Consider the following 70436-nt stretch of genomic DNA (forward strand, 5'->3'; position numbering starts at 1 on the left):
AGGCGTGGATACGGCATTCAGAATATATTTTCCCCGGTGCCTTGGACTAGAACATCGCATGTGATGTAGACGAAATTTTGAGAGAGACCACCCGGTGTAGACTGATTTGTTTTGTCTTAGTGAAATTGCTATTTTGTGTTTGGACTTGGAAAAACACACTTGTGTTTTGTTTTAATGTGTGTAAATAAACTCCAATACTTGAAGTTTGGATCCCTTACAGAACTATGACAAAAGTATGACCTCAAACTGACATAGTCTAACTTGTGCACAAAGAAAGCAAAAGCCATGTTTTTTATTCATACCATAAGTGTGTAGTTGGCACATTGTGTGCTTACTATTGCGATGGCTTGTGTTTACTGTTTGATACGAAAACACCATTTTTATGAAGGTGTGAAGAGTTAAGCAAGGTGTGTTAGCTTTTGCAAGAGAACTACAATATTTTGCTGATTGGGTAAAAGGTTTTCCTATTTGTGTATAGAGTTTTGCAAAAAAAAGCCATAGTTACAAAAAATGTGCTTAAGCAATCAGAAAAAACTGTAATCAGTGTCTGTGAACTTTCAGAAGTAACTTTCTTTTTTCACTAAGGTATGAAAATAAAGTGACACAGAGGCTAAATCCGCTAGTCATTTTTCAACATTGGAAAAAATAGAATACACTAAATTTGAATAAAAAGAAAGTGTGTTGATATTTGTAAGTCAGGGACTGTCTAAAAAAACTAGGAACTTTGTTGAAAATGCCTATATTTACAGTTAAAACAATGATTAAAAGGTTCTCATCAACTGGACATCAACTGGAAGTGACAAACATGCTTGGACAAAGACCCATGGTTATCTTGCCCCCACGTACAGTATGGAGGATGATAAGATAGGCAAAACATTCCATAAGAACCACTGTTGGAGAGTTATAGACAAAGGTATCATCTTGGGATCACCAAGTCCCCCCCAAAAATCTTCAAAAGTCACCTCACTGCTAATAGATTATTTAGAGGGCATGCCAGGTAAAAGCCTGTCCAGTCATTTAATTACCAGTGTAAACTGCAGGAGTTACTGAATGGCACAGTGAGGGTACTGTAGATTGATCTTTCACAATACTTACCTGACATTCAGTTATGAATTACTCATGCCTTTAGTCTAAACCCAGCTATGTAGCTATAAATGTTTTTTTTTTATAATCAGGGGATAACCAGGCATATAATGACATATAAAGGTCAATACATGTATTACATAAAGGTGGTGTATTAACTGTAGAGAGAGATGAAGGTATTGGTATGACCATGACTGTAATAATGGACAAAACTGCATTAAAATGCCAGAATCTCTATTGCTTTATTCAAATTCAAGTGAATATAATTTATTTTGAGGTACATTTTCATTTGTGTAAACTACTTGTGCTAAACATGAAATGAAATGATGAATTTTCCTTGTTACACCATGCCACCTAGTGGAGAGAAAAGGAAGACTTTGTTTTCCTTGATCAAAGTAATTTAGACAAAATGTGAATATATTTGAAGACATACTATTAAACTGACAATATTAAACATGAAAGAATGTAATTATTTAATTATGTAATGTTAAATCAAAGTCAACAGCAGGATAACAGATCATTTCACCTACCACATTTATACAAGACATTTATTTTATGAATGTCTAATACACTAGGTCCATCTCGCTGTCCAATAGGGATGCTTTGGTCTGGTTTGGGAATTATGGTTGGTTCACCATCTGCAGTAAAAGCATACCTGAAAAAAACAGCCATTGTTTCCTGGATTGATCTATCGTGAACCATAATAGTAATGCTGACAAACGCACGCACACACACACACACACACACACACACTCTGTGTGGCAGTTCTTACCTTCCATAGTGCATGACTGAATTGTAATCATATGCTGTGTTGAGGTAGGTGTTATGCTTTTGAAAGTTGTGTGTCTGGCCTGTCAGACATGTAAGCAAAAAGGCCTTAGTAACCAGCAATTTGTCCATGAACTCAAACATAAACATAAAATTACACGCAAAACCACCACTCAAGTTGCGTCTGGTGTTATCTGATAGAACAGTGTGTATCTTAGGGTATAGGGAACCAAATACTGACCTCTCATGATATTTCTCCACAGGATGGTGACATAGGCGTCACGATCAGAGCGCGAGTGCTCATGAACAAAACTAAGAGCATGCATGAGCTCGTGGGAAGCCACCCCTGACCACATGCAGGACGGGGTCTGCAGGGACAGAGTCTGGGGTCCACCAATCATGCCTAAGAAGGACCAGCAACTGTTGGAGAGGCAGGAGAGAGAAGAGCGCTTTGAGGTGGTCATCTCATTCTTCCATCAAAAGAAAATTGACTATTTGCATGGGCCAGACTTACAAGCCATTGTTTTAATACAATAAAAACAGTCAAATTTGTTTTAATAGTTTATAAACAGAAAGGCTCTTACCCACGCTTGGGTTGAATGTCGATAAAGTTGGCTTCATGGGTTCGTGGTACAAACTTGACACATGTCTGAGACGAGATGTCCAGCATACCTGTCTCTATCGTGATCCTGTCCATGTCATCTGAAAATCACCACCTCTCTCGTTAAGCCCACTGGTCATATTTATGCTTTAGCTTTATCTTTTACTGACCTCTAGGTATACTGAGTATGGGTCTTATAAATACTTTTATCTCACTGTTTGTTCTGAATTAATTTTGTGATTGCAAAACGTTTTTTGATGTACTCACCATAGAATGTAGAAATCATGTAAGGAACATAGACAAAACCATCCACTGATTTTGGCCAAAGGCAAGAGTTAGCTGGACAAATAAGGGCACTGCGTATATTTGAATTCGATGCAATGTCACCATCTCGCATGGAAAGTCCTGCAAATCCCACTCCTATTGGAAGCAGAGAAAGGAACCTTTTGTATTCAAAGTTTCTGCAACAGGACATTTAGGCAAGTGTAGTCCAACTCACGTCTGTTTGCCATAATGATCATGTCCATGATATTGATGTCCTCAGGGTCGATAGACATTCCTGCAAAATGAACAAAATCTGACACAATTATTCAACGACTACTCAAGGAATTCTCCTACTTAAGAGCACTCTTATAACTTTATTTAAGATGATATTATCATTACAGAAAATAATAATTTCATGTTTGTAAATGCCATTTTAATCACTAGAATACTGTGACTTACCAGAGTATCTTCTTTTGACCCTCACCACTGTTTCTTGTACCATAGTGGAATTCTGTGAACATGCATCAGTACTAATGTATATTAATCAATTAAACATGATCAAGTCACTATAATTACTTTAATTCATAGCTACCTTCAGAGGAAAAGTCCAAATTTCCGTCACCACTGCGAGGGTGACTGCAAAGATGGTCCCAATCATTGCTTATTCCCAGGTTTGTATCGAACCCTTGCGTTTAAGGGAGTCACCTTAATCCTTTGGCCAATCGCAGGCCATTTAGTTCAACAGCTGCATGGGCTGCTTTGCACTGTTGAAATGATAGTGTTGAATCAAGTCTGTATTTATGCTGAGGCTGCAGTTACATGTCCTATGATGTCATACAATTTCTGTTGAACGATTAAACTCATTTTATGGAGATTTATTTGAATAAAAGACTCTAGTATGAGCAATGAAACTGCAATTATAGGAAGCACAACTTAAATTAAATGAAAGATTTTTTAATTCTTGGGATTATAAGAGTTGCACAACATAATATTAAAAACAGAGGATAAATAGACCATTTGGAGTAATCGTCTTATGTGAAATTATATGGAAACACTACTTTTAAAACTGAATTAGAGATTTAGTTTTATAAGAGATGAACAATATATCAAAACAGACGATAAAGAGATAGTTGAGATAAATAGACAATATGTGAAATCATGATTTTTAAGAATGTTCTCTCATTAAAGAAATACTATGTTGTTTTTTAAACCTTAAAGGTTGTATCAGCGATAGCGGGGATACATCACTTCTGTTGATGTTCAAACAAAACAGAGAGCTAGCTCGCTACTCCCTCCCCCTCCCTCCCATGCAATTGAAACTCTCCTAAACGCGCATCTTGTCGGTTTTTGGTTGAAACACTTTATTTTGCTTTTGAGTGGTTGCCAACCCCTGTTGGTAGCTATTGTTTTTGTGTACAGATCTCGGAGCCTAGGGCCTACAGAGATGCGTTTTTTTGACGGCCTGCTTATGGGGCAGGCAGCTAGCGGATTGTTAGGAAAGATTAGATGAATGTGTTCATTTATGTTTGGGCCTTTTTTGTGTCTGAAATCGCTGATACAACCTTTAAAATAATTACTCATTTTGATGAAATTGCGCTAAAGCTGTACCCACATTGAAAATTGGCCCCAAGAGATAAATTCTTGCATCATGTTGCTATAAGAAAGCAATATTGGTGCATCTGTGCATTTATTAATACCAATCTGTGTATGTAAATATTCCTGATTTTCAACCAAAATAGGCAAAGATATGACCAAGATATAAGGGGCGTATTTTATATTTCTAAAAAAAATACTACAGCAATATTGCAAGAGCTAAGGTCTTTATTATGTAAGGGATAATGCCCGACGAGGTGTCCATTGTTAGAAATAAATGGACTACGCGGAGGCGTGAACCGTCCGATGCGAAGCGGAGGGCGGTTGCTTCCGCGAAGTCCATTTATTTCTGATAATGGACGCATCGAAGGGCATTATCCCGTTTATACCATGGTCACTTACGAAATAAACAAATATGAAATCAATTATTAATACTAAATGAGTTTTAGAGCTAAAATCGTTAGTTTTTTCAGCTGTTTATCGCAACACTGTGGAATGTTGATAAGTCACAGCTGAGCGGACTAACTCAGGCGTTGTCAAGCAACGTCATAATAATTTTATAGGTGTAGTATATCACTTTTTAAACGACACCCTTTTCAACCTAGACCATGGTATAAACATGAATAAGACAGGCAGACCAGATAAACAGACACAGAAGGAAATCGCGTAAAGGTTCAAAAGAGTAATAAGCAAGATAAGCATTTTAATCAGTCTTAGGCACATTAAACATGACTAAATACAAACAGCAGAGCACAGTCAGTAAGCATTAAGGCAGTGTTTTTCTTTTGTGTACAAGGAACCATTAACCACATTTGTAGAGTCTGTTAATTTTGACTTTATCCAAACGACTGGGGCCATATCCCTGACCCATCTGAACATTCCAGCTGCTTTTTGGAACTATTGTGGGATCCCCATCTTCAGAATAGGCATACCTTGATGAAAAAAAAAAGTCATTAGTACAACGTCAATTTTCCCTGGTATATTATAGAATTTATATGTAAAACCCACTTACATGCTATAATGCATCAGAGATCCATAGTCATATGGAGTGTCCAGGTTATTCGTTTTGAACTTCTCAAAATTCCTCAAACGATCTGATTGTACGGAGCAAAATAAAAAAGTAAAGCTGTGAAATACTACTAATAATGATGATAATAATCATATGACCAAAACTGATAACCGTCTTCATTAACCGTTGGTGTACATTTTCCATTAATTACATTTCTATTGTACCTTTCCAGATGTTCGACCACTTGATGGTCACAAAGTTGTCACGATCAGCTCGTGACTGCTCATGCACAAATCCCAAGGCATGCATGAGCTCATGGGCAGCCACACCGGATGACATGCAGTCTGGTGTCTGCATAGACAGAGCTTGCCTTCCGCCACGTACCCCCAGGTAGGACCAACACCTGTACCACAGATGTTGTTTTTAAACAGTATTCAGTATTCTACTCAGTAGTTCGGTTTCATTGTAAGTTCTGATATGATGGAAAAAATGCTGGAAGAAAATGCTTATAAAACTGCTGGAGTGGACAAACTTACAGTTGCTTTCAGTTCTACCTTTCATTGGGACCTTCTGTTAAGACTTCATGAAATATCCCACTGTCTATTTCAAAGTTAATTTTAAGAAGTATTCCAGAGGGCTTTTGGATCAGTATTAGTATCACCGAAGTCTTGATTACCGGTATAAAGAAGCCTGACAGGTGACAAGGACTTGCCGTGTTAAGGAAAGGACTGGCATACGACATATTGGTGAGATACAAACCCAGACTTCGGCTTGATGTCCAGGTAGTCCCTCTGGTGAGTCCTTGGCACAAAGCGAACACAGGTATCCTCCTCAATGAGTTCCATGCCCTGCGTGATGGTCTTTTTATCCAATTCATCTTCAAAGTTATAAGAAAAATGTACCGGTAAGTCCATCTTTATTACACCAAGATATAATCGTTTGACTTTGACACTTACTGTATTCTGGTGAAAAAGTGTAAGCTATGTACACATGGCCATCCACAGATTTAGACCACAAACAGCTTCTGGCAAAGCATGTCCTTCCACCCATGTTGGAGACAGCTATGTCTCCCTCTCTTAAAGTTGTTCCTTCGGTTACTAAGGTGGCTGAAAGAAAAAAAAAGTGAAATGTTGAGTTTGTGCAGAAATGGAAAATGCACACATTGTAGTTTAGCTAAAAAGCATAAAACTACGCTTTAAAATCAGTGTAAATTCAGTGAGTTAAAAATGGAAATCAAGGGGGAAATGTTTACAAATGACGACTTGCCTCTTTCATACTCGTTGGCCTCAATGATTTGATCCATGGCTGTCATCTCATTGAACATGGTGTGATCATCTAACCATTAGGAAAAAATCAAGTAAATGGCTGCATGACGTGATTAAAAAATAGTCTTGTGTTTGTGGTGGCAATTACCTGAAAATCTTCTTCGGACTCTTCTCTTCTCCTTCATCTTGGAAGACCGCTATTTAAACAGAACCAATTACGATGGTATCCTTGTTGCCAGAATATAAAATTAACAGATTCTATCAGTTTTGAGTGTTTACCTGAGTGCGTACAGCCAAACTTTGCACTGTGATGATGAACAATAGTATCACAGCTCTAACATCCATTTTGAATCTCTAGTCTTTGTGCCAAGTTGACAGTCTTATATACTATATTGTCAGCATAATAACATATTTGAAATGGTAGTTAAGCTGTCCATACCTGATAACACAAATCCAGACATCACAGACATTTGGTCACTCACTGAAGGTGGCACAACATTACAATCTGGGTGTAACAATAACAATACTTAGCACACCATGCAATTTTGTGACACCGTTAACTTCAGATATATGCTTCAGCATCAGCACAGTGAATCACTGATGTTTTTATTCATAATAAGCCTGACATCACTGACTACAAGCCTGCGCCACGGAGCTGTGAGAACAACACCTCTCTGCTAAATGACCTGAACAGTTTTTTCGCCCGTTTTGAAGCACAAAATGACACTCACCCACAGAAAACCCCACCTCCCCCCCACGACCAACCCCTGTACCTGTCCTCTGCCAGCGTGAAGAGGACACTAGCCACCATTAACCCATAAAGCAGCAGGCCCAGACAACATACCAGGACGAGTGTTGAAGGACTGTGCAGAAGAGCTGAAGGATGTTTTTACAGACATTTTCAACACCTCTCTGGAGCAAGCAGTCATCCCATCACTTTTCAAAACTGCCACCATCATACCCGTGCCAAAGAAATCATCACCATCATGCTTCAATGACTACCGTCCTGTAGCACTCACGCCCATAATCATGAAGTGCTTCGAACGGCTAGTCATGTCACACATCAAAGCCACCCTACCCCCCACCCTGGACCCCTTCCAGTTTGCATACCGAGCCAAACGATCCACGGAGGATGCAATCTGCTCTGCCCTCCATCCAGCCCTCACCCACTTAGACAATAAAGACTCATCTGTGAGAATGCTGTTCATAGACTTCAGTTCAGCATTCAATACCATAATACCACAACAACTCATCAGCAAACTGGACAAGCTAGGATTCAGTACCTCCCTCTGCAACTGGCTGCTGGACTTCCTGTTGCAGAGACCACAAGCAGTACGTGTCGGGGACAACACTTCAAGCACTCTGACCCTGAGCACGGGGGCCCCTCAAGGGTGTGTGCTCAGCCCCCTGCTCTTCACACTGCTAACACATGACTGTACAACCACTCACAGCTCCAACCATCTGGTGAAGTTTGCGGACGACACAACACTGGTGGGCCTCATCACTAAGGGCGATGAGGCTCACTACAGAGAAGAAGTAGACCTGCTGGCTAAATGGTGCAAAGACAACAACCTCCTGCTAAATGTCAGCAAGACCAAGGAGATTGTTGTCAACTTTCAGAGAGGCCACAAACAACTGCCACCACTGTCCATCGACGGAGATGCTGTGGAGAGAGTGAGCAGCACAAAATTTCTGGGGGTGCACATCAGCGACGACCTCTCCTGGACCACCAACACAGCATCACTGGCGAAGAAAGCCCAGCAGCGCCTCTACTTCTTGCGCAAATTGAAGAAGGCAAGTGCCACGCCTCCTGTCATGACTACATTCTACAGAGGGACCATCGAGAGCATCGTCTCCAGCAGCATCACAGTGTGGGGCGGAAGCTGCACAGATCAGAACAGGAAGACCCTCCAGCGCACTGTTAACACAGCTAAGAGGATCATTGGAGCACCACTCCCCTCCCTGCAGGACATTTACACCACCCGCCTCACCCGCCAAAGCACTAATGATTGTCAAGGATACAACCCACCCTGCACACAAACTGTTCAGCCTCCTGCCCTCTGGAAGCGGTACAGGAGCCTCGGCTCCCGCACCACCAGACTGGCAAGTAGCTTCATCCACCAAGCAATCAGGATGCTGAACACTCTACCCACTCTCCCATCACTGACAGCCCCCACCCACCAGCCAGCCAGCCAGGAACCTAGGAAACTAGGATCCTGTCTACCCCTAACCCCCCCCCCCCAACACCGCCCTGTGGAACTGCACTGTGACTGCGCAGCCCTAACGTGTTGCTGCTTCACATCAAGCCTGATATACTTGAAATTACTGCATACTGCATATCAATGTAAATATACAGGTCACACAAGCACAAGTTTAAACTTCATGTAACTGTTAAGACTATATAAATATACAACACAACTACCTCTATTTTTTTTATATATATGTCCTATATTTCTATTTTGATACATACATGTTCTATATTTCAGTCTTGCACTTTAATTTAATGTTTATTGTCTATGGCTATGTCTATAGTATGTCTATGTCTGTATTTAAAGCATGTCTATGTCTGCATGGGAAAGTAAGAAACGAAATTTCAATTCTTTGTATGACCAGTGCATGTAAAGAAATTGACAATAAAAGCCGACTTGACTTGACTTGACTTGATTTTCACTGGAAACAAAACACACTACCACATGCCCATTACTTGTCCGTGGGATTAAATTTTTTTTTTATATCTTTGATCTTTTCCAAAGCTACAGTAAGTAATGAAAACTGGACCTAGCATCCATTCCATTTTGAGTGTCTGCTCCAGGTGACTTTGAGTGTATTCAGCACCTGAAATATGAACAAGAAGCCTCAGTGATGGGAGAGTGCAGACAGACTTTCATGATTTTCAAGATTTTTAGATATTTTACATTTAAAACGGTAAACTGTTCTGGATGCAAATGATTGACACATTCAAAAATGGGCCTACTTGTCTCCATCACAGCTTATCTGGGACAGACCAGTCTTATTGTGAAAATATTAAGAAGAATGTCAAAGCGAAATCAGAAACAGTTGTATATTAATATAAGGATCTTTGGTGAAATAAACTGATGGATAGATTCTAGAATATCTGCCTAGAATCTTAACTTGTACGAGGCTGTTTTTTCAATAACAATTTTGGAATGTTGTCATGTGAAATTTGTCTTATCTCTTTTCCACGGAAAATTGAAACATAATCTACTTCAAACAAAATCCTGTTTTTCGATTTTAGATGTAACAATCTGCAATCAACTGAAGCTTCCCCTGCTTGGTTGGTTACTGTTTTCGCAGCTAAGAACAAACCCGCTGTGATGTGAACATTCAAAGCATTCTACAGGTAGCTTCTAGCGTAGGCTATTGCACTCCAAAACAATTTCGCCCGAACAGGGACTTGAACCCTGGACCCTCAGATTAAAAGTCTGATGCTCTACCGACTGAGCTATCCGGGCTCTGAAAGAATGAATATGCAATGCTAACATAACATGTACAATACACAAAATTAGTATGCCTATACATATAGACATAACTGCATTGCAATATAACGCCTTTGCTAAACTGTTCATGTTGCAGACTGCACAGTGTAATTTCACTTCGCTAAACCACTATAACGGCACTTTTTATCGTTCTCTTGTATCGTTCTCTTTTCTGATGGAACAGGGCTCTCGACTGCGATTGCGCTAACCAGTCGGTCCTCGGTCCTCCCCCAGCGAGGCGTGAAAGAAAACTGTGTCGGGGAAAATGGCGGCGCTGACTGACCGGGGCATACCTCTGAGCGCAGTAAGTGATACATTAATGACTTTTATCAACACAATTAGGAGGCATATTTATTGGGTGTTATATTATTGTTATGTGTAAAGAGGCACTACCACCACGTGTCATCTGCATTAATAGCATATACATACCATGTGACTAGAACCATCACAGCAAAACACTTAGCATAACGTTAACGTTAGCTGGCTACGGACGGAAGAGGAGATATCTAATGGCTAGCAAATGAACAACAAACTTGAGTTGTTATTTACCATGGTAATGTGTCGTAGTCTGGCAGCGTTATTTTGTCTCAACTTTCAATAAACTTAGTTTTGCAGAAGAGGCGTTTCTGAAGATCTCGTCATGTGCTAAGTTGTTATGGTGACGTGAGGATTATTTTCCTTGTCACACACGGTGTTGCCCAATGGTTCTCATCTTCCTTTGTCAAAGACGTACACGACGCATCTCTACGTCGCCCGGAATGTTTCAAAAACCCGGGGGATGCTGAATGATTTCTCAGACCAATGAATAAAATGCTTTCGCTTTCGTTTCCCTGTCAAACGGAAACAGTTTGTCTGTCTTGCTGGTTAGAGACAAGCGGCCTGCCTGATCATCACATGCTATCATTTTGCATAATATTTTATGCTACAACTGAAAGCCTGCAACACCGACGTAAGCATGTTGTATTTTAGAAGGGTCAGAGACCAGACGTTTTCAGTTAGTATCAGTGTGAAATTGCGCCGGATTTTATGGGCATAGAAACATTCAATATCTCTACAGTATCCACATTAGCCATATCCACATCACTCTTCATTTTGAAACCATAACAACAGCTGTGACGTCATCAGAATGACCCCTAGAATCTTTGCCCTAAAGTCTCCCATAAAGGTGAGTTTAATCTCTTATACATTTTGTCATTCCACCTTTTCATGGTGTTGTAACCTGTCCTTACAAACCTGATAAATGAGGCATTTGATATTAATAGGCCTAAACATGTTTTAAACATAATACATGTTCATATTTGAATGCATATTTTTGACCAAATTATTATTTTTTTATTTTTATCTCGGTGTCATCAAATAGAGGACTGCAAGGCACAGGCAGAAAATAAATGCAGACCCAGTAGCAAGGGCCAAGCTGCTTGAAAGGAGACGAGTAAGGTAATAGGGATTGCAATAATAATAGCTACCTTTAGCATACTTTTTAAATCTGGACAAAGAGTCCTACCTTGTTCTGTCACAGTAAAAAAAAAAGATTTAGGAGTTTGTCCATCCAAAATACTAATCCTGATATCTTGTTATATTGACAAGCAGAAAAGAATATGTCAATAACGGCATCAAATTTGCATTTCAGCTATCAGAGACGAAAGCTTGCTGCCTTGGGTTCAAATCCTGATCATCCAACAATCAGGAGTTTGTCAAAAGTCACAGATGAAAAGACACTAAAGCAATGGCGGGAAAATCAAAGAAAACACAGGACAGAAGTAAGACAAATAAGGACAGTTCTACGTCTTAAACCAGAGTCCTTGAGGAAGTGGTTGAAAGACCCTCTTCAGTAGACCCCACTCCACAGCCTCAGTCTCCGCAAGCAGACGAAGCCTTGCCTTTCTCCAACCGCTGAACAGCTAAATGCAAAGAAGGTGGGTAAGAGCAGCAAAATACTGAAGACGCAAAATTCAGCGTTCAGATGTCAGCTCTTCGGATGGGAAAAAATGCACAAGAAGTTGGGAAAGGATGTACAAATACCATGAGCAGTCCTTGTGGTGGACACCAAGAGTATCGCTATCAGTGACATAATATAGTTATGGAGGATGCTAGGAGAGGTTAGGACACATAGGGAAGGCAGGGAAAGCAGTGACTTACAGACAGGGCTTCAGTGATGTCACTCACTACATAATTTACCTCGGTAAATTGAACACCTGTCCTCACCTTTTGGGGGGGTCGCAATTAGTTTTGGAAGGCTCAGTGGGAGCTGAGGCCTGTTTCCCCTTTGTGTTTTGGATTATGAGTTTCTGGATTACCACTAATAACCCAAATAAAACCTGAACTATGAGAAAACCGACGATTGGGCTTGGCTGTAGCGCTGGGAGAACAGGAATGGAGTGTGAGGATGCCGCTCTCTGATGTTCCTGCCAAGCTGTCACACATCACAGTTAGGACCTACCTCCAGGTCTGTGCATCACATGCATAGGGCTGGGACGGTAACCGCATAACTGCAATATCACCGTCACGTGACGCCTAGTCCATCACCGCAACAAAACAAAAATGTGTGTACATAGTGTGTGATGTCGTGATGTATTATGTGAGGGACCAGCTTATGACATGGATTCAGGTTTTCTAAACAAAACTTCTCAAAAGATGAAGCAAACCTGACCTTCCGCGTGTGTGTTGGGGAGCGCAATGTTCCAACATTCCATTTACTATGCGAGAGTAGGGGAGAACCGGCACAATCGTAATACTTTTCTATTCTCTCCGTTCTAACTCGATTTACACAAAGACGTTAGACTTGAAAGCTGTGATAACTCCATGAAAGTTGAAACAGAATTAAAAAAAAATATGTTGTAGTTTGTTAAGAATTTAGCGACACGTCGCCTACCTTTGTTACAACCTGACGCAGCCATTAAAAAGTGCGGTAGCCTACCTTTGTAACAGTAGCATACTGTAGGCATCATGAATATAGCCTTGTTGTTAAACTGATTATTTCTTTCATGTCTGAAGCATTTGGGGGTTAAAGCGGTATTTGTTGCAAGTTGTGGAAGGCTTTTAGTTAAGTAACAACAACCCCTAGACAACGAAGAGCTATTGGCCTGTGCCGCCTCATAACAAGGATGGATCACACCAAAGGAAACAGTGTTGTGAATGGCAACATTGCAAAGCTGTCTTTGTCTGGCATGGGAGCGCATCAGTTATGCTTGTATGGAAAGAGGTGGCTCATGATTATGACTGGTCTTGTTAAGTTATGTCACGGAAAAACACTATGTGACTTTCAGAGTTGTCAGACTACAGTACTCTTCACACCACACATCTTGTAATCAGGAATCTAGGAGTCATTGTGGTATGCCTTGGACATGATTAATCATTGATGGGGTCACATATCAGAAGATCTTTCACCAGGAGGAGCCTGATCTATCTGATCTCCAGAATACATTTTGTCATGAAGCAATACGTGACATGTGGAATGATGCAATACCAAGCACAAGATAGGATATTTTTTACCCTGTTTACGTCCAATATTCACAATTGCACTAACAACATTGTAAAAGATAACCAAGTGTAGGCTAATATTGTTCTGTCTTATAGGTTTTATAGTTCAGCATTTCTATTTTCTATGAATATATTCTGCACTTTAATTATAATAGTTTATACTCTTGTATTTTAATTGCTGTCTGTTTTGTGTAAATGCACCATGTGGATTGCTACTAATTTCATTGTACTCTGTATTACTGACAATAAATTAATATCTATCTGAGAAACAAGCTACCCTAGTCATTTGTGCACTGATTTACAGCAAGAAAACAAGGAAGAAAAATATGTTTGTAGTGTTGCAGGTGTTCCAACTCCTCACACTGGTTTCCCCTCATCCTATGTCTTTCTGCCTTATTTGCTGTATTTTGTCACTGTCCTAATTCAACCAATTCAACACTCTGGAACCCGTTTTTTTTTTTTTTTTTTTTTAAAAACGGTCACAGCCCCCTAAACTGCCGGGGTAGTGTGGATGCTAGACCTAACAGATAAAAAAAACTTTACCGGTTTCAGAAAAACCAGCGTTGTGTTGACAAAATACACAAGGACTGAGCAAATGCCATCATCAGGTGACCTTAAAAGGTCATTGGTCAATTGTGCTGTCTCAGTGCTGTGATACTTTCAGAACCATATTGTATTTTCTAGAGGAGACAGAAGTTGTTTTTTCTAGAACTTTTGATACAAATTGTGACTAATAACGGTCTGTAGTTTTGAGGGAGAGAAGGATCAAGGCCAGAATTCTTTACTTGAATTATTCAAGCCTGGCTGTTAGCCTAGTCTGGACCAGGTTCGCTGCAGTGTGCTGTAAGTATGTTGGGGATGTGTGTTGGAGAAGCTTCCTGATGAAATAATGTGCTGTGTATGAGAGGGGGGGGGGCAGGGACTTACTATTGCAAGCAGAGTACTGTATGTAATGTATGTGAGTGATGACCGTGAAGATGTGTGTGTGGGCGGGAGGGGAGTGGAGCAGTGACTGTGTGTGTGTGTAGTGTGTAGGTGGGTAGGTGGGGGCAGTGTGCTGTAAGTATGTAGAGGATGTGTGTTGGAGAAGATCCTGAAGACAATGTGCTGTGTATGTGGGGGGCAGTGTGCAGCAAGTATGTAGAGGAGTGCTGTATGTATGTGAAGTGATGACAGTGATGATGTAAGTGTGTGTTGGGGATGGGGGTGGGATGGGGGTGGGGTGGGGGTGGGGGGCAGAAAAGCTAGGCAATCAAGGACATGGGTAGATGGAGGAGAAATCAAAAATAATAAATAAAAAGTGTGCAAAAGTTGGAGAAAGTCAGATATATGTGTGTGTGTGTGTGTGTGTGTGTGTGTGTGTGTGTGTGTGTTTTGACGTGTGATCAAATAAGAAAATAAATAAAAGGTCTGTAGCATAGGGAGAGGGATGTAAAAGTGCTAAAAGTCTTGTAGTGTGTGTGTGGGGGGGTCATGAGTGCTGAGGAGTGAATGAGTGCAAAGTCAGTATAGTGTGAGTTCAGAGTTGGGAAATGTTTGAGAGTGCTGAGGTGAATGTGTGCAAAGTCAGTATAGTGTGAGTTCAGAGTTCGGATGGCCTGGGGATAAAAACTTCTCCTGAGTCTCTCAGTTCTGGCTTTGTGACTACATAGGCGTCTTCTTGATTTCAGCGGTAGGAATAATCCATTGTTAGGATGAGAAGAGTCCTTCAGAATCTTTTGGGCTCTTAGGAGTACTCTTCTGGAATAGATATCTTGTAGAGCAGGGAGTTGAGTTCTTATAGTACGTTCAGCTGAGCGCACTACTCTCTGCAGAGTACTACAATCTCTAACTGTGGAGTTAGAGCTGGGCCTTATTAAAAAATCCTTGCATAAGATTGGATAAGCCACTTGTCCGTCATCTATTGACGTGCCACTTCAACCACTCACATCGAAGCCAACCCGTGGCGCTGAGAACAGTCTCACAGTAAGCTTCTTCACATTCGTCGCATCTATGAAACTCCGCCCTCGTCCTGATTGGCTCTACCATACAATCTCGTGCTGAAATCACTGTCAATGTAACCGATCCCAGATGGATGTGAGTGGAGCTAGGCGGAACGAAATTCATCTGGCGAGAGTCAGGTTAAAATTCAGCCAGGAAAACACAAAAAAATCACAGCTTAATCCACTATATAGGATTGGTGAAATAGCTGTAGGAAGAAATTTGGCCTTAAAGGTGTTTCCATTTAAGTGCAGGCTATATTCAACCATTTGCTCTTTTTGGTGTGGTCTGTGCAAAGCTGAAGAAAGAGACGATGCTGTAAGCAGAAAGTGAAGGAGAGATTTATGAGGTAACAACTGTGGAATTCCATGTTCAAGGTGTTTGCGCAGCCATGCTGAGTGTGTGTGCAGTCGTGCAGTCCTGCTGTGTGTGTATGTGCAGCCATGCTGAGCGCATGAGCGCAGCCTTGCTGTATGTGTGTGCATATGCCATGCTGTCTGGATGTATGTGTGTGTGTCAATGCTGTGTATGTGTGTACCATGGCTGAGTGTGTGTGTGTGTCCTCGAAGGAGGCTGGGTAGGCCTCTTCTCGACGGCTGGCGCCCTAAGACCTTATTTACTGTCTTGGGGTCAATCTTGACTGAATTCCATAGGCCTTTGGTTGTTATGGGATACAGCCTTATAGATATGGTTGACTCTTGGGTAACTATGTCGTAAACAAGTTTGCGTACCATTAATGGAGATGTCATGTCTTGTCTGACCTGTCAGTGAGGTATAAAAAATGTTTCCCTGTTTGTAACATGAGACTGCGTCTGTTAGCAACACGACGTAGGTCTCCGGATTCGTGAATAAAGCTCTCTGAGATTTCTGACTTGACTCCTGGCTGACTGAGATTTCATTTCTGAAACAATCCCTAGACAAATTTCAGTTCCTACACAGCCCTCAGATACTTAGTTTGTTTGCTTAGGGTGTCTTCAGCACCGATTGCTGCCCAACTTTCATGCCAAGACCAGTGCAGGACAAAGTGCAGGTTGCGCCCATATCTTGTAACATGGCACCTGTAATTTTCCATAGGTGACTGCAGGGTGCGATTTGTGTAAAAACCAGAGGGGGGGATGATTTTGAATAAGTTTGTAACCCCCCCCCAAAAAAAATGAACGAACGATTCATAGCCTAGTAATGTCATGGCTAATAATACCCTATATTATTTTTGCCACCTTTGTAACATTTTAGTTTTAGTTTACCGTGGTGTATGACTTTAAACAGCGAGTGTGCTTGGTATGATGATCAGCTCCTCCTAATGCAGGGTGGGACTACGTTTTGACAAGCATACAAATTCACCTTGTTCTTGCCCCATCTGAAATGACTTCTCTACTTTTGCTGCCTCCATCCTTTCTGTATTTGTTGTGTAAAAAAAAGTTATATATGTTGGCACTGAAGTCTTAAGTTAGTGAATTGGCGAACAGTGTTAGTTGGTAACCAAATAGCCTACACAATGCTACGTGCATTCTCTCCTGCTGATTTGCGTTCAGTAGCCAAGTGTGTAATATTGCAAAAGTTGAAAAAATAAATGTGTTTATTGTAGCCTACAGAAAATAAATAGCCTATCATACTGTCAGTTAATTGCCTACAGTGCAGTGAAGAGTTTGGAGAGTAAAGTTATAGGGCAACTTGAAGTTTTATGAAAATAATTTCTGAACCAGAACATAAAGACCATGAAGCTTCAATTTCTTGCAGCTGTTAAAACACCAGCTAGATAGTTTAAATACCCACCAACATTCGTTTTTGCAGTACAGATTATTTCTAAAAGTTATTTGTCTACTACTGGCTGATTTATCAAGCGAGTGCTTTCGTTAGTCCTCCTCCAAACTACAGGTGTTTCGGGTAGAGAGCCATTGAATAAGTGATGCCAAGCAATTTCTGTAACACTTTTTGTGACATTCAGCAAATATCTCCTCATTTAATGTAAGTTCCTTCGGACAATAGGCCTACGTTCTACTCTACGTGCAGTTGTCCTCCATCTCAGTTGCATCAGTTTTCTAATTCTGAAGGTTCTAAAACATTATTATGCTTCACTGAATCCTTCTCGTTTTCTTTCATTTGTCTAGCTAACTTTTCCATTGAACCTAGCCATTTGTGATGGATTACACACTCGACATTCTGAAATGTCCTGCACGATCAAGGCCCAATTAAGTTATCACGCAGCCACTGTGTCCAGCAGCATCAGTGCTGGACGGTGGACGGTCGCGTTTCTGATGTCAGATTATTATGTAGGCTAGCCTACTAGACTGTTCTCACGTTGCAGTGCTTTACTTATATGAAGTAGCATTAATCAATATGAGGGGCAGAGGGGGATAAATGTTGTCCCCCCCGACGATAAAAATAATTTAGCAGAGGTAGGGATAGGAAAACCAGAGGGGGGGAAATCCTCACCATCCCCCCTACAAATCGCACCCTGGGTGACTGCATCATGATCCAGACACTTGGTCACTAAAAAACAAACAACAAACATACTTCGGTGGAGAGTGATTTTAGGCCTTTCTTAGGGGCCCTACATTTGTTTGTAGGCATCCAAGAACTATGTTCACAAGTTTATGCTCACTCATTTTTGTACTGTAAACTTTATTTTTCTCAATTTATATTGTGTATGTTGAATGGTAGTTTACTTATTTGTTTGTTTTCTTTTAACCTGCATCCATTATTTTCTTCATTCTAAACAGCTCAGCCCGAAATTCCTGCACACAAACTCCACAAGTCACACCTGGCCTTTCAGTGCTATTGCAGAGCTTGTTGGTGAGTCTGAGTCTGTAGTTAAGGTTTCTTATTTCTGTTACATCTATTGCTCCCTGCTAATATACAGCCTATTCTGGAATACTAATGAACGTATAACATGAAACCAGTGGAACACTATCTACATTTTTGTTCTTGCTTGCTTGCCTGTATTCCATTTGTATCTAATTCTGGAACAATCCAGTTGAGAAATAAATTAGTCAGTGTGACTCAGATGCCTCCCCACCCTTTTCTTTTTCTGAGTTGAAACTTCTCCCATCAACAAGATGAAAAACAGTAAAGCTGTACTGTATGTGTTTGTTAAATTTATTTAGGGACTATGTCTGAGAGCTGGTTCCCTACTTTGCAAGTTGGTACATGTTAGTCTAATAGTCCAAATGTTAGTCTAATAGTCCAAATGTTAGTCTAATAGTCCAATTAGCCATCCACCTCTGCCAGGCAGATATCCCATTTATTGCTCTGTGGTAGTAGGAGAAAGGTTGTCATGTGTTGTCGTCTGCCCGAAGTGTTCCATCTGTCAAGGGTTGGTCCCCCTGCAGGGCATAGCAGGGTACCCTGGGTGTTGTTGCCATGGAAACACACAGTGTGGTCTACTCTGATTTAAACTAGTGCAGTGCTCATACGAAGCATGCCCATAGGCACTTGCATGCAGTCGGTCACTATATTGGGGTCAACATCCGCTAAATGCTAGGCACACTGCATCCATTGTCGGTCGTCATATTATTCAGGTCAAGATCTGCTAAAGTTTGTCTTTTAACAGCATCTCTAGTATTTCTCATTCAAACACTCAACTCATTCACACTCGACACAGAAAACACTTAGATCCTCAGCAATACACAGACCAAGTATATGATTGCTTCCTGGGAACAGAACTACTAGAGACTTGGTGATGAAATTAGTTTTATTAATTTCATGTTTCAGAGAATCATTGCTGATTACATTACCAGCAACAGTATTTTAAGGTAGATAGATAGCCATCACTATTTAGGTAGAGGAGTAAATGGTTATGAAGGGGCAAAGAAATCTGTATCTATAGACCCTTTCAACTGCGTAAAACAAACAGGTGCGTTCCTAAGGCATTTCCAGTGGCAAGGAAAACACCATTGAGCTAATGGTAACTTGGAACAATTTTATTTTATTTAAAATAAAAAAAAAAAAAAAAACAAGTTAGAGTCGACATTTTGTAGAGCACTATGTTAAAGGAGAAATCCGGTGAGTTTTCAGATAGATCTCCGCTTCTCAAAATCACAGAGTCGGTACTATAAAAAACGAAAACAATCGTTTTTACGTAGCTCTAGTTGGTACAGCCAGCAGCTAATGCAGCCAGGCATCTATAGTGCATGTGTGCCTCCAGTAGCAGATTGAAATGCTCTATAAAAACTAGGGACATTTGAAAGTGCACTCCAGCCCTAAGGGGCCATCTGAATGAGAAAGCAGCCAAGGTGCAAGGAAGCTTTACTTGTTAGGCTACATTCACATTCCATTAATGCCAGGACAAGTCTGATTTTATTTCCTCCAGTTAATGTGACGAATATCTGATTTTCTCATAACCATGTGAACAACAGAAGTCACATAGAATCTGGCTTTGAATCTGGCACATACAAGAATTCTGATTTGGGCCACTGTTTGAACGGTCATGTCAGAATTCATGTGACTTGATTTGGTGCGTTTTGTTTCAAGCTTTACCACATGGATACAGTCAGGACGTCATCCTACATCAAACCCCCCACCCCTACTCAGTCACTAACTCCTCTGCTAAGATTCAAAAACTATAGCCTGATACTCAAATTGCACGTACTGCTCAGTACTATTCCTGCTCTGTGGTCTAGCTCTGCATCTGGCAGAGGAGTAGCGACTCTAATGCTGCCTGGCGCAGTGGTTGGCGCTGTCGGTGTGTTTGCCCAGATGCAGCTTGGCTGGCTGGTGGTCTAGCTCAGCGGTGCGTCTCCTTTAATGTTGCTCTGGTGCTTAGCTGAAAGGAAACTGAACAAAGAAAAACATGTCTGGTTTCCATACCCATCTGCTACAGCTATAGATTAAAAGATTATAGATTTTAACAGAGACACAATGAATTACTACAATGTGTTTATTACTGCCCCCACTATGTCGTAAATGTGTAATTTAAAATGGTGTGTCCATATTTAAAGGGATGGTTCAGTGGTTCAGTGAGAACCTAGAGTCTATTTATGGCTGATAATGAGTTCAAACTTTGGTTTGGGAATGAAATTACATTAATTGAGGACTTTTGAGCTAGACCGTTGTTTGCATTAGCAACAAAATGGCTTGTTGCAGCGGGCATGGAGCCTCATAAAAATAATAACCTATTTTCAAACCACTGACAAGGCTCAAAATAGCGTTAGACTTCGGTGGTTGTGTGGAGAGGGTACCTACAGACAAATCAAAGTATTGTAAACTTAGGTTATAATAAGGACTGTTTCTGAAGTCAATATCTTGTCCTACTTTGTGTTCCAGTAGTGTCAAATCAGCTGGCACATTCGACTTCTTGCAGAGCTGCGCAGTTCTGGCTGAATCTTACAATACGAACATGTATCACGTTCAGCCAAATCTGCGCAAACACTGCAATATATTGAAGGTGTCCACTGAAATGTTAGTGTATTGTCAAGTGCCAGACTAGTATGAAATGGAATGAAATGAAAATGAACAAGAGATACTAGGCGTGCAGGGCCAGGCTAGAGGTGGGGTGGGGTGGGGTGGGGCTGCATGTTACTCTGCTCTCTGACATCTGCCATGTTGCCATTTTCTTTCTTTTTCTCCAGACAATGCTTATGATCCAGATGTCAGTGCCCAACAGTTCTGGATCGATAAAACACGGATAAGAAACACTGACTGTCTGACATTCTTGGACAATGGAAACGGGTTGAGCTATGACCAAATGCACAAGATGCTGAGGTGAGTCACATTAAACCAGGAACACTCATCCAAGGACAGTATGTTTCACCACGAAACCTGTTGAATGCATATCTCTTAATATCAGTTTGAAATGTTTTGTTCAGAATTAAATAAATTATTTAAAGCACTATAGTGTGAAATGGTCAGAGTACATAATCTAACTCTAGAAGCAGCCTCTCTCACAATTCACCCCTTGCAGACACGTGACTTAAGTCAGTGTCAGTTTTGAAAACATGGTTATGATGCTAACCGTATTTAATCATGATTTAGCCTTAGTCGTCTTCTATGCCAACAACAATCCTTGCAGGATTTTTTGTTTTCTTTAAACGTGCATGCAGGTTCATTGAGGGACAGAGAGGCTGCGCAAAAGTGCACATAGCTCTACAATAAAAGGATTTCATCCAATTTAAGTAGTACAACACAACATAGAAAATCATTGTGTGGTGGTCAATGCTGAAATTGTGGTGGGCCGCCACAATGTATGGGAAACACTGTACATCCCATAGAGCCTTGCTTTTTAAGCATACCCGATTAACAGGCCTTTCTAATGTATCTCTGTAATGTTGTCTTGCAGCTTTGGCTTCAGTGAGAAGCAGACTATAAATGGCCACGTCCCTGTTGGTCTGTATGGTAATGGCTTCAAGTCCGGCTCCATGCGCCTGGGGAGGGACGCCATTGTGTTGTCAAAGACCCGGGATGCCATGTGCGTGGGCATGCTCTCTCAGACGTACCTGGAACGGACAGGAACTAGTCACGTGGTCGTCCCCATCGTTGCCTACAGACGTGTGGGACCAAGCCAGTATATCCTTTTCAGAATATTCATGCTAAATTGAACATTCACCCAATTCCAAAGAGGAGACCCATGGTCTAACTAGGACCAAGGAGCAGGACCGGAGCACACAACGCCTTAAGTGATTTTTATTAGTGCAAACCGACTAACGTTTCGAGTCTTCTTCGGAGTCCGCATGGGCGTCGAAACGTTAGTCGGTTTGCACTAATAAAAATCACTTAAAGCGTTGTGTGCTCCGGTCCTGCTTCTTGGTCCTAGTTAGATCATGGGTGCTTTTGCGTCCTGTTCCGTGAGCAACAACCAGGCTGAAGCGCAAGTGACCCCCTTCTACCATTCATCCAATTCCATTTACTCCATTTTCTCACTCAATAACTTTCAAATGTGACGTTATGAAATCGCTGCTCTCGTTTTGAATTAATGAGGCGTTCACATTGGAGTGATCACTAGCAGTGAACAGTCCGTGTTGGGGTGTCCTGGGATATCCCCAATCTGGAATGTCTCTTGTCCAATCAGAAATTAATGAATAGTTTGAGTGGAGCTAACTGTTGTATAAGTATGTATATAACATATAAATATAAACAGAATCTGCTGTGTCACTTTGTTCTCATTTAACCTTGACGTTCGCCACCACTCAGTTCCACGCCAGAGCACTCGGCCAGTTTGCAGGACATTCTAAAATACTCGCTGTTTCAGACGGAGTCTGAACTGTACTCAGAGCTGCTTGCCATCACTGCCCACGGAACCATGGCTACCACTGGCACCCGCATCATCATTTGGAACCTCAGAAAGTGAGAGACTATTCACAATGAGTGAATGTATGATTACGCCTCAACAAGGAGACAAAAACATGTAGCATCAACGTGACTGCAGTCACTGTGTCACTGCGTAGTCTGATGTCCGTCTATTCTTCGAGATAGAATTCCATTGGAATTTTCTTTTTTTACACTTCACTTGTATTTTTAGAGCATATATGAACCGTAGACATACAAAAACATGTTTAAACACATTGTTACATCACGTTAGTGACGGTGGCAGTTTTAATTGATTTGTTTATGTTTCACACAATGCCTGTGTCTTGCTTGTGCTGTCAGTTTCCAGTAAGAAAATAATATGTGTAGGATAGAAAAGAATATGTAGGTATGCATGTCTGACTTGAGCTAGGTGTTCCAAAGAGAGGAAGGGCCAACAAATCAAAGAGAAATGAATGAATCATCTTTGTGTTCCACTGTCCTGCAGAACTACAACAGGACAAATGGAGTTTGACTTCAACTCAGACCGGTACGACATACGGATCCCTCCAACTGTTTTTGAATCCAACCAGGAAGCATACAAACGGCCAGAGCGTGTGATGGAGTCCCCCCCAGAAAGTGACTTCTCACTGAGGGTGAGTCAGAACTGCGGCAGATCACACATCTACCTTTTTCTTTATCGCTTACTGTATATGTTGTCATTTGTTTGATGTGTACAATTATTTATTTATTTACTTATTTCAATGTGATTAAAACTGCAAGATGATGTTGAATGGTTTTATTGTTGTTTTCAGGCATATACTAGCATATTGTACCTGAAGCCAAGGATGCAAATCATTATCAGGGGACAGAAGGTTAAGACCCAGCTCGTGTCCAAGAACTTGGCCTACAGCCGCAAAGACAGCTACAGGCCCATTTTTCACGTATCTTTTGACCACTTGGTCGTTGTCTGAAGGTTTTAGAAATTTGTGATATTAATGTTTTCACATGGTTTCATGTTCTGTTGATGGTTTCAGTGATTTCACAGAATCTATGATGTTAGTGGTTTGACATAAATTATAGTGGAGAACATATGGGATTGGCATTAAATTGTGGGATTATATGACGTAGGGTTTAACGTTTGCTTTGGGGATCTGATGAACTTGTGGATAGTAGCTACCAATGATGCGTGGGTCCATACACAGGAATTGCCCTTTTTTACAGCTTAGCCTATCTGAAGCATGCATGGCATCCTTTAGTTATACAAATGTAAGACAAACACAAGAATAGCAAAAAGCACACACTGCATCTTCTTGTGATTGGAGTTAGCCCAGTGATGTTTTAGAGAGCAGTTCGGGCTTATTACTATGATCAAAGCCTTTAGGTGAAATTTGATTAATGTGTTTAAAGTTCATTTTTACTGACTCGAATATCATCAAAAATATTTTCACCTGACTTGTAACGGCAGATGACCGCTAGTCACCGAGGGCATCCACTTATTTTTGATTAGCTTGCGCATATCTGGTAGCTGCAGTAATGAATTACGTTGATGTCATTGCTCCTTAACTCCCAAGCACAGAATGCACGTGTCAGAATAACCTTTGGCTACAACACCAAAAGCAAAGACCACTATGGTATAATGATGTACCATAAAAACCGTCTGATCAAAGCATATGAGCGTGTTGGCTGCCAGCTGAAGGTGGGTGAAGGTGACACTTTCTACTGTGCGTTTCGTCGGTTCTTAGTTCTTGTGTGTTGTGTCTAACTTAACTTTTTTTCTCATAGGCCAACATCAAGGGTGTAGGTGTCATAGGTGTTATAGAGTGCAACTTCCTCAAACCAACTCACAACAAACAGGATTTTGACTACACAGATGAATACAGGTCAGCAGTAGCAGTAACACTGTGAACCAGTTTGTGTCCAATAAGATCCCCTATTTTTGTAAAGACACAAGCATTCTAATTTTTATTGGGTGGATGAATCTTTTTGCAGGAAAACTATCAATAGTGTTGCGATGAAACTTGAGGAGTACTGGAAAGAGATTCGCTACAAGAGGGACCAAGAACACCCTACCTGTACAATTCCTTTGGAGGACACCCTGTAAGTGACTTCATCTGACAGTGACGGGCATCATGAAATTAGAGCAGAAGAAGAATGTAACCCATAACGTTGTTGATTGAGGATGACTTCAGCAATGACCATTTTGTGAATGCTGTATTACTGTGATGCATGTGACTACTGTCACTGTGAGTAAATGGCTGACTTTAATATTAAAATAGAACTATTCCATACTCAACTCCCACTATGACCCACAGTGGCTCTGTTGACATGTAAAACCCCATGCAATAAAGGATGAATAATCCTGCCATGCCATGTTCTGGTCAAAAAGGGCGGCATAATCTTGGAATGGATCAGCAATTTAGTTTGATCTGTTTCTGTTTTCTCGTAGCAAGCGTCCAGATCAGAACTGGGTTCAGTGTGACAAGTGTCTACAGTGGAGGAAGCTCCCGGACGGCATCGACCCAGACAGACTCCCCGAACGGTGGTTCTGCCACATGAATCCAGACCCGCAGTTCAGGTGACCCCTCTCTTCGCACTATTTTATGCCATTTTCCGAATTAGTTATGTGAGGGGTTCTAGTAAAGTGTTGTGTGAGACACCACAGCAAAAACATAAAGGCATTTTGTCTGCTGTGCTTCCCTTAATTTATTCATCCAACAATATAGCGAAATTTCACAATTTACTGTCCATGGATCATACGATCTATAGTTTAAAAGAATTAGTAGCTTAATGTAGTTTCTAAATGTCTATAGTAACCTCATCGCTTGACATATGATGCTTATTGTGGTTGTAGAACATGACATCAATTTGAAAGTAGCTATTGGTACCAGACGGACACCTTACATTCTCTTACCAGGAGAGATAATAGACAACTCAAGGATTAAGCAGTCTTTCCTGCTATTGGAGACTGCATCACATGATATTAATTATATGTCAGCACTGTTCTCTGCAGAAGCATAGGCATTGCATATCACATATCGCGTGATCTTTATTAGAGAGCCGTTCGTGGAGAGAGAAAATTAGGTGCACAGAAATGTATGCTTTGTTAGTGTCATGTTGGTGAGATACTGAAGACGAAGACTAGTTCTTCTCAAAATTAACACACTTAACATGAACCTGAACTAAAACAAACATTAATATACAAAAATGTAATGGTAAACACATGCAATGTAGGGAGAGTTTCAATTCCCATACCACGATTCCGGCAAAAGGCTGTTAAAGGGCTTGAGCTTGAGCACCAACGGCTCCCATGCACATCATAAGGCTGAAATACAGTAGTGTGTGCTCTCAACCTTGTGTATTCTCAATACTTTTTTATAATAAAAACTTTAATATTTCTTTGTTCTTTGTTTGTCTTTTTCAGGAGTTGCCATGTACCACAAGAACAAGCGGATTCAGACGATGAGGCCTCCTACCCAAAAACCTACAAACAACAGTAAGTCACCCTCTGCTTTACTATCCTGTAAGCCAGTGATCCTCACAATTTTTTTCACAAGAGCCACATTGGCAGTGCAAAATCAAAAGTAGAGCCACTTTTACGACAATATACTAAGTAGGGCTGGGATAAACGATTATTTTTTAAACGATTAATCTAGAGATTATTTTTTCGATGCATCGATTAATCTAACGATTAATTTTTTTCAGTCCGATTCGATTTCGATTCGATTATCGATTATCTCCTCATTAATTGACTAATAGCAACTTATACATGTTTATTTACATATCTGAATTAATTAAACATGAATTCTTTAACATTAAGATTCAAACAAAATCATTAAGAAACAAAATAAAAGACTATACAAGTGCAAAGTAATGCATTCTTAGTCAGAGGTAGCATTCAATAAAGTTCTGTAGGCTATTGTATGTCTAATTGAGTGCCTGTCATTTTAAGACGTTCGTGAGGGAATCCTTGCAATTAACATAACACAGTTAAAAGGCTCCTGATGTGTGGATGCAAATATGTTAAAATGAGGGTTTTTATGCATTATCCAATACTGACAAAACTGTAATTAGAATGTTGTAGAATAAGCATTCTAAAGAATATCTGACCCTTAACATGAATTTTAGAATATTGCAGTGTCCACACACACACACACACTGTGTTTCAGACTGGTTTGTTGCAAAATCGGTGTCTATTTTTACATTTTGGCCCTTTGAATCAATGGAAATGGTTGTCGAGTAATGTAAGTGTTCCACAATGTTAAAGCTGTACAAACACATAGTTAAGCATTATTCAGATAACTGCAGCTAGCCTCCAAAAAGGTGACTATTGTCGTGACATCTGACATAAAGGTGCATGCTATATTAATAACTATAGTTTGAGATTAATAATTAACATTGCATGCCTATGCATGGGTCATGGTTTTACCAAAGTCATAGAATAGCCAAAACTATACATATTCTGAAAGCATATGCCCTGTACATGAAATATAGCATTGATCAACTTATGTCCCATCTTCCTCCATACCATACTCCTCTATTCTGTATAGGCGAATCAAGTGAACAGCGGATACATTTTGGCCTGCATTATTAAGGGAAACAAAACACCATAAACTATATATTTTCTAAAAGCATATGTATAACCTCTAGATGTGATATAACATCAGTTAAGACATTGCCCATCTTTCTCCATGCCATGCACAATACATTACCCTCTATTCTGTATTGGCGAATCTAGCTTAAAGCCACTTGTAGATGAGATATGAGATATTTGTGGTCTGCTGAAATTGTCTTTGATTTTTCACACCTCTGTTTGGCTTGTTGTCTGTGCTGTGGTCTGTGTCTCTGGTCTGTGTCTGTGTCTGTGCTGTGGTGTTGTAGCGTAAGTACTCACTACTATGCTACAATGTTACATCATTCTTCCATAATGCTTTACAAAGTCCACATTTTCACATTTGTTTGAGAAATAAATGAACAAAATAGTTTTTCTTTGCTGGTAGGTCTGTGAAATGTTATTGGTATTGGTCTGTGAAATTTATAAGGTATTGTTTTTATATAAATGGTCTTAAAAGGTCTTAAAAAGACTTCAATTTGACTTGAAGAAACCTGTAGGAACCCTGCTTCCAATGCAAATTGTAGCCTGATTATTGTTCCCAACTTGTTCCACACAGTGAACGCCTCAGCAAGATCCAGCTGGAGCGGCAGAGGCAGCAGGTACTGCACACATGCTTGGCCTCACAAGCCTACTCACAAGCCCTCACGACTGTGTGTGTGTGTGCGTGTGCGTGTGTGTTGCAATCATCATCTTTTTAGTGTGTTCATGTATTCCCCCACTGTCAGATGAAGGAAGTTCAAAAACATTACTGGCCTGTGTACTAATACGTGTTTGTGTGTGTGTGTGTGTGTGTGTGTGTTGTCAGATGGAGGAAGCGAGGAAGAAGGAGGAGATGGAGAGGCTGTCCAGGCTGAAGGAGCAGAACGACGAGCTGCGACGGCAGCACGAGCGTCTCAAGCAGCAGCTCAGAAATTCGGTGGGTGGTTGGGTAGGTGGGTGGGCGGGCGGGTGGGTGGTTGGGTAGGTGGGTGGGTGGTTGGGCGGTTGGGTGGGTGGGTGGGTGGGTGGGTGGGTGGGTGGGTAGGTGGGTGGGTGGTTGGGCGGTTGGGTGGGTGGTTGGGTGGGTGGGTGGGTGGGTGGGTGGGTGGGTGGGTGGGTGGGTGGGTGGGTGGGTGGTTGGGTAGGTGGGTGGGTGGGTGGTTGGGTGGGTGGGTGGGTGGTTGGGTGGTTGGGTAGGTGGGTGGGTGGTTGGGCGGTTGGGTGGGTGGTTGGGTAGGTGGGTGGGTGGGTTGATTTGGGTGGGTGGGTGGGTAGGTGGGTGGGTGGTTGGGCGGTTGGGTGGGCTTGTGCGCTGCCACAGACGCTGCATGTGGGAGCAGGAGGCTCAGTGAGCCACGCTGCTGAAGATGGCCACAGTCGCACTGACAGCACAAGTGCTTTACTCAGACTCACAAGACAAGAGTGACTAATGACAGAAGTCAGTGGGTCTACCTCAAGTGGTCTGCTTCAAGCGAGCTGCTATGAAAACCTGAAGAAAAAGTCAGGGGCTGAGTTTCCGTTGAGCATGGTGCTGTTTGACAACTATGGATGTCTTGAGTGCTTATGTAACTTACCTTCAAATGCTCACGTGTGTGTGTGTGTGTGTGTTCTCATATATCTGTCTACACAGAGAGATTTGCCTGCCAGGTTAGCTGTGCCTGTCCAGAGGAGTGCCTTGGCAACAGCCCCCCGTAGCTCCAGCGGGCACAGTCAGACAGGTGAGAGAAGGCTGATGAGAGGATGCGTGATTGGTGCTCCAGTAGGTCGTGTATGATTGGTGCGCCGGCAGGTCGTGTGTGATTGGTGCTCCGGCAGGTCGTGTGTGATTGGTGCTCCGGCAGGTCGCATGTGATTGGCTTTGGTAATGAGGCTGGCATTTTCCTGTGCTCTGGGATTGACTGCACATGTTTCTGATTGGACAGGTCTCAGCCCGTCCTCTGAGGGGATGCCCATCATCACGAGTGTCTGCTCCCTCTCCACACCATCCAGGTACACAACACTCAGTTATTTATTTATTTTAAAATATATTTTTTGGGCTGTTTGCCTTTATTGTGACAGGACAGTGAAGAGAGAGGGAGAAGGGAAGTGAGTGGGAGAAGGGATGAGGTGGGATCGGGAAATGACCCCGGTCGAACCTGGGACTTGGACCTCAGTGTGGTACGGGTGCTGTAGCCAGTTGAGCCCCCAAACACACATTTTGCTTCTCTATCCCCAAAGGGTTATATCTACTAGTAATTTTGTTTTGCCAAAAACCTATTCCATTCCTTCATTTTAGCCCACTAAAAGGATATAGGGCTTTCCTACTGTTATATCTGTACTATTGTGGTACTGAGCGACTGGAAGTTTTACTTTTTCTTTTGGGATTATTAAAGTATCTATCTATCTATCTATTTATCTATCTATCTATCTATCTATCTATTTATCCATTTATCTACAGTGATGGGCAGTAGCCTGCTACTTGTAGCAAAGCTATTAGCGTTTGACCATGTAGTGCAGTAGCTTTTACAGAAGCTACATTTTCCAGAGCATTTGTGGAACTCACAGTAGAACTTCCTTCTGGCCATTCATACATGCAAGTTCAGTTCTATTCAATGGATCTGAATTAAACTGAGATAATCAAGAGAAGGTGAAGCTTTTACAGGCAAAAATCCACCAAACAATGAAGATGCTAACATGCATGCATGCACAGTTACAAAGTGTATTCCTTTGCTATTGTACTTCAAATATAGTTAAGGAGTTAGTTTGCAGTTGATCCTGCAAGCTTAAGAAATGCCCAAATTGAGCATGTCCATGGGCCACATGCACTCTCTCTCAGCACCTGCCTTTTGTTATAATGTTATTACAGTATGTCTTTTTTCCCCAAATTGATTTTGGAGCTGTGAGTAACAATCTAGGGTTATTGTATTTGAATTGGACATACAGTTAAGAACAAAATTATTCATACCCCTGGCAAATATTGATGTAATATTGATTTTCTCTTGACCAATGTGTTTGTTCTGACTGAAAATGACACTGCCACATGCCAAAAGGTTGTAAGACAATGTGGTAGGAACAGGGTTCTATAAGGCTACGGGAGGAAGTGTAGTGGTTGCAGAGTGAAGATATTTTTCACAAGTGTGGTTAAAGGTGTGAAAACGGTAATAATACAGTATGTACAAATATGCCTGACGTTTTCGTGGTGTAGCCGAGGCCTGAGATACGCAGGTAGCCTACATGAGCGGGAGAAAGAGTTGGTAAGCCAGTTAGCAATAGGTTGGCCATACGTTCAAATTTAGGCCGGACATAGATTTTACAAGACCTGTCCAGTGCAGCCTCAAGCCGGACGCTCATTTGTCCTCCTTTTTGGAGTTGCGCTGGGCATCTAGAATCTTTGCTCGGAAGCAGCATCGTTTCACAAACTATGGACGCGAAGACTGCTGGTCAAATTATGCGCAGTGCTTCTGTCACTCGTCTGATAATTTGCTGCGCAATTTATGAAGGAACCACGGACTGACAGAAAAAGAAAACAAACGTTTTCGCAATCAGGAGGAAATACTGTACATGTTAAGTTGATCTGTTTGCATCTTTCCAGCGTGTGTTGCTGGCCTAGCCAAGGGAAGAAAATATCTGTCTAAGTTATAATACCTGTAATGTCTGTCAGCAGCTTGCTTGCCAGCGTTTCCCAGTAGGCCTACTTCGCAAAAGTTAATATATAACTGCATATTTTTTTAATGTCGACGTCTGGCTACAAAAAAAAAAACGTGCGTTCATAATATGTGCGTGCAGTTTTCAGCAGGATCATGCGAGGAGGACCTGTCAATGGTTTTACGATGTTTCAGTCAAGCTTTGGTTGGTTTAGATACAACTGGTATGCAAAATGTAAAGTAGTGGATTAACTTTAATTTGCTGTGCTGCATATGGGACAATAGATGCACATAGTAAATTATATAAAGTAGGCCTATTAAAATATTCAAATAGCTTAGTCTTTTTCTAAAATATTGAGGGGAATCCAGTCCAGTGCACATTCTTTGGCAAGTAGCCTAGGCTACTACAGACACAGGTGAAGAACAGTCAGCCTCAGCCAGTAAGCACAACCAAATATGTACAGCCAGCTTCAAAAGCAAGCAGCCCAGACCCTAACATTGGACATTTATAGCTGTGAAGGTAATTCACACACAATCTTTCGTCAAAATATATTTGGTAACTTCTGTAGACATCCAAAATGGGGTGGGGGATAAAATTAGTAGGAAAAAAAACTATTGCATAAAACAGTTTTAAGTTGTTGTATGTATCTTTTTGCCGTGGTATAGTCTTAATTTTTTCATTTAGATGTCTTAAAGGTCTTAAAAGTCTTTAAATTTGCACTTGGAAAATGTGCAGATACCCTGGGTAGGAAGTAACATGGAATCAAACAAATAATCGTTTTTATCTGAAAAATGGCATGTCCAAAATTATTCATACCCTTTTTAAATAATCAATGGAAACATCTTTATTTACCATCAAAGCTCTCCAAATGGTTCTTATAATACCTACCAAGCCTCTCCATGTCTCCACAATGATTTTAGACCGCACCTTTTTAGCAGCAATCTGAGTTTTGAGGCAGGAACGATTATTTGCCATCACTTTGGCCTTGTGCTAACTTTTTTGACTGATTGAGGTCTGGACACTCTAAAATGTTGACATTGTTCTCTCTTAACCATTTCTCACCTTGTTTAGCTGTATGTTTTGGATAATTATATGGTTTAATGGTCCAATGATGCCTATTGGGGAAGGTCTCTTGGCACACTGCCTGATCTTTTCCTCCAGAATCTCAGTGTAGCCTCTTGCTTTAGTGTTACCGTTTACTTTGGCAAGGTCACCAGGTCCCCCTGGTTAAAAAACATCCCGAAAGAATACTTTTCTAACCCCCAAAATTTAAATGGACATGGTGTCATTGGAATGTAATGCTAATTTTTTTATGCCAATCTCAGGCCATGTCCCTGGGTCAAAAAGAAATCCAGCGAAAGCTAAATTCTTTGTTCAGGTGTGCCCTTATAAAGGTTAAGCTGAGTTGTGCATGTTTGGAGAAGAGTGATCTATGATCAGCATCCAAGATGTTAAAAAAAATACTACGCTAAGATAAAACTAACCGGGCCGTTTCTAGATTAGGACAATGGCTGGGTCGGCTATAAAATGCTTTGGCTCACTCATCCAACTCTAGGGACTGCGGGGAGTGACCCAATTTAACCTAGGGGTGGCGTATTCCTTTAAATCTGAACATAAACAATTTTTTATCATAGAAATAACTAATAAACACAGTCATATGCTAATAAACACACTCACTCCTAGAATGAAGAGGCGGCGAACTTCAGGGCTTGACGGTGCAGAAGCAAAGCAAGCACGTACCAGCCATTCTCCTGGGTCAGAGGTCGCGACCGCGTCCTCGCCGGCTGCAGCCTGCCCAGCTCCCACAGTGGTCATTCCTGATGACGATGAGGACGAGGACGAGGACGAGGACATTGTCATCGATGAAACCAAGAGCACCCCCAAACCCAAGGCGCCGACCTTTGACATCTCCCGAGTGAAGACGGAGCGGCGGACCAGCGAGGTGCCTGGGCTTCTCTTGGACTGTACCGACGACGCGGCCCCGGAGGTGCCCGAGTCCGCAGTGGCGGCGACTTCTGCAGCGACCCCGACCCACGTGCCCTCGACAAGCCCGCAAGAGCAACAGGAGCAGGTCAGCACCACCACCCAGACGGAGATCGGCGCTGCTATCAAAGAGGAGAAGGAGGAGGTGAAAAGCACAGCAGAAGACCGAGAGAAGAACAGGACGAAGGAACCGGAGGTGAAGAGAACAGACACGGGCACTCTAACACTCGCAAAAGAAACGGCAGCGAAGGAAACGGAGGACGAGGCAGCATCAGCATCGCAGATGGACGTGGCTGCAGCAGAGGAGGGCCGCTCAGCAAGTCCACCGGGGAACGAGGCGAGGGGGTCTACAGAGGTCGTGGGCGGCAAAGGAGGCGGTGAAACCGAGGCGACGGCCGAAGCAAATGAGACGGACCCGCTGACAGACGAAGAGGGGGGAGGGGCGGCCATGCAGCCTCAACAAGAGCCCCAGACCCCGCGGGAGAACGCCCTGCTCATCGAGGCTCAGCAACAGCAGGACCAGCTGATGGAGCTGATGGAGAAGACGGCCTCAGAGAGGGACGCTTACCAGAACGAGGTGCACCAGCTCATCGTCAAGGTGGAGGACCTGGAGCAGAATGTCCTGCAGCTCTCCCAAAAGTCCATGAAGCAAGAAGTGAGCCATCAGGGGTGCCAAACTGACAAGCCGGAGGGCGACGAGAGGGATTACGAAAGCCTCCAACGACAATTAGAGCAGGTTCGGAAAGAAAGGGATGCTCTGGCGGAGGAGAAGAGGCAATGGCAAGAGAAAAAAAGAGGGGAAGGGAGCAGCAGCTCGCCAAAAAAAGGGCAAAAAGGGGAAGAGGGGGCGTGCTCATCTCAGGTTAACGCTGTGGACGATGAACTGGCCCTGCAAGTGGACTTCTTGCTCAGGGAGCTGGACCAGTGTAATGTGGACCGGGATGAACTGAAATCTAAGGTGAGTTGACACTATAAAGGACACTTTTTGTCCTCAGAGCTGCACATAGATTTTTGTTCCAGATCTCGAGCTGTACAACTAGGTCAGTTGAATAAAAGGGGGGCACGTGGGGTATGTGACACCACTACAAGATGACTTAACCGCTGATCATGCTCCTCTCGAAAGCTTTAGACTTGATTCGAGTGTAGTTACACTCTCTCTTGTAACTGTGACCAACACCTTCTTTTTTTCTCTTACACTCTTTTTTTTCCTCTCTCACACAGCTGGGCAGCCTGGAGGTGGAAAAGGCAGCTTTGGCTTCCCGGATGGAGCAGCTGCAGAAAGAACTGGAGGAGATGAGAAAAGATGGGAGCAGGAACCCAGCTGGAGCCGCACAGGGCCAGAGTTCAGCCGAGGAGAGAGTGGACTCGGCCAGTGGGTCCTCCCAAAGCCGCCAGGTGCAGGCCGATGGCTCGGTAGAGCAGCGTCGGCAGAATGGGGTTGAGGATGGAGGTGTGATTGAGGTGGAGACCCAGGGAGAGAGAAAGGGTCAGGGGAACAGCCAAACACAGGGGATTTCTGACCGGCTTAGCAAAGAGGAAAAGCAGAGGTACGCAATGAGCACACACACATACACACACACACACATTTCTGTAGAGAATTACTCTGATAAAAAGATCTGAAGTACAAAAAGTACACAAAAATGTATGTTATTTCAACTTCAACTCAAAAATTTGAGGAATATGCTGCTGTGGATCCTTGATCGCCTGTGACCTAACACAAGTTATGGGACAGGAATTGCCTGTAAAGTGAATAATTGAATTGAGCAAAATGAATCCGCCCCCGTTTTTAAAGACTATTTTTCACATTGAGTTAAATTGGTCGAGAAATGTTATGCTCTGTGCAGGGTGGGTGTGTTTGCACATAATTTAGATGTGTCGTCGTGGAGATCTACAGTTAAGAACAAAATTATTCATACCCCTGGCAAATATTGATTTAAAGTTGATTTTCTCTTGACTGATATGTTTGTTCTGACTGAAAATGACACTGCCACATGCCAAAAGGTTGTAAGACAATGTGGTAGGAACAGGGTTCGTTTATATCTATTTTTAGCATTTTTTATGAAAAAGTCCAAAATTATTCATACCCTTTTTAAATAATCAATGGAAACATCTTTATTTGCATCAACAACTCTCAAAATGGTTCTTATAATATCTACCAAGCCTCTTCATGTCTCCACAATGATTTTAGACCACACCTTTTTAACAGCAATCCGGGTTTTCAGTCAGGAATGATTATTTGCCATCACTCTGGCCTTGTGCTCACTTATTTGACAGATTGAGGTCTGGACTCTGGCTCTGCCACTCTAAAATGTTGATATTGTTCTCGGTTAACCATTTCTTGCCTTGTTTGGCTGTATATTTTGGATCATTGTGTGGTTTAATGGTCAAATGACGCCTATTGTTGCTGGTCTCTCGGCAGGCTGCCTGATCTTGAACGACAACTTTCAGGCTACTGCACGCTAGCGCAGCTCCTTAACCACTACACTACCACTGTAGTAATATACTATAATACATATGCTCATTTTGGTCAAAAAAATTAGCCATCAGATAATTTTATTTTATGTCCTCCGTCAGTTGTGACACTAGAAATTAGCATATTTTTATCATAAAGTATTTGCTTGTATGGACTCATTTCTTTAAACTCAGAGGCTCATCCGGTTTTGCAGAAACATAACCTTTGCCATGATTACTGTATTTTCATTTTAGATTTTTCACTACATTTGAGGTTGAAGTCATATGCAGCATGAAGGGCATGGGGGTTGAATGTGTTTGGTGTAGAGGGTGAATGGGTAGATTTAGATTTAAAAATAGGGGGAAAGTTTCAAAGGACATGCAGTTACTAGATGCTTCAGCTGTCATCTTAGACAAAACTTCTGTGACCGAAGATCCATTTATTGTTGTCTCTCTTCCCTCCTCAGGCTGAGTGAACTTCGACGAAGTGTGGGTCGCCTTCTGGTCACATTTGTGCCTGCTCTTGACCTTAATCAAGTTAACTACGAGTGCTCTGTCATCGATGAAATTCTAGATCAAGTTATCCAGGAGATCTCGCAGAGTGAGAATGGGATTGATGCCACTTAGTCTAAACCAAAACCATCTTGGGGTAGAAAAAGAACAATAAACAAAACTCAAGTCTTTTAAAGATCTTCATAACATGCTTCCTTTTATATCTAAAAATGGAAAAAAATAACCTTGTTGAATGTACCGGTACCTTTTTTCTATATTGTACATAATTTCACAAAAAAATATTTTTGTACTGCTGCTTACTTTGTTATACATTAAAAAAATGCACTTGCACTGACTACTGTACTGAAGATTAAAAAAGTGGATAAGAACTCATTGTTTATTTTATTTTATTAATAAAATTCAGAGAAATGTGCACAACTCATTACCACCAGGTATATACTTTGTAGTTGACAGTAAACATGTTAAATGGTGAGAATGTTCCTTTTAGTGTTTTCCATAAGCTTTCACCCTAAGATATTCTGTTGTTAATATTTTAAATGTATTAGTTGTGGAAGGCATATATTTTTCCTATATCTCTTTAAATAATCATGTGAGAGATTTTGTTGTGTTTTATGATGTTCATTTGGTTTTTGGAGTGTAACTAACAGGCAAAATGGGGAAGGGCCCAGTAGAAATCAATCATGTTGGGTCCCACACAATTAAGTGAAATGGAACATTTTAGTTACAATTGGTTAATATGTTATCATGCCATTTGTGTCTTTGATGTTAACATGCTGTCAAGAAATGAACCAATTCAATATTTCAACAGTCGGTACATTCTGGGTTTTTCTGCATTACAGCCGCTCTGTTTGAGTGCTTTCCTTTATAGTCCATAGGCATGTTAAGTTGTTGCCAAAAGATGTTCTGTCAGTTCTTTTACAATCTGTGTAAATGTCCCTGATATTTTTGTATTGTTAAGTATGTTTGCCTGGATGTTAACTTACTTTACATATTTCAGACTGTTATACATATATTTCATTACCATTTTTCTTGACCAATAATAAAAAATGAGTGGAAAAGATTAAGTGTTGTCAGCGTTTGTGATGTTTTTTGAAGTGCATCTTCATCACAAGTGTGTTAAAAATGTAGAAAGTAACAATGTTTCTAGTATTGGGGAATTGGGCTGACGCTTGGTCTCTTTTTCGGCTGTTTTTCGCTTTTCGGCCCACTCTAAATGCGCTCTAGTGGCGCAGCTATGAACGTATTATGTGACGTAGTCCTCCAATGACACTTCTGTTTTGACCGCGAATGAAAATCAGAGCGGGAAACTTGCTAGCTGGGCAACCAGCATTGTGAACATTTTGAGAACGGAGAACATTAAGGTTAGCAAAAACCCTTGTTGATGACAGTTGCTAAATTTTCATGTTCTTAATTGTCGCAGTAGTGTATTTGTTGTGATCGTGTTGGAGTTATCACCGAACTTTTCTCTGAAGAACTCTGAATTGGCAATGTATGTATTACTTGGCAAGATATAGCCAGCAAGCTAATGCATAGCTAACATACCTTGCAGTGAAGAGGCGATGCAAGCTAGCTAGCTAGTTAATGTACCCAGAGATGCATAGACATCACTTTCATTCAAGGCCTAAGTAAATGTTACAGCCATTTGACTTTGTGTCAAAGTTGCTCATCTGAGTTTCTGTTGGCAAATATTTACTTGCAGTGTAACAGTTAGAGTGGAGGTAAATAACGTTAGGTAACTTAACGTTAGTTTTCTGGCTATGTTCAGTAACGTTAACGTTATTTTTTGATGTTATACAGGCGCCGTTAGCTTGTTAGCCCGCTATAATGTATAAAAATCCCAATTTGTAAGCAGCTGGTGTTTGTTAACGTCAACTTGACTTATTTATCAGCAAAGAGTAAGTCAATGTTGCATTTAACGTTAACGTAAGTTGTCTTTTTATGTGATGGATTGAAGTTGCCTATACCTAGCTAGCCATAGGTTACCTGTGTTGCTTTGTTAAACGTAAATATTTTTCTTTCTTAGTTTCGTGCTGTCCCCCATCTTAGTTTTCAAGTGATTTATCACAATGCCTTGTCAACTTATGTCTTTGCTTACTTTGGTTGTAGTAAGAGAAAGGATGAAGGTGATAACCTGTGAAATCGCCTGGCACAACAAGGAGCCCGTCTACAGTTTAGATTTCCAGAGGAACCCTGAGGCCAGGATAGACCGGCTGGCCACCGCTGGCGTCGACACAACAGTTAGGGTAAGAAGACATACAGATGGGACAACAATGTATTGTGTCTTGGGTTTCTTGTGTCTGTTTTGTGCCTCTGTGGATGTTATTTTTGGAAGGCAGAGATGGCAAAAGTACACACTTTCTATACTTAAGGTGAAGTATAGATACCTGTGGTAAAAATACTGGTAAAAGCAACTTCTTTTAGACACTAAAATCTTAGCAATAGAAAGTACTTATTTATGTTAAAATGTAGGGGAATGAAAGTAAACAGTCATCTATCAACACTGCTACTTAAGTACAGTAACAAAGTACTTCCTTACTTCCTACCTCTGGTGAGAAAGCGCTACATGAGAGGTCAGTGGCATCATTTTGTGGAAGAAAGTATGCTACTGTGCCATATAATTTCAGGATGAGTTGGGTCATAATCTTAAAGGAATTAACCATGGCTATTCTCACTTGACCAGATTATATTAATCCCTGCCAACATTGTAATTAGACATTGGGAACATTTTTGAAGGGATGGAATTACAATACTAAATGGATAACATCGGTATATAGTTAGCATTGGATGCACTTTTAGTGATTCTTCTGACTGTCATCAGCAGTATGTGATCCACTATAACATAGTATAACGGTCATTGACTCAGAGCGTCCTGACCTTGACCTCCTCCTGTACTGTAGATATGGCGAGTAGACAAAGGTCCAGATGGGAAGGCTGTTGTGGAGTTCCTGTCCAATTTGGCTCGCCACACTAAAGCAGTAAACGTGGTCCGCTTCTGCCCCAACAAAGAACTCCTGGCGTCTGGAGGAGATGGTGGGTTTGTGGTGATGTAGTTTTGTGGAAATGGTTGATAAATCAACAATTCTGATGTATTTTATTCATCACATTGTAGTAAAATCAATAATTTTATGTTGTTGCAATTTATTCTGTAACAGTGTGTTTTTGACAGTGTAGGCCTACTTTTCAACTCTTACCACTATTTCTAGCAAGCAGGAAATAATAAAAGAAATAATGGGAAATTTGATTACATATCCCCTCCTTTTGGTCTTCTCTTTAATATTGTTAATTAGCTGAGTTTACTGATCCCAGTAATTTTTGAAGCCTTACTGGAAAATGATTAGTGATCAGCAGTGCTTACATAAACAGAGTTCTTCCAGAGTTCTTAACTCATTTTCCATAAATATGCCAATTGTCACTTACATCCATTAGAATTGTTTAGTGCTGAGAGGTTTTTCTTGAGTGGAGTAAGAAATGTTTTAGCAGTGTGTTCATGAGAGTTGTGTGGTTACTCAGACGGCGTCATCCTGCTGTGGAAGCTGAATGACGCCAAGGAGTCTGAGCCGGCTTCAGCCTTCTACGAGGAAGACGATGCAAAGCTCAACAAGGAGAGCTGGAATGTTCTAAAGACTCTGAGGTGAGCCGGACATGATTTCCTTTTCCTTAATTGTCTCATATTATGTAGTTTAAGGTTGTAATAGGTGTAGTTCTGACCAAAGCATGAAATCCTTCCCTATGCTGGTGCTAATGCTTCCCCCTCTCCCCACACCAGTGTTATGATGGTCTGTGTTTTCTCTGTGGTAGGGGTCATATTGAGGATGTTTATGACATATCCTGGACTAAAGATGGAAACTTTTTGGTGTCTGGTTCTGTGGACAACACCGCCATCATGTGGGACGTGACCAAGGGTATATTTTTGTGTGCTTAATTTATTCTGAAAGCAATATGCAGTATATGGGTATAAATTCCTTTTTTTCCTGTTGCCTTGTTTTCTGTGTGTGTAAAGGCATGCAATTTCTGTGATGTGCCATACATTGTCTAAGTTTTATTGTGTGTGACTGATGCTTATATGCAGGTCAGAAGCTGTGCATCTTCAATGACCACAAAAGCTATGTGCAGGGTGTGACCTGGGATCCTTTGGGACAGTATATTTGCACATTAAGTTGTGACAGGTAGGCAAATTGGATACATTGTAAAGCATGCAGTACACTTTTTGGTGTTTATTTGCTTGAATCCCATAACACACCGAGCATTTGATAGAGAATAGCTATAATACAGGGTAGCCGCGGGGTCTTAAAAGTCTTAAAAAGGTCTTAAATATCATGTTCCTTAATTAAGGCCTTAAAAAGTCTTAAATTCCGTTGCCGAAGTCTTAATTTTTTAAGCGAAGGTCTTAAATTTCATTATACTAACTAGCCTGCAACTCAAGGTGAAATGGGGGTGGGGGGACAACAACAACAACAATGTGAAAATTCAACAGGGGGTTTGCGTAACGTCAGAGAACGTCTAATTTAGTGTTGCACGGTGCACCGATACTACAAATGTGTCGCAATAGCTATTAGCAATTGTTAAAATACCTAATTTTATTAGTATCAGTACTTTTAAGAATGACTGTGTTCTTTTGAAGTAAAGTTTGTGTGCGCAAGGCATGCTTCTAGTGCCTCCTCCCCAAGCCTGTGGCTGTGCGTCTTTTCTCCTCACACACATATGCGCAGCTGTCATGCCATAAACAGCGAGACATGGCTGCTGGTTTAGCTTAAGTTATTCTGTGGTAACACATAATAATAGGCTAATATCAAGTTGATTTGCTCACTTGCACCTCAAGTTTGTGTTGCTAACCTACTTAGGCTATGAGATTTAGGTCTACTATTGGGTTTAATGTCATTTAGAAATAGGCTGCGCATTGCGCAACCTTGGCAATCTTTTACATCTGGAGAGAGCTCCTTGCTAACTAATCCTGCTAGCAGGTCATGTATGTCATTCGTCATTAGTGCTCACTAAAATCATTAGTGAACATTGCAAGACACTTATCTCTTCTATGATCGCTTCTATGATTTTCTTCAACTTGTTAGTTTTTTTTACCATTTATTTTATCTAATGACTTAGAAAACATAATGAATTGCATCCACATATCAAAAATACTATACATTAATAAATGTACACTTTATATGAATTCGAAGATATATGAGATAGAAACATATGAAATAAGCCATAATTTTCCGTGTGTGGAAAGAGTCAAGCAGAATCTAGGATGCCCACTGGTGTGAATGATAACACTATATTCAATATTACTGATGAGGTCAAGGTGGTGCAGGCCCCCAAATCAAATACATTTTTTAAGAATTATCGAAGAAGTATCGAAATCGCAATTCTTGACATGGTATCGGTATCGAAAAAATAATTTTGTATTGTGACAACTACACTAGTCTAATTTCTTGGAGTATGCGCAAACAATACTTTGGGTTTTCGCACCGGCGGCAAAAGGTCTTAAAAAAAGTCTTAAATTTGGGGTGGTCAAACCTGGGGAAACCCTGTAATAGCTCCAGTAGCCGCTGGCAAGGTGCTCTCATTTAACTGCTGAATATATCCTAGGCAACATTCAAGGCTGTAGCCTGTGGTAGAGAAATAGTTTTTGGCACCCACTGTAATAGTCAACATTTTTGTGATTAGAATGCTTTGATGACAATGTTTTACAGTATGTACCCCTGTGACTAACATAACTGCTTCCACAACATGGTTAATATGCAGCTGAAAAAACAGACAGAGCCAATAATGTAATTATAAATATTCCCTGCTGCCTCTTTAACAGCATATGATGAAAATGACAACTTCCCACCTGTTATGTTTATTACTCTTTTATTTAGAGTGTTGCGTGTGTTTAATACCCACCTGAAAAAGAGGGCCTTCAGCATCAGCAAGATGGCCTCTAGCTCTGCAGCAGAGGGAGAGGTACGTGGACGATATTTTTGAGCATTTGTAGACCTTGTTAATGCCCAATTCACCCATTTTTGAGTGTCATTGGCTGCTGCTGCTGTGTCTGTGTGTGTGTGTCTGTTCAGATCAATTCACAATGTAGTGAATTTATGACTCATTACACATTTTGTGCAGCTGTGGTTTGTCTCACTAATAGAAACTTGTCACCACATAGACAAAGGGCAGTCTTAGATTTATGCTGCAGAACAGAAAGAAACTCTCAGTGGGCAGCTCAGTTGACATTCATTGTGATGCATTCCCTATTTCAGTGCAGAGTATGACTGTGATGTTCTCATATTCTTCTTCAAAGCATAAAGTCCACTTAACAGCAGCTCATATTTCGCATTCAGGTTGAGGCTGAGTTTAGGCAAAGACTTAGGCTGGCCCATTCATTCAAATCAGTCAGTGTTTGAGTTAACGCCAAAGACTAGTGCCTGCTAAATCCTGTCATCTATACCAGTGGTTCTATATCTATACAGTGTACCGCAAGGAAAAGTGAGGTGTGCCTTGGAATTTTGACACTCCCAGTGCATTTTTGTACAGCTCATAAAATAGGCTAGAGGGGCATCTTTAAATCCATCAAAGAGGCCGCATCTTAATTTTAAAAAGTGTTTTGGTAGTCAGGGATTTACGTCTTTTTCTTATCTGATCTTTAGTAGGCTACCATACTCAGTATGATGTTAAGCTGAGATCCGTCTCCCAAATCTTTCTAGGCAAGCTCACCACAATGGATCACCACCTACGGTTGTTAGGATACGTTGCAATTGCTAGATTTAGCCACATTTTCGCCTGTCTGCTCCTGCGACCAGTCTGAGGAGTGAGTCACCTTTCCCAGTCTGTGAATAATGTCATAACTTGCCTTTCTTTTGTGCTCACCCTCAGCTCATGGGGGAAAAAATACAGGCATATGAAAATGAAGACAAAGGAGTTATTAAGGTGTGCGAGATGACTATTAGATCGTAAACAATCAACATCGCAAAACATCACTGGGTGCGAACCATAAAATCACGTCGCCAATGCAGCATAAAAACTACACCACCCATCAACGTTAGCAGTTTCGCGTTGTGACTCGCTAGTTGCTTCTATCAAATTCAAGGGCGCACACAGAAAAAGCGGAAAGTTAGACTAGCCAGCCAAGATGCAAAGTAGAACTAACTTCTTCAATCCACCGAATTCATCGGATATATGAGGAACAGGATGAGATTCTGAGAAAGCAGTGAGAGAAGGAAAAGGTACATGCCTTTTAGCACAGTTGACCTTTTGGCTGCAATATGCAAAATATAGCTGTAGCAAAGGTAGAACGCTACAGACAACTCCAGGCTTCCACGCATGCTTGTTTGTTTGTTTGTTTCACACGAATACAAGCTGAAGTGCAAAATGAAAGTATGCATACAGGCTTAATGCAAATATGGCAATGCATTATATTTTTTTACATTAACAAAATGTAAAAAAATAGAATGGGCTGAAAATAAAGTAGGCACTGATGTTCTTTAAAATCTTGTTTCCTCTAAAATGTAATTCTTAATCTTCGCAATTGGTGCATTGGCATGTTTAACTGTTACCTGCAGTGTAAAGTTACATCATGTGTAAGTTAAGTACAGAACTGACTGTGCCCCCAGATTTTTGTCTGTGCTCCTAATTGTTTTTAACTTGGGCGCACAAGTGCTCCTGGAAAAAAATGTTAGTGTAGAGCCCTGGATCAGCCTTCCGATGGTGACCGTTAGTATCATGCAACCATAGGTTTTTCTTCTGCATAGGGAATTGCGAGGGCCAGCTTCATCAAACTACCTCAAGTGACCTCACCGCGCTCAGATTCCCACTACACTTTTTCTGGGTGACACGATACAGATATAAAATGTTTATTTAAAAAAAAAAAAAAAACATGAAAAGGAATCTTGATAAGATTGTGAATGGTGAAAAAAAAAAATCTTTATGATATTTTTGCCATATCGCCACCCCTAAAGCAAAGTGTGTATGAGGTATTTATTTTGAATGCTTTGTTTATCTTGGAACAGTTTTAGGATCAAAACGTTTAGTAAGGAGTTTTGGAGAATCAAATCAGAATAAACGTTTTAGGCAGGCAATTGTTTGGCCAGTTTTGCGTCAGTTGAGCCATATAGGATTTCAGAAGGATGTCATGAATGCCTATTTATTGCCAAGACTTTGATTGTTTCTGTTCTACCCACACTTTCATATAGGTGAAGAATTACAGGATGTTTCATGATGACAGCATGAAGTCCTTCTTCAGACGGTTAACCTTCACGCCAGATGGCTCCTTCCTCCTGGCCCCTGGTACACACACACACAAGACCCAAACATGCTGACATACACGTACATGCTCACATATATATCATTATTCTAATGCAATCACCTTCCTTTGTTGACTTGTGTGTGGAATCTTTCTTGTTCTCAGCGGGATGTGTGGAAGCTGGAGAGAATGTCACCAATACCACATATGTGTTTTCCAGGAAAAGCTTCAAAAGGTGTGTGTGTGTGTGCATGTGTGAGAATAGCTTTGTTTGGGTGTGTGTTCATCTGCCTGCTATTACATTGTCTGTATTATCCTTTGTTCTGTTGCCCTTAACAAATTCTCCTGCAGTCCTGCATCTTCTCAGTTACCTCCAAAGGAATTATTAACTCAGTCTGATGTATTCTCATGAGATGGCAACTAAACAATGCAATTCAGGATAGTTTTCTATGATGAGACTTGGACTACCCTGCCCTACAGCATTAAAGTCATCATGACTTGTCTACGCTCTAAATCAATCTGTCTGTCTTTCCAATAGGCCGGTAGCACATCTGCCCAGTCCTGGTAAGGCCACGCTAGCCGTGCGCTGTTGCCCTGTCTACTTTGAGTTGCGAACAAAGAAGGGAGAAGGTGAGAATTCACAATACATCCTTGAGAGTGTCACCATCACTATACCTTACCCCATATCCTAACGTCACGCGATGCGAGCGAATGTTGGTGACATCATCAGTTTGATTTCAATTGTCCTAACTGTACACGTCACATTATGAACATTTGTCAGACACACAGTCTCTATTTTCTTTCTGTCGCTGACATTGCTCTGCTATTTTGAATGAGAAATATGACTCAATAGTAGGGCATATTTGACAGTTGGACAGTTAGGATACGCTGTTAGAGCTCACTAGCATGCTAACTATAAGCTCTGACAAGTCTAAGAGTGAAGTCATGGCTTGACCTTGGGGTAAAACCAGCTTTGATGTTGAGCTATGATCAGCTCAGTGATCGAGTTGCTGTACTCTGGTTTTACGTGAGCACTTAATACAGTTTGAACTCTTTACCATTGTCTAATCGTATGTATCTTTGACACTGGGCTAAAAATGGTTCATTTGTGTTGAAATAAAATGGCGGAATTATCTGTTGAATATATTTTGGGCCATCAATTAATCTGAAGTACCTGGCAAAGGTCTCGCACAAATGGATCTCATTCAGTATGGTCTTTGATGATGCAAGGAAAGGATTGAGTGAAATCACTTTGCCAAAATGTTATTTTGAATGATGCCTAGACTGCACTTAAATGTTATTTTTCTACTTCAAAAATATGAATATATGACCAATATTTTAGGTGTTATTAACATTGTGTTAATGCAGCATCCATAACTTTAATGCAGACCCATTTTAAAACATCATAGTTGTCTCTAAGGGCTGCTTTGAGGTTCACAAATTGAGTTTTTCCCTTCAGAAATGAAGCATCTCTCTTACTCATAACCTCTTTCAGATGATGAGGTCAAGCCCTTGCCAAACACCCTCCAGCTGCCGTACCGCGTGGTGTTTGCTGTGGCATCGGAAGACTCCCTCTTCTTCTACGACTCCCAGCAGACTCTCCCGTTTGGCTACGTCTCCAACATACACTATCATACACTCAGCGACCTCAGCTGGTCAGTGCCATGTACCGAACCAACTCTTCCCCCTAACATAGTTGTTATATTCCAAACTAACTACCCAAAGGTAATGAGGTTGTGCACAAACAGTCTTTGTTAAACTAGACTCGTCTCTATTTAACCTGTTTATTTTTGGCCTAAAGTCTAAAACGGGTTATTTTCACCTGATTATTGACTTGGCCAAAAGTAAAGAAATGAAACAGACGAGTTTAGTTTCACAAAGATGTGTGTGCAACCTCATTACCTTTGGGTAGTTAGTTTGGAATCTGTGTGTTTTTTGTTTAGCACCAAACACAAAGACTATGAAGGCGTATCCTCTCAAACAAATAGTTGTTGTATTCTTGCATACATTTCCTTTGCCTAACAACCTCTTCCCCAAACATCTTTGTTGTATTGTTGCATACCTACTCCGATTCCCCACATTCCTGGTCAAGTCACTTAAACAGCGTGTTTACTCTGTTTTTATTCTCTAACAATGCCTCTATGTTTATTTTTAGGTTGGTTTTCTCAAAGGGTCTAAATACTAAATGAAAGTATTCATAAAGTAAAGTATTAAATGCTAAATGAAAGTAAATGGAAGTATCTATTGTCTTTCACTTGCAGGTCCAAAGATGGCTTAATCCTGTCTGTGTCATCGACGGACGGCTACTGCTCTTTTGTCACGTTTGCAGAGGGCGAGCTCGGAAGCCCTCTCAAAGAGCCTCCCGTCCTTAAGATCCCCACGCCCGGCTCCGCCCAGGAGAAGAAGGGCCGGAGGACCTCCAATGGCAGGACGGCGTCGCCTGTGCCCCGCACTCCCATCACCCCTGGCAGTCATGAGAAGGACAAAGCGGCCGCTGTCTCCCCCTCTGCCGGCACCACCATGGCCTCCCCGCCGCCTGTCAAACTCAGCCGCGCCGAGGAGAGGAAGACGCCGCAGAACCCGCAGGCGAAGTCGCAGCCTCGCCGTATCACCCTCAACACGCTGACGACCGCCTGGAGCAAACCCAGCACCCCCAAAAACACCGGCAGCACCCCTAGCTCAGCCCCCGCCACCCCGGCTGCCTCTGCCGTGAGCACTGCTGCTGCTACACCCCTCACAAAAACCCCAGGCACCCCTAAAACCCCCGTCCCCAATGCCCCTGCAGTGTCTGCGACAAGCACCCTGGCATCAACACCGAGCACCCCCAAAACTACCCCATCCACCCCCTGCAACAACAAGGGCTCCTCTGCTCCCTCCACCCCCCTGGGACTGACAAACCAGCAGCAGAAGAGCAGCTCTGCCAAGGGTCCTACTCCCAGGTACAGTGCATCTCTGGTGCTTGACCTTCTGCTTCCTTCAAGCTTTTGTGTTTTTTCTGTTGGCACTTAAGTAACATTGTGTGTAACAAGTGGTGTCCATTATTTGTAAGATTGTAGATGGAGGGCGAACGAGATCTTAATAGTTTCCACAAAACTGTCAACTAGTTATATTAGCTTATTTACAGAGGTATTTTTATTATACCTGTAGATGTAGATGATTATGTATTATGGCTTTGAATGTTTGATATTTTGATATATATATATATATATATATATATATATATATATATTAGCGGTCCCCAACCACGGACATGGGACATTCCTAACCCGGACGTAGCCCTCGACATGAGTTTTAAAAAAAATGCATGCAAACTAAACTAAATTTAATTCCCAATAATGTCACGTTTTTACATGGCATAGGCCTATATGCAGTTTTTTGATTTGCATGTTTGCATTTTGCAAGGTCTATTTTCTTACATCTGTCTGTCCGCCTTCAACACTTTTACATATTGCCTTCAGCGCGCAGCCTCAGGTCAGCTCACTTCACTTGATCAGTTCTTGGTGAGCGGTAGTGTCACCGCAGTTAGCTAAACTGCTAGAATGAGCAACAAAAACAAGCATCTTTAGCAGGTCACTAGCCAGAGTGTTTGAGTTGCGAGAGCAGAAAAAAGTCACCGTTAGCTGCACATTTTAGTGATGAGGACTGGGTGTCAAAACTTCAGCTTACCTGTGTGACATATTCGGGTTGCTTAATGACCTCAACCTGTCACTCCAGGGGAGAATGATGACTGTCTTTAAACTGGCAGATAAAGTTGCTGCATTTAAAGCCAAGCTTGATTTGTAGGGACGGCGAGTGGACAGGGTGTATTTGTCACGTTCCAAAAGTAGTGGGGTTTTGGGAGGGACTGAGGCAGGGCCCTTTCTCTCGCAGCTGGTGCGCGATCACCTTGTTGCGCTCTCGAATGAGTTTGAGCGTTACTTCCCATCCTTCAAAGATTCACGGCAAACCAATGAGTGGGTCCATAACCCATTTGTCAATATCGAATAGTCCTAACTTGTCAGCGCGGGAGGAAGAGCAGTTGATCGAAATTGCAAATGACGGTGGTCTTAAGAGTGTGTATAAGGAAACCTCTCTGGCGGGTTTTGGATCAAAACCAAAGCAGAATATCCCGAGATAGCCCGTAAAAGCTGAAAACATTTCCCCACCACTTATGTATGCGAGGCGGGTTTTGGCAATGACTGCAACTAGACAAATTGTGCAATCGACTGGACATTTCAAACACACTGAGGGTGTCACTGTCTTCCATCACCCCCAGATGGAAGCTTCTTGTTGCAGGGAAACAAGCAGGGCTCCCACTGATTATATTCGTAATGCACGTTTAGTTCCCATGTTTTGTTCCCATATTTTGTTAAGCATGTTCACACTTATAGATGTAGCTTCATATTGTTCAATTTTCACTTCTTCACGTTCACGGTTTTCACAAGAGATCGTTGCCTTCACTGTTCATACATAACTGGAGCTAGTTCTTTTCAAGTAATGCATGCACAACACATGGAACATGGTTTGGTGTGCCTATTAACAAGTCTCTAGCAACGCAATGCAAAGATGGTCGTTCATTAGACTGAATTCGGGGGTCTCCTTTTTATTTTTGTGCATTGTGTAGGCTGCACACTCAAATACATTATTTAAAAGAGTTGACAAATAAACGCAAAAATGTCTCCTCTACTTTTTATTGTGATTACAACATTCTAACATTAACAGAACTACCATGGTAGCATAACGTGGTATGATACCATGGTACCACAACTTTTAACATGATACTTTGCATCATAGAATAACCAAATAGGGATATTAATATTCATGTAGTACATCTCGAACGTTATGGTTAACGGTTAACCAATGATTCAACTATCCGACACACACCTAATGTTGCCATGGTCAAGCTGATCTGCTGAAGTGTCAGAACGGGGATGAAAGGTGATTTAAGTGGCTTTGAATGTGGCATGGTTGTTGGTGCCACATGGGCTGGGATTTCAGGAACTGCTGATGTACTGCTGATTGTCACTCACAACCATCTCTAGTAGGGCTGCAGCCTGCAGGATATGTCTGGGATGTGTGTTTTTGTGTGTGTGTGTGTGCGTGCCATGAGGGAGATAGATGAGTGTGTGATGAGTTCTTTGTTGTATTGCTAACTTGTAATTTAACATTAATTAGTTTACTACTTGAAGGTTATACAAATTAACATCATATCAAGTCATATCGACTGACAACATTAAGCTACTGCCGCTACAAATACCGTACCTTCTAACTAGCACTAGTACATTAATCAGCTAACATCAATGTTTACATTATCTTGTGTCGCCTATGCTTGGTGAGCTGGAGTTAACAACTTGATGCTTTTGGCTCAGATGTTGAATCATTGTTGACGTGCAGTTGTGGTACACCAGTTCTGCTTTGCAGTGGACACATTGCACCTTGTTGTCTTCTTTTCTAAGTTTGAAATGATCCCAAACTTTGGACATTCTCTGCCTTTTATGGGCGGTTTCTTCAACTTAATTCTGTGAAACAATGATCCGTGAGCTGACCATCAGGCCACATATGCAAGTGATGGGAATTTAATGACATTTTTTTGTAATCAAATTGTTCAAGTTACTCCAGTAATCGTTTCAGCCCTAATCTCTAGGGTATACAAAGAATGGTCCGAGAAAGAGAAAATATACAGTGAGCGGGAGTTCTCTTGGCAGAAATGCCTTGTTGATGCCTGAGGTCAGAGAAGAATATGCAGACTGGTTCAAGCTCATAGAAAGGCTACGGTAACTCAAATGACAACATTGTTATAACAAGGTATACAGAGGAGCATCTCTGAACGCACAACATGAAGAACCTTGAATCAGAAGGGGTACAGCAGCCTCACTGTATGCCACTCCTGGAACAGGACACTGAGGTTACAATTTGCACAGGCTCACCAAAACTGGATAATAGAAGATTGTGTAAATGTTTCCTGGTCTGATGAGTCTGTTTCAGCTGCGACATTTGGATGATGGGCATAAAGAACATGACCACATGGATCCATCCTGCCTTGTATCAACGGCTCAGTCTGGCAGTGGTGTTCTGCCAGGGGTTCCCAACCCTTTTTGGCAGGTGACCCTATTTTGATGTCACAAAACATTGGCCACCCCAATCATTCACAACATGAGCCCGCATCTCATCTCTGCTGTAACATCCAATCGAGAGCGGTACTTTGATAACATCAATCAAATATCTCAAGCGTGCTGTCTCAGTTAATTTTTACATTGCTAGTTTGGGAAACAATGTGTTATGGTATGGGGGATGTTTTCTTGGCACACTTTAGGCCCCTTAGTACCAATTGGGCATTATTTAAATGACCTAGCCAACCTGAGTTGTTGTTGACCATGTCCATCACTTTATGAGCACAGTGTCTTCTGATCTTCTGATGGCTACTTCAGTAGGATAGCCTGCCATGTCACAAAGCTCGATCATCTCATACTGGTTTCTTGAATATGACGACGAGTTCACAGTACTCAAATGACCCCCAAAGTGATCTCAATCCAATAGAGCACCTTTGGAATGTGGTGGAACGAGAGATTCGCACCATGGATGTGCAGCCATCAAATATTCAGCAACTGTGTGATGCAGTCATGTAAATATGGACCAAAATCTCAGGAATGTTTCCATTGTTGAATCCTTGCCACCAAGAGATGAGTATATATTGGCATATCTGATGAGCATGTAGGGTACATTTGCATTATTCCATTTTCAGTGCCATACAGTGTTGGGAACGTTACTTTAAAAAAGTAATTAGTTATAGTTACTCAGTACTTGTTCCAAAAAGTAACTGAGTTAGTAACTGAATTACTCTATGATAAGAGTAACTAGTTACCAGGAAAAGTAACTATTTGCGTTACTGTTACAAAAAAAAAAAAGTTGCTATATGTCAAAGAATTTGTTTTTTTTTAGCAGTACAGACGGGTGTTTGTAGGCTACATAACTTTCGATATTTATTAGATAGATAGATACTTTATTGATCCCCAAGGGGAAATTCAAGATTTTCTTTTAAACGGCGTTATTCCAAACACTGGTGCCATATCTGTATCCCCATATCTGTATCCATGGATACATCAACGAGGTGTGTATCATAGTCCTAGTGGGATTGCACGGTTTGGACATGGAGGATTTAAAGCTTTACAGCTACAACCCTTTTTACTTGGGGTGTGAATAGAGTAGAACCAGTTCCAGATTTTTCAATTCATTGGAACTGGACACCTCCACCAGCGTTATCAATTCAGGGTTCCCACGGGTCATGGAATTTTTGGATAAAGTCTATTCCAGACATGGAAAGTCAGGGAATTTTATCCCTCTATCCCTTTGGGGCAAAGTTGTTTAGTTTAAAATTGACTTGCCTGTCAATTCCTCTTATCTGCGGACATGTTTTTCAGACCATGGTATATGGCTCTTTCTGGCAGAAAGTGAAATTGAGCAGAAAGTGAAATTGAAACACAATGCAGCTCAATGTGGTTGACCTTATTCTAAACAGCTGTGATGGGACTGAAGGCCAACAATGTGTTTTTCTGAAGCAGTAATAAAGGTTGTCTTACCAGTAGGCTAGAACACGACACAAAACAGTTTGCGTTTGCAAAATTGACGAAGCTGCTACATGTTTATTTTTAAAGAAAAATAGAAAAAAAGAATATTACTTTTCAAATTATATCCCCTTAAAAAGGAGCATTGCCATTTATTTTAACATTTAAGTTGAATTTGAATTTTATTTGGTATATTCTACACCGTATTCAAACTTAGAGATAATGACAACTGTGTAGATACTGAAAAGGAGTACCTTTTTCACACAGAAAATTGATAAGATGATCAAGAATCCAACCAATAAATAGAATCGACAATGAAATCAATATTGATAAAATCCTATCAATTACCATCCTTACTTTTTACACATTAATTTTGAAGACTGCATCAAATTCAATTAAAAGTTATCAAAGTTGTTGAACGATCTGAATAAGCTGCTTTTAGGAAGATGGCTGGTCAGTAGGGCTTTGGTTAACAATCTGAAAAATTCTCCATTAATTCATGTTCCTGCTGATTGCCATATGAAGACTAATACAAGAGGCCTAATGGTTAACTCTCTCCCTAAGCACAAGGATGGGGTAGATGAAGCTATATGACATGTTTCAGATGCTCCAATCCCAAGCAAGCAGCTTAGCATTGCAGGTACATGACCAATAAGGGGCCGTGCACACAACGCTGGTTTTTGTGAAACCGGTGAGGTTTTGTTAACGGTTACGCCTTGCATGTACACGACGCCGGCAGTTTAGGAGACTGAAACCGATAGCTTTTGAAACCGGCTTCCGAAGTGGGAACTTTTGAAACCGCCGGCTAACTTTCGCCGTGTAGACGCCTGTAGGTGAGAGAGGTTGGATGGGAATCCGGTCCTTCTGTGTTCATGCTACCTGTGTGTGCATGAGCAGAAATCTTAGAAGAAATCCGACTACCTGTGGATCTGGCAGTGGCAGTAAAATTTGGTTCTTCTGCTTCTTCAACTGATAATAATGTGTAAGTGCATGTAAGCTCTCTCACTGGCATGTGGTTATCATAAAGGAGTGTTATCTAAGTAGGTATAGGGATTATTGTGCATTATTGTGAGGTGAAATGAGGTAGGCGTAACCTTCTAATCATTAGCACCAGGAACATGTTACCTTGTTATCTTAACATGTTATGAAGTAACAGGAATATTTTACCTTATCTGCCCCCTGCTCTGGTGTGTATGTGTGTTCTAAGGGTTTGTGTACTCCTGGTGAGCTCACTGCTCCTTGTGTGTGTGTTTGTGTTTGTGTGCGTGCAACCTCGCGATGGGTTAAATGCAGAGGACAAATTTCATTCAGGACTAATAAAGTACTTGATGTATAACCCCTTTACAAAAAAAAGTTGGGATGCTATGATGTGAATGCACCAATCTCAATTAACTATATGGTTTACACATAGCAAAGACATCAACATATCAGTTGTTGAAACTGAGAAATTTCATAGTTTTTCAAGTAGATTTTTCGTTTTGAATTTGATGCCTCCAAACTTTTGGAAACCGTGTTGTATTTGCTTTTCACCAAGAAGTTGTAAAACATGGTATGCTCTGTACTTCACTTGTTTTGCCTAGTATTTGTCAAATCATAATGCATCTTACTCACTCTTCTTTATCATCTATATGCTCTAAATGCTATTTTCTTCATTTTTGTTTACCGCTTGTAGTTGAGGATATATTTATTTTGCCAGAAGAGCACATGGCAGCTGCAGTGAATAAAAAGGATTAAGGATCAGACTTGGCAGTGAACTCCTGGTGTTGTTTTGGTTTCCCGGCCAGGTCTGACGGCCAGGGACACCCAGGCTGGGGGATCGTTAGACCCCCTGCCGCTCGCGCAGTAACAATGAGTTCCCTAGCGCCGCTCTAAAACAATGGCCAGTCTGTCCTTGTGTACCATAAAGGGTCTGCGAGACCGGACAAGAGAGGGGAGAAAGTGTGTGTGTGGGTTTTCTTTGAGAGATAGAGAGAGAAAGCCAAAGACAAAACTGATGGTGGACAAAATCAAGGAAGTGTGAAGGAGAATGGGAAATAATGAGGTATGAATGGTCCAGAGGGACCAGATGAGCAGTATGGTCAAAGCTTAGGTCAAAACCAAAAAAAAATGCTAAAACCTTTTGACTTTGTGTTGTGTGTGTGTGTGTGTGTGTGTATATAGCTACATTTCATTTAGAAATAATGATTTAGAACAGCGGTTCCCAAACTTTTTTTCTCCGCGGACCACCTTCTACATCCTGACTCCACCATCCAACACATAAAAAAGTAACACATTCTATTGACTCATTCCAGGCATCGTGTTTAATTAGCTGCCCTACATAATAACAAAATCAAAATGTGCAACTGGTCTATGAGCTCTCACGCTAAAATGAAAAACCACACTAGAATGGTTAGATGGCATCTCACTGCAGACCAGGCACTGTGGCTTTGGGAGCATCAAAGAGCATCAAACCAGCTAATAGGCTAACTGAAATAACACCCATGCCAATCTCTAGGTATGGTGAAGGGTATGTGATATTGTGTATTTTACAATATCACATATCATTAAAAGTGTATTTTAAGGAAGAACATTTATTTATTTATGATACATTATTCATTTACTAAGAAAATTGGTGTCCTTAAAGGTTAGATATTTCCTCATTTTTCACTTAAGGCATTAAGATCAATTTCCAAAAGATGATTTTACATTCCTCTTTTCAGTCAACTTTAGCATGGGTGCCAATACTTTTGGCCATCACTGTAGCTCTTTAAGGTGACATTTTGAATCCTCTCTTGCAATTATTGCCTTGCATTGTCCTTAGAATGATGGAGAGGGTATACAACAGCAGTCATTGCCTCAGTGACTCTAGCCAATTGTGCCCCTGATGGTGCAGGTTGAGGAAATGCTGTCAACTAACTTGACAGCTGACGGCATATGCTCATTCCCACCCTCCCAGTTAAAAATAAATGTAGTGTAATGGTGGGGAACTGCAGTTAGATTGCTACAAGGTAAAGTTGGGGGATGGGGACTAAAGTGAAGAGCAGGAAGTTGGGATGGTAGGAAAATACTGTAAAAAGTTGATTAAAAGCCGAGTCCCAATCAGACGCAGGACCCTTTCACTAGCCTGGTGTGTATGAACATGGGGGCTAATGAACATGCCCCCCAGAGTCTAGCACTGTAGCGGCCTGGCTGCAGCAACTCGAGCTAGGTAGAAGCGATTGTTTTCGGGGGGTGGTTCGTACAGACAGTACTCTGTGACCTCAAGAAACGGAGATCTATGTGAAAAATAGCCGGAATTCTCTTGTAAAGCCCTCCAGATCACCAGTTTAAGCTTGTCCTATGCTACTTAGATTGAGTAGATGGCACGGCTTAAAAAAGATTTTCTGCTGATGGAAGGCAGGCAATGTTAGCCAGAGTTCCTGAATGTTTAAACTTCTGTCAATAAGGACATGCTATATACATGGTTAAATCGATTAGATTCTCCACAATTCAAAGTCAAAAGTCAAAGTCAAAGTCAGCTTTATTGTCAATTTCTTCACATGTTCCAGACATACAAAGAGATCGAAATTACGTTTCTCACTATCCCACGGTGAAGACAAGACATATTTTACCAATTTTAAGTCCACAGACAAACATAACATTCAAGTAAACAAAAAGTAAGTAAAATAAGTAAATAAGCGGGCACATATAATAATAAAAAAATAAGAGCAGCAAAATTTTGTTGAAATTGTGCATAGACAGTCAATAAAAAAACTAGTGCAAAGTCAGGCCAATAAGAGGCTTGGGTAGTTCTGTTTGACCTGAGTAATAAAGAATTCAATTGTTCAGTTGATTTTGCAGAAACCATAAGCACCAAAGTAGCATATGGTCCAGCACATTTAGATTTACCAGCATTAGAAAGAGGTGTAGCATTTGTTCCATCAGACTCACTACTTCATTTCACTTTGTGAAGAGAGTGTGGTTCCTCACTAGTCACTACACATAAATCTAGAAATGAAATGTACTGTAATTACTTAATTTAAAGGTTTGGTACTTTCAAGCATCTCTAGGGGCTTGGTGCAAAAGTAATTTATTACAAACACACTTGTATACTAACCTGCGAGTGTAAGTGGAGTTAACTTTTGATTTTAAATATTAAAACTACTCAACAAATATGTTGTAGCGTACTTCCTTTAGCCTGTCCCAAGTGTTTCTTGGGTTTGACATTTAAGCGTAGACTTACACTTTCGTTATTGCCGATTTTAGACTTCTTGACCACAAGGAAGTGGTGGTGGTTGTAAGGAAAGAAACCTAAATGGTGACCTGTAGAATTGTGCACTGATGGTGCAGCGTAGATGGCATTTTCATCAAGCTTAATTATCTCACACTTCCATGTGGATTTAGATCTTCAGAAAATACAAACTTACAAACAAAATTTGGTAATAGAATATAACTCCTATTTAATTGTAAGAGTTTCCAATAGATATATTTTCAATTCAACCTAGCGACATCTCAAACAGTGGCCTAAGGAGGACGCGACTCAATAGGTCAAAATCTCATACACTGTAAACTAAAGTATTGTTTTGTTTAATTCTGGGAATGAACATGATTTGCTGATTTGGCTTAGCCTGACGAGCCAGACCCACATTAAAATAGGGTCTGGGCACTCACCGTTCGCAGTGCTCAGTCCGAGGGGCGGGATAATCGGTTGTCTTTCAAATTCCCTCTGCACTAATAATAGGACAGCTGAGTCCCATGCGTTTTCCCACCAGCCCGGAGCTAGTTGGCTAGTTCAAACTTTTGCCAACTTAAAACAAGCTTAACTTGTGTCACACTGTTGGCCAACAGCAACATCCATCTTCTTTGTTTTCAAGTAGCCGGGAATTCAAGCCAAACCGTTGCAACTCTGCCATCAATCATTATGTTAAGCCTGCCTAACGACTCTATACACGATTTGATTGGCCTGATTTTGAATCAGGCCTTAAAGTTTAATTTTTCGAGCTCACAAGCCAACGGAGAGTTGCTAGACTAGCCCTGGAAGCAAATGTAATTTGCTGCCGCTAGGGTGCGTCTAGATTTCTAGTCTAGATTTGGCTTTGATCTGTGCTTAGATTTGACTCTTGGCTCCTGTTTTGTAGGCGTATTTCTCTGACCTCAGTCATGCTGCGATCACCTGCTCCCTCTCAGAGTTCCATCGCACCCTCCTCCACTGAAAAGGCCAAACACGGTGAGTCATGTCAGTCGACTGGGGCGGGACTCAGACAGGTGTATTAAGCATTTTAAGCAACGGAATGCAATTTTTATTGTTGTAGTGCTAAAGTGATGTCAAAGCACTTTAAAAGCAATGTTAACTGGTTCTGTCACTATACTAAGGCTATTGTTTTTCATACTATTGTCAGCTGAACTGTTTGTCTGTGTGTGTATCTGTCTGTCTGTCTCTCTGTCTGTGTGTGTGTGTGTGTTGTTTTCTTCAGAGAGACCATCCCCTTCCAGTGACCCTCTCTGCAACCCTCCGGAGTCCAAGCGTCCAAAGACGGACTCTCCCCAGCCAAAGGCATCCAGTGCCCCTGAACCTGAAGCGGGCCCTGCCCCTGCTCTTGTCCAGGGAGACCCCAGCACGGGCTGAGACCGGCTGGAGACCTCTGGATCTGTGTACCTCATGCTCCCACTCAGACTCAACAATGCCACCATTTGCCCTCTTCTAAGAGTGCCCATGTACTTGCATGTGCGCTTATATAAAAGTACTGTATCCGAATCCTTTTAAGTGGAGAGGTGAAGAAAGGGTTTAAAATGTCAAGCAACGATCAACGATCATGTTGATGTGGGACTAACACACACACATACAGACACGTGCGGAGCACCATTATTACGGTCTACATTCTAATGTTAAAGCTGTTAAACTGTTTGCTCTTTTGTTTTTTCTTTTGTAAGGTAGCATTTTGTATATATTATAATATCTATGTGCTCACAATACTTGGTAATGTCTACACACAAAAAAAGAAAGATTTCTTTTTCATGTAATGTGGTCCCCTTTTCACTGTCTTCTCATCTTTAAAACACATGCAACATTCTAAAATCTAAGCAGTTTATCTGGACCATTTTTATTTTTTGATATTCTGCAAAGTGATATAAAAGAATTTTCAAAATATACGTTTCTGGAACATTTTTGTTCTAAGTATGTCTACACTACACTACACATCCAATCAGTAAGATGGACTTGATTATTAAGTGCAAAAAAAAATTTCAGCATCATGGATCAGTCACAGTTGTGTCTAGGCAAATTAAATATCCTGTAGAACTGAACTCCGAAGTCTAATTCATGTTAATACTTGAAGCTAATAGTGCCAGCCTTGGGGAGCTGAAGACGGGAAGAACATGTGTTGCTAAGCAGTTGCATTCCAGGTGTTGCAGCCATGTGAGTCATTAAAGACACCAAGTTGGGTCACATTGACGAAAGGAGCATGCAGTTTGAATTACAGTTGAGATTTATATTTTGCCATATTTCGCTATGATCTAGACAACTGGCATTACCTCAAAAACTTGCTGTTAAACTCCAAAGACCAGGAGGTGTGCAGGTTTATTGTTGTCTCAGTACTCAAGTAAATCTTAAATAAATGCTATTGATGTTGACTATTAATACTACAGTATCATGATTCCAAATACAGTGTGAACTGTATGTGATATGATCTGTAGTAGGCTAGGCTGGCATCCTGGGAAAACTGGCTTTCGAGATATTGGGCCCTAATTTGTTTGGCGGGCAAAATGCAAAGTCTGTCAGCAAGCAAAGGTCTCACACGTGAAATAGGCCTACTGCGGGTGTATGGGAGCATTGAACTGACTCATCAGTGTTTGCACTTCAGTGTCTTACTTAGCGTTCATGGGCATCGGAAAAACCTTTTCCCCAGTGAAAACATCATCATTCCGCATCATTCACGTCATGTAGGCTAATGTGTGAGTCAGAGGTCAGAAACTGGGGCTAGATTTTGCTAGAGTTGCTCAGTTAGGGGCTCGTCATCACTTTTGTCGTCACTTTGTAGTTCGTTTGTAGTCCATGTGGCCTTTCATGTCCAACACAGAGCCATAGAAAAAGCCATGTTAAATCTACCGCTCTGGTCCAACAGTTTTAATGTGAACTTGGGAATGTGCTAGCCTGGGTGTTCCCATGCTGCCTTGCGTGCGATTTGATTCACGCTGCTAAGGCAGCCTGGAGACCATGGAGCAAATTTTTGCCTGAGATAGGGAACCAATCACAGAACAGGTGGGAAAGCAAGACTATGATGAGCTATGCACAGACGCATTTGATAGACATCCGTGGCACCCAATAAACGGATCTGGGCATTTTTTTCAAATACGAGAAAATGAACGTTTGGTTCCCAGACCACGTCTCATTGAGAAGTGGTGGCGCTAGCCAGGCTAGGAATGTGCCGTTTTTGTCACTTGAAAGCTGCATATCATTCTTTCACGAGCATCTTACACTATATTTTAAGCAAATACAGTTGTTTGTTTAGGATTAGTGAGGGTATGTTTTAACCTTTGTTGTGGCATCCGTGTTTGTCACACATTCTGATGGCAAAGCACATGAACACTTGCTGTCGGAAAAACAAAGTAGCCATGGGGGCGGTCCTTGTCATTCCGAGGTGCCCTGAATGCACCCTCACAGTCACTTCTACGCTATGTCACATCTATGAAACTCCCGCCCTCCGTCCTGATTGGCTGTACCATAAAATCGGTTGCAGAAATCACTCTCAATGGAAGAGGTCCCAGATGGATGTGAGTGAAGCTAGGCGGAGCTAAGCGGAACGAAATTCATCTGGCTAGGGTCAGGTTCATTTTAATCCGGTCCGCGACAACTTCACGGAACACGCTGCTATTTAGACATGAGGCAGACCGACACAAAGTGTGGCCGCCCATTCTTCTCTAGGAACTACTGGCGAAGTAGCCTCAAAGACATCACATGAAATAACTTTTTCTCATCTTTTATAAGGTGCTATATATTTGCTGCGGTAAACGGTTCGCGAGAAAATTAACTTTCAAGAAATAATCATATTAGGCTACTATAGCTCTGCGCTCATTTTAATTCATATACGTGGAATATCTCACAAACCTTTCGTTCCACACATGACAAACCGTAAACCAGAATAAACAGCAGACCTTACCGAACACAAAGGTGTATGCAATCCCCTGTACAATAAGCCGTTCCAGAGTAATCCGGTTTTGAAATGGCAGCAAATTTCTATATGGTGTCCAATTTTGGGCTTTAAGTGTCTTAAAACTGAGCTGTGCTTAAATACCTACATATGTGTAAATATTAGGGCTGTCAATCGTTTAAAAAAATTATTATTCTTATAAATAATGTAATTAATTACATACTCTGTGATTAATTAATCTAAATTAATCGCATATATATTTTTTGCTGTGAAAGTATTTTAAATATTTAAATTCAAATGAATCATTGAATAATCAGCATTAGTGACATTAAAGTTCAAAAACTCTTTTATTATTATTTTCACTGTTCAAATAATTGCCATAATAATCTATGATATGTCCTAATATGCTGAGGAAATAAATTCAAAAGTGCTTCGGGAAGAAGTTTTTTTTTTCACATACAAGGCATTTCAGGCCACAGATATAACCTAGGGGACACAATGAAAATAAATGAACACTCCCCTCAATGTCAACACTTATTTCTTTGCATTGATGTGCGACTATAGAATTGATGAACTCCGGTGATATGCAAATTCCTTGCTGCAGACATTGCAGAGGACTTTATTTTCAACACTTTATTTTTTATGAACACCATCAGGCTGTTTTTAAAAAGTAAATGTTCCAATCAATGATCCAGGCAGCACGTTTTCTTCTCTCTCCTTCATTTTACAGTCTAATTTTTACTGATTAGAACGGCTCGGGGTCAAAGGTCATACGGAATCGATTAATCTGCACTAATTTTTTTAATCAGTTATTTTTTCTCAAATTAATTAATCGAAATTAATCAGTTATTTTGACAGCCCTAGTAAATATTAAAATCAGAGGATATACAGCTCATGGCTAAGAGTTTGTCGATGTAGCCATAATGATTTGTTTTCACAAAATGCGAAGCATGCATGTATCTTATAAGTGTCTTAAAAAAGTGTGCTTATATTGGTCAATGCATAATTTCATAACAGGCCAAATAGAAAATAAATGTTAAATATAACCTAGACATAATATTAAAATCAGATGATGTAGAGTTAGATAAAGTTGAATGGCTCCAGAACTCACACCAGTGGATTGGGTCTTAAAGGAGCCACACCACTTTTATGACACTATAGCTGTTCTGTTGACCTTTAGATTTGTTGCTACTGGGCATGAGGGCAGGCCAATTATGAGTTCTGTCCAACATTGATGGTAGGTTTAGAAAAAAAGTCAGCACATTTTAATCATATTGCAATAATACCAATAACCGTGGTCTTTTTGGTCATGATTTTTCATCAAATGTTCATACTGTATCTCTAGTGGCTGGTAGACTTTGGAATCCACCAGCCACAATGGTAGGTGGAAAAAAATATTTTAGGCTATTTCCATACACACATTCATAAGTTACATTACACACACACATTCATAAGTCTCAATCTGTCCATTTCTTTCCACAAAACTCGCCTGAAGTCATCATTTAAGGGGTTATTTTTCAATTTTTTCTACTGAGCTACTAACTTTTTCAGGTGGGCAGGGGGGCCCTTTTCATGTCTGTGCCCAGGGGCCCAGTGGCTCATAATCCTTCCATGCCACGGGGTTAAAACACTGGTCTTGTTTTCGAGTGCAATCAATAATTTAATTGTACATTTTGAAGAAACTTTTCCATTCTATTAGTTTTTAAAAAAAAACATAAATCAGGGATTATATTGTACATAGCAAAAAAGTCAGGGGACAGACATTTTTAAAATTAGGTTTAGGGAAAAATTTAACACACACGCACTATGACTTCACAAAATCTCACTACAGCCAAACACCCAAAGTTGGCAACCCTGGGGTAGGTCACAACTGATGATAAGAATCAATTCAAAAGACCAGGCAGTTCAGTGGGATAATTGTTATTGCCTGAGAGAGGATTTGCTTCACACTAATGTACGGAACAACATTGTAAATGTAATATGTTTGTTTTTCAGTGGCATATTGTGTATAATAAAACTGCACATTTTACTGTGGCCTTTCATTGTGAACAGTCCAAGGCATATCTGCAATTATCATGTGTTTTCATCAGCGTCTTTTGACTTGTCACACCAGTCAGGTCAGGTGTTGCATTATTTGGCAAAGGTGTCAGGCTTGGCAAAGTGCCCACTAACACAGATTTGAACAAATTTGTGTACAAAATTTGAGAGATATAATATGTTTATGTGCATAGGACAAATCTTTTATTCCCATTCAAATGGAAGCAAAACAAAAGTGTTGCATTTATATTTTTGTTCAGTTGTTTTGTGTTTCTTCAAAATTAAGAGTTTGTCAACTCACTGACACCTACATTGCCCTGAGATGACATCCAAACTGTGAAAACCAAGTTCCATGTGACATCTAGACTACCTGGTACATAGGTTGCCTTTCTAGGAAGACAATGTCATATAAGTCAAGGCACCCCCCAGCTGTGTAAGTTATATCTGTATACAGAAGGAGTCAGCTGGAGGGCTGTTTGTCATAAAGGACCTGTCTAGTGCCCATGTGATCTTTATCCGATTGATTTGCGATGGGAAGAACTGGACCGTAATGTCCGTAACAGTGTTTAACCAGTTTGAATCATGTTTTGGCAGTCCTTCATGCTATATCAAGTGAATACACAATAAAAAAAAAAACAGACTGTTTGGATATCTAGAGTGTATAAAACTGTAATAGCTGCCAGTTTTTGCCTGTTGAATCCAATGGGCTTTCCCCCTATGGTGTCACATGTCACATTGTGCCTATAGTAAATCACAGGTAATTACATTACAAGATAGACACTAAATTAAGAATATGTAAAAATGTGAAGCATTTATTGATGTTTGTATGAAAAAGTTGTTACACTTGGTGTCGCATATATTTGGGGGCCAACGCTTCAACTGTATATTCAACTTTAGTTCTGAAGGTCAGTCCAGTTTCCTCTGCAGAGATGATCTGATATGACCAACACAAATTGTATTAATTCCTGATGATGCCTTGTAAAGATTTATAAGTAGAAGTATATATACTCTTTTGATCCTGAGGGAAATTTGGTCTCTGCATTTATCCCAATCCGTGAATTAGTGAAACGCACACAGCAACATTAGTGAAGCACACACTAATCCCGGTGCAGTGAGCTGCCTGCACTAACAGCAGCGCTCGGGGAATGCATCTGAGCATTGGTCTAGCACAGGCCGAAGAGGATTATCAATACCATGGGCAAATCGTTTAGTCTCAGATTAATGCTGTGGTGTTGGTGCAGTGGACGCTGCTGTGAGATCCATGCCAGATGTGAATTAGAGAGTTAGGACATAGCCACGGCTCTTTCACCAAAAGCACCAGGAAATACCTGCTGCCTTACCAATCAAGACGCTTTCATCAGACGTGGATGGAGCTCGTCTGACTAATGGAGTGTGTGTGAGGGTAAGTCTGCTTCCCTGGAAGTGACTCATCCTGTGTTGAAAGCAAACACTCATATCCCATAATGTTCCACTCTTCCAGCTCCTCCAACAAAATAATCCTTTCGGCTCACATGTTTACTTGATTTCCTGAGAAGGTTTTCTTCCTTTGAAGATGGGGACAAGCACTGAATCAGCAGCAGACCCTCTCAGTTTTAAGGGCATAATCCACGATTCAGTAATAGGTTGTTGATATTTGAGTGCAACGGCCAATCAAGTTACAGCCCTCCCTTTTCACTTATAACCGAAGTGCTAGAAACCTAATATCTGATATACAGGGAAGGAGAGATGATCACGCATGCCCTAACCTGAATTTCTCAACACAGACACTAATTCCTACTCAGGAGACTGTGCAGAGTCCTTGGCAGACCATGAAAATGCGTTCAAGCAAAACCAGAATATCCATCAAGGAAAAGGGAGAACAAAAGACCTGTAATATACATTCATCATGTGGGCGTGACTAAGGGTAGCACAGAGTGGCATAAAAGCCACAGGTCTACAAACCGTCTGGGGCCCCCTGTTTGTGGACGGCATCAGCTTTGGGAGCCACTGAGCAAACTGATGGAGTGTCCAGGGAAAGACTGGGATGCTGGAGAAATTTTCCATAGTGTCTTAAAAAAAAAAAAAAAGATTTAGAATCCATAACCATCATGCGATTGCTCTCACCTAGAACAAGGATGCAACCGCCTTTCAAATCTAACTGTGTAGACTGTAGTATCAAAGTAAGAACCTTCAATGGTACTTCATGTCTTTCCATAAAAGCGAATCAATAATCAATACTACAATAAACAATGTGTATAAACTTAATTTGTGGGATTGAAAGACTATTTGGCAAGATAATGCTGTGTCTGGATCATGAATGCCATCACAATGAGAAGCCATGGGATCAATGTTTGACTTCCTGAACTTGATTATATCATCAAGTTATGTCTGCTGGAATGCAAACAGAAATACAGTGCACTATAGCCTAATTAGTCAGTTTCTGTCTTGTTTGTGTGGCAGTATGGATTATACTGTACGGTATTCACTATTTTCTCCTAGCAGCAGTTCATTATTTCATAGTTTCATAGCAATTATGAAAAACTCTGCATTTTAGGGTTATTTAGAATTTTTTGAAAGCATAACATGGTGATACCCAGAGCTAGCACTTATTAAAAACCCAGGAAGATACATTCTTTAGATGTACATTTAGACATTTTATTACATGAATGCTTCAGGCATATCCACCCCAGATGATACAGTATGTATGTATTTTTAAAAAATAAATAATAATAATCGGGTAAACATACACACATGCTTTTTATCATTATTCCTCTTTTTGCTGTTCTCCTACAATATATTTTTTTAATGATTATTTGTTCTGACATAGGCCTACACATTTTCAATAGGCTACCCTATCCAAAGCTGCACACAGATTTGCTGTGATTGCAAACAACGTAGGCCTACAAAACATGTAGCCTCAGTGTTAGCTTGTTTGGAATATGACACGAGACATTTCCCAAGTCCAAGAGAATATGGAACAGCCTACTCGTAATTGCCTAAGACTTTGCGTTTCAGTGCTTATAATTCATCTAGGCCCAGCCCACACGTAATTCTCGCGCGTAATAAGCTAGTGGTGCGTGACTCTTGGTAGCCTGTAATGTTTCGACAAAAAAGGATAGTGCTTACAGCGTCTGTGGCCATTGTAATTACTGCTATTTCATACAGAACAATTCGACATAGCCTACACAAGTAAGGCAACATTGACGTCAACAACCTATCTTGATATAGCCTAACAAGAAAAAAAAAACTACCAGAAAAAAAACAGTAGGCACCAATTGAGTGGCACCTCCAAAGACCAATCAGATTGCCGGTAGCTAAAGTTCTTTAAAAGGTCTGCTAATCGGTATGCGGTGAGGGAGGGGGAGTGACACTGGGCGTTAGCGCGAGGTTAGGTTGACATCTGGTTACCAACAGAAGGTTACGAGTTAAAAAATTGGATTATTCGATCATCTGACTAGCCTCACGTAAAGGCGAGAGATACTGGACGGTGTGAGGGGTAAACGAAACGGATTTCTTATCAAACCGAGGCCACTCACTCACCTTGACGGCTCCGTGTTTTAGAGGGAGACACCTTCTCGCGCATAGGTCGTTGAACTCGCGATGCTCGATAGATAGCTGCAGCATGTTGCTGCCGAGTTAAAGAAATCCCAAGTTACAGCTAGAGGGTAGCCGTCTCTCGACAGTGGGCTACATCCCCACGCTATTGGAATTGTTTGCGGGAAATTGGATAGTCTGCACGCTGGCCCTAGTCCTCCTCTGTCGATGGTTTGGTTTACGCTTCTGTAACTGTGTCAGATCGTTGTAAACCCTTTCGCTTGAACCAGTATCTGGCAAAATTACGGGACTTATTTACATTGAGCATTGGCGCGGTACCCAAGGCTACTTCACTTCGGGGGGAAAATGGACCTTATAATGCGCAGAATTATTGCATGATCGCCTTCGCAACAGCATTTTGCCACGGATTAAGTGCATTTCGAAATTGATTGTACGTCAAACTTTTGCTTTTTGCCAAAATCAATGCAGTAGCCTAACACACCGGATCCTACTGAATGTTTCTGGTGGACTCCCTTGAAGAAGACAGCATCAGACTTTTGTCTGTTCTGCACGTGCAGTGTTATTGTTGGATTTAGCTCAGATTTGTTTTTCTCGTTTATCACAAAGGAAATGTAGGAATAGCCTACTCCTACATAGAAGAAATGTAATCAGTTCTGTGAGATGACGGGTGTAGGCTATATTCTGAGTAGTGTATTGTGTGAAGGCTTAAATGGCAATATTGTAATAGCCTAACCCATGTACACTTGACTATAATTTGTTTGGATTGAAGCTTACTCCTGGTAGGCTATTGCCATATCTGAGTCTAAATGTTTGAAAAACAGAATAATTGAGTCTTGCAGTGTTTTTTTCCTGCATTTTAGTTTAACCATAGCCCTGGTGTAAATGGATGCTATGCGATAGGTCATAATAAATTTTTAAAGTTTCATGGTTAAAGTTTCATGGAGTGATGCTCGTGGTCTCTAAAGGGGCTATTTATGACCCCGCCATCTCAATGGGGAGTCAAGTGGATCACCAACTTCCTTGGATGGTGGAAAGTTTGTAGCGAGCAGTTTTTCAAGCATCCTTTCAATCCGAAGGTAGGAAGGTGCCTACAGATAGGTTTCTCCCCTCCTCGTACGGAGTAAACAGGCACTGACAAGAGGAAGCACATTAAAATAAGGAACCGGGCAAAAATGGCTGGCGATTGTGCCTATAATACGCACTATGCTAATGATGACACTTTTGGCACCATCAAACAGTCAGCGGATGGACAACAAGAGCTCGTGAGAGATGTCAATGGCGTCCGCACGGCACAGGGCAGCGTCAGTTCGCCGCCGTCACCGTACTTCGAAGAGATCGGCGGTTCTCTGTACCGCAAAAAGTTGGAGAGGGGTTTTGTTCAGTACCGAGAGGTACTGGCCGAAGAGAAGAGACTGAACGCCATCGCTACTTTCCATCAGAAGCGACCGGGGAGGAGACACCACACCCTTGAGGACACATACAGATTCGTGGCAGAGCACTACTGGTGGGAAGGTAAATTGTTTATTTCTTTTTGTTTCGTGTTGTTTTCCCATTTTCCTGTCCAGAAACGACCTACGTTGAACCCTTAAGTGGCGATATGTTTCGTAACCTATGCGTTGTGTAGGCTACGCAGTTTCATTCTATGTAGGAAAAAAAAAATGCAGCCCCTTCTGTAGGCCACAGAAAGGTCGTCAGCAAGCTTTTCACTGGCAACTTCCATGTCACTTACGTGTGCATGTATAGGCTACTACGTCTCCGTAGCAGTCAAGAGCCCTTACACTTTCTTCTTCGGATGGCTACTTGCTTACTTGCCCACTTCCTGAAGTCCCCCAGATGTTTTGGGAATGTCGGAAATCCGGTGATTTTATTTCCGACACGCGTATAGGTTATTTAAGGACATTATCAGTTGGGCTCAGCCAGACTGTCTTTCGTGTGAAGACACTTTGATGCGTCAAATTAGTTTCTACTATAACATAAGCCTACTGTTTGTCTTGATTTTTAAACAAATCCCATATCATTAGTGTATATAGAAAAAGGGGATTTGTAGGCTTGCATCAAACATGCTTATGCGTGTGCTTCATGGAAAATGCCCTTGTTTAGGCCTGCTTTCTGAAGGACTCTTAACACCATATCAATATCAACGTTCTATCCAATTCATATTCTACAGTTATGTTGCAGATATGTATAGGTATCCTCCTTGACAGTGACTGTGTCTGAACTTAAACTTAACCAGCATTTTGATTCCATCTTAAACAGTAGAATGTTGATTATTACCCAGGCATTTTTGCTTACCACTAATGTGAACAGCATATGATCCAGATTATATGAATGTCTTCCTCAGAGTAATAAGTAACTATTTGGATGCTAAACTTTGTTTCCTTTGTCTGCTTTTAGTCATTTAACTTGACTTCTAGAGTTATTGAACGTGTTTATTTGTGTCATACAGGTTTGATTAACACTAAAATATCCCTACAGGAATGTACCTTCAGGTGAGGGAGTATGTCCTTGGGTGTGAGGAGTGCAAACTCAGGAAGGCCGACAGACAAGAGGTAAGGCTCAAAGTGCTGGAATTATGTGGGAGCCAGAGGGAGCTGAGCTCCCATAGAGTGAGGACTGGCTCCCATGAAAGCAACAAAGTCAAAAACCTGAGGGGGTCTCTCATATCTGAAGGTGTCTGGCATTGTAATTTAATCTTAAACAACCGCTTATTATCCATCCCTGTGCAATCTCTTACCATTAAAGACGTGAAATTAAAATATAGGCTACTATGGGACGTAGCCCTACCCTACGCTCTTGAACACAGCATGACACTTCACCACCACACCACTAGACTATATGACCAAACCGTATTTGACAGCACTCTCAAATCTGAAGAAATCACCCTGCTTTGATGCGAGTGTTTTGTCTAGTTACATAGGCGTTCATTGGGCTAGCCTGCATGGTTTGATACGTGCTGAAAAGTCCTGTTTGCTGTTGAACTTGCGCTTCACCTCTTCTATGTTGATTGACAAAGCCATAAATTATGGCCCATAATGCAGCCTACAATGATTGTGTGAACTGATGATCTGTAGCTATCCTCTACCATTCAGAGCTCTGGAAAGTTCCCAGATATTTTAAAACACCTGTTAGCAATCTCTGATGTCGGAATATTCAATGGCTAACCGACAACATCTCAGTGCAAACTCCAAAAATTGTTTGTCTATTAATTTTCCACGGTTCAACACACGAGACGACTGAACACCCTGGTGTTGTTATATGTGTACATTAGCCTAATACTAGAATATAGTTTGGCTGCAATGGCTTTATTAATTTCTGGCAGTTAGTGCATTTTCCCTGTGTATAAGTTATACTACTTGCATTATTGTGTTTGACACTGAGGATAGCCTATCTGAGACGGTGGTCTGGTTCAAATGAGTTACATTGTGAAATTGAGAATGGCACAGACTAAATCATTTAGTCTATTTCTTTGTATTGTGAAATTGAAATGAAATATGGACTATTACAATCAATAATATGTTGAAATGAATGAAAAGCAATCAATTTCTATGAAAAATCTCTGTCTGTTGTGTGCGTGTCAAGGTAACGCCTAGGCCTACCATGCACATATATACTGCGCTTGTTAGGCTATGCGCGGGGTGTGCCAACTTTTTATGAGATAGAGAGACCCCCTTAAAGACAAAAAGCCCTGGCTCAAAGTGATGGAGCTTTAATGATTCATTATGAACCTCTCTAGTTTTGTTCCATTGATATTTTAATATGAGGAAGCTCATATTATCTCTCATGAGGAAGCTTCTCCAACACACATATTGCACACTGCCCTCTCCCCACATACACAGCACACTATCCCATCTCCATTGTCATCCCCCCAACACACACACCAAGACCCCTGGCAGTTGGGTTAGCCCCTTGAGCCGTGGCTCTGCCCAAGGTTTCTTCCTTAGTAAGGGAGTTTTTCCTTTCCCCTGTTGCTCTTCTACTGCACTTTTTACCCCCCACCCATAAATGCACAAATAGGCTGACACCAGACATAATTTCACTGCATTTCTTGCATTCAGTTACTATATGCATGTGACCATAAACTTCCTTGTATCCCTGTAATTATGAAAGAACCTTTCTATGCCTCTTCATGAACCTTAATGTGTGAGTGTGTGAGGTGAGCGCGTGTATACTTGCATGTTAATCTTCAAATCACGTCATGGCAACATATTTTATACTCCAGTTGTCTCGGCCAGTTTTTAAATCACCTGTTTGTTTGTTTAATTTCCCCCGTGTTGTTAAAGGGCCGCTGTGTGTCCAGGATGGTGATGTCACACAGCCAGGAAGTGCTGAGCAAGCTGAAGGCGCAACAGGAGGCAGGACTCTTCTGTGACATCACGCTGAAGACGGGCGGTGGCCACGCTTTCTCTGCCCACAAAGCTGTTCTGGCTGCCGTCAGCGAATACTTCCAGGAAGTTTTTACTGAAATGGACTCTGCTGCTGTTCCACGATCATACATTGATCTTACAGGTACTGCTACCACACCTGCATACACAGAGTACCCTGCTATTATGAGTGACTGCATGGGCATGTTTGTGGAGCAGTGTTATTAGCTGACCCTAGATGACCCAAAGTAATTTAGTTTAGCAAACAGTTTGAGGTTTTATTAAAACATGAAACGGAATGAAAGGAAATAGTGTTGTGTTGTCAGTCTGTTTACGTTCAGAGTATGATGAGACTGCAACTTATTTTGTTAGAGAAATGTTTTGGGATCTTCAAAAACAGCACAGGGTGGTCAGGGTGGTTTTGACAGCTTATTAACTCGTAACCCTGCCTGTTTTTTTTTATGTGACATAGCACATTTATTTTGATGTTCACTTTTCACTTGTGGTCTTGTGCATGTTGTAAAAATGTTTAATTTCATATTGTTAAAGTACATTTTTACTATTGAGCATGTGTCATATATGTTTAACTGCATGCAAGAGTGTAAAATTCTTTAAGAATGTAAATACTGTTGATTTTCTCTCATCTGCGCTCCTTTCAGGATTCAGTGAGGAGAGCTTCATGCCCTTGCTGGAGTTTTCCTACACCTCCACGCTGACTCT

General features: G+C 41.1%; 5 protein-coding genes, 1 long non-coding RNA gene and 1 other non-coding gene across 9 annotated transcripts in view; 4 read left to right on the forward strand and 3 right to left on the reverse strand.

Moving 5' to 3' along the window:
- Positions 1 to 1359: 1359 nt before the first annotated feature.
- On the reverse strand, positions 1360 to 3538 carry hce2l1 (high choriolytic enzyme 2-like 1). The gene is made up of 9 exons (XM_048238777.1): positions 3309 to 3538; positions 3176 to 3227; positions 2952 to 3011; positions 2720 to 2872; positions 2436 to 2553; positions 2093 to 2271; positions 1856 to 1934; positions 1614 to 1738; positions 1360 to 1437 (listed from the first exon to the last, which is right to left on the reverse strand). Exons 1-9 carry the CDS (start codon positions 3372 to 3374, stop codon positions 1424 to 1426), a joined length of 846 nt encoding a protein of 281 aa, XP_048094734.1. The 5' UTR covers positions 3375 to 3538; the 3' UTR covers positions 1360 to 1423.
- Positions 3539 to 4992: 1454 nt separating this feature from the next.
- On the reverse strand, positions 4993 to 10716 carry LOC125291857 (hatching enzyme 1.2). Of its 2 annotated transcripts, XM_048238778.1 has the most exons (10): positions 10630 to 10716; positions 9362 to 9418; positions 7023 to 7088; positions 6732 to 6780; positions 6585 to 6653; positions 6275 to 6424; positions 6078 to 6195; positions 5543 to 5721; positions 5322 to 5403; positions 4993 to 5241 (listed from the first exon to the last, which is right to left on the reverse strand). In XM_048238778.1, exons 4-10 carry the CDS (start codon positions 6766 to 6768, stop codon positions 5112 to 5114), a joined length of 765 nt encoding a protein of 254 aa, XP_048094735.1. In that variant the 5' UTR covers positions 6769 to 6780; positions 7023 to 7088; positions 9362 to 9418; positions 10630 to 10716; the 3' UTR covers positions 4993 to 5111. The 2 variants fall into 2 exon arrangements, with proteins under 2 accessions (XP_048094735.1, XP_048094736.1); XM_048238779.1 differs by lacking the exon at positions 9362 to 9418 and having other exon boundaries at positions 10630 to 10699.
- Positions 9984 to 10056, reverse strand: trnak-uuu. The gene has a single exon. It is a non-coding gene; the product is annotated as a tRNA-Lys (tRNA).
- morc3a (MORC family CW-type zinc finger 3a) lies at positions 10284 to 36987 on the forward strand. The gene is made up of 19 exons (XM_048238775.1): positions 10284 to 10384; positions 18261 to 18333; positions 21108 to 21240; positions 21815 to 22041; positions 22662 to 22818; positions 23267 to 23414; positions 23574 to 23702; positions 24338 to 24457; positions 24544 to 24641; positions 24751 to 24858; positions 25208 to 25336; positions 26183 to 26254; positions 27930 to 27972; positions 28179 to 28289; positions 28983 to 29070; positions 29275 to 29341; positions 32660 to 33917; positions 34181 to 34506; positions 35878 to 36987. The coding sequence occupies exons 1-19, from the start codon at positions 10346 to 10348 to the stop codon at positions 36035 to 36037; spliced, it is 3486 nt and encodes a 1161-aa protein (XP_048094732.1). The 5' UTR covers positions 10284 to 10345; the 3' UTR covers positions 36038 to 36987.
- On the forward strand, positions 10788 to 13753 carry LOC125291858. The gene is made up of 3 exons (XR_007193077.1): positions 10788 to 11245; positions 11441 to 11517; positions 11711 to 13753. It is a non-coding gene; the product is annotated as an uncharacterized LOC125291858 (long non-coding RNA).
- A 208-nt stretch (positions 36988 to 37195) lies between the features above and the next one.
- On the forward strand, positions 37196 to 57783 carry chaf1b (chromatin assembly factor 1, subunit B). 2 transcript variants are annotated; one of them, XM_048238325.1, is made up of 14 exons: positions 37196 to 37284; positions 38030 to 38166; positions 38821 to 38953; positions 39434 to 39554; positions 39722 to 39825; positions 39993 to 40089; positions 41782 to 41866; positions 44089 to 44182; positions 44304 to 44373; positions 44677 to 44768; positions 45634 to 45793; positions 46400 to 47077; positions 56776 to 56864; positions 57112 to 57783. In XM_048238325.1, exons 2-14 carry the CDS (start codon positions 38041 to 38043, stop codon positions 57261 to 57263), a joined length of 2001 nt encoding a protein of 666 aa, XP_048094282.1. In that variant the 5' UTR covers positions 37196 to 37284; positions 38030 to 38040; the 3' UTR covers positions 57264 to 57783. The 2 variants fall into 2 exon arrangements, with proteins under 2 accessions (XP_048094282.1, XP_048094281.1); XM_048238324.1 differs by lacking the exon at positions 37196 to 37284 and adding an exon at positions 37297 to 37412.
- Positions 57784 to 64988: 7205 nt separating this feature from the next.
- The window catches only part of si:dkey-229b18.3, a 16856-nt gene continuing 11408 nt past the window's right edge, over positions 64989 to 70436 (forward strand). Inside the window, exons 1-5 of the mRNA XM_048239502.1 lie at positions 64989 to 66431; positions 66594 to 66867; positions 67831 to 67904; positions 69636 to 69861; positions 70376 to 70436. The exon at positions 70376 to 70436 is cut by the window's right edge and continues 2323 nt beyond it. Of these exons, the coding sequence (XP_048095459.1) occupies positions 66330 to 66431; positions 66594 to 66867; positions 67831 to 67904; positions 69636 to 69861; positions 70376 to 70436 (737 nt within the window). The 5' untranslated portion in view covers positions 64989 to 66329. The remainder of the gene's footprint in view (positions 66432 to 66593; positions 66868 to 67830; positions 67905 to 69635; positions 69862 to 70375) is intronic.

The sequence above is a fragment of the Alosa alosa genome, chromosome 3, assembly GCF_017589495.1.
Source record: "Alosa alosa isolate M-15738 ecotype Scorff River chromosome 3, AALO_Geno_1.1, whole genome shotgun sequence".
NCBI lineage: Eukaryota > Metazoa > Chordata > Actinopteri > Clupeiformes > Clupeidae > Alosa > Alosa alosa.

Excerpts from the sequence above, each read along its gene's own strand:
- hce2l1 (XM_048238777.1), bottom strand. The coding sequence starts at position 3,374 with ATGATTGGGACCATCTTTGCAGTCACCCTCGCAGTGGTGACGGAAATT. Across the intron at positions 3,228-3,308 it reads TTTGGACTTTTCCTCTGAAG|AATTCCACTATGGTACAAGA; the intron begins GTAGCTATGAAT and ends GCATGTTCACAG. Across the intron at positions 3,012-3,175 it reads GGTCAAAAGAAGATACTCTG|GAATGTCTATCGACCCTGAG; the intron begins GTAAGTCACAGT and ends TTCATTTTGCAG.
- LOC125291857 (XM_048238778.1), bottom strand. The coding sequence starts at position 6,768 with ATGAAGGAGAAGAGAAGAGTCCGAAGAAGATTTTCAG. Across the intron at positions 5,404-5,542 it reads GTGGTCGAACATCTGGAAAG|ATCGTTTGAGGAATTTTGAG; the intron begins GTACAATAGAAA and ends CCGTACAATCAG. Across the intron at positions 5,242-5,321 it reads TCTCTGATGCATTATAGCAT|GTATGCCTATTCTGAAGATG; the intron begins GTAAGTGGGTTT and ends TTTTTCATCAAG.
- morc3a (XM_048238775.1), top strand. The coding sequence starts at position 10,346 with ATGGCGGCGCTGACTGACCGGGGCATACCTCTGAGCGCA. Across the intron at positions 22,042-22,661 it reads ACGTGTGGGACCAAGCCAGT|TCAGTTCCACGCCAGAGCAC; the intron begins ATATCCTTTTCA and ends GTTCGCCACCAC. Across the intron at positions 29,071-29,274 it reads CAGCGGGCACAGTCAGACAG|GTCTCAGCCCGTCCTCTGAG; the intron begins GTGAGAGAAGGC and ends CTGATTGGACAG.
- chaf1b (XM_048238325.1), top strand. The coding sequence starts at position 38,041 with ATGAAGGTGATAACCTGTGAAATCGCCTGGCACAACAAGGAGCCCGTC. Across the intron at positions 38,954-39,433 it reads CCTGGCGTCTGGAGGAGATG|ACGGCGTCATCCTGCTGTGG; the intron begins GTGGGTTTGTGG and ends GTGGTTACTCAG. Across the intron at positions 44,374-44,676 it reads TCCAGGAAAAGCTTCAAAAG|GCCGGTAGCACATCTGCCCA; the intron begins GTGTGTGTGTGT and ends TCTTTCCAATAG.